This window comes from Lipophrys pholis (genome assembly GCF_963383615.2).
Source record: "Lipophrys pholis genome assembly, chromosome: 16".
NCBI classification, from domain to species: domain Eukaryota; kingdom Metazoa; phylum Chordata; class Actinopteri; order Blenniiformes; family Blenniidae; genus Lipophrys; species Lipophrys pholis.
The window spans coordinates 10,926,535-10,998,623 of NC_137634.1; the positions used below are offsets into that span (position 1 = coordinate 10,926,535).

The 72,089-nt window shown below is 40.7% G+C and overlaps 3 protein-coding genes across 3 annotated transcripts; 2 read left to right on the forward strand and 1 right to left on the reverse strand.

The window, feature by feature from the left end:
* The first annotated feature begins 1,202 nt into the window (after window positions 1–1,202).
* zbtb20 (zinc finger and BTB domain containing 20) lies at window positions 1,203–25,659 on the forward strand. The gene is made up of 4 exons (XM_080482573.1): window positions 1,203–1,431; window positions 17,718–17,865; window positions 19,086–20,609; window positions 22,878–25,659. The coding sequence occupies exons 3-4, from the start codon at window positions 19,106–19,108 to the stop codon at window positions 23,411–23,413; spliced, it is 2,040 nt and encodes a 679-aa protein (XP_080338699.1). The 5' UTR covers window positions 1,203–1,431; window positions 17,718–17,865; window positions 19,086–19,105; the 3' UTR covers window positions 23,414–25,659.
* A 10,782-nt stretch (window positions 25,660–36,441) lies between these two features.
* On the reverse strand, window positions 36,442–40,717 carry LOC308122094 (ADP/ATP translocase 2). Its single transcript, XM_080483729.1, has 4 exons — window positions 40,071–40,717; window positions 38,756–39,242; window positions 38,532–38,672; window positions 36,442–38,431 (listed from the first exon to the last, which is right to left on the reverse strand). The coding sequence occupies exons 1-4, from the start codon at window positions 40,179–40,181 to the stop codon at window positions 38,274–38,276; spliced, it is 897 nt and encodes a 298-aa protein (XP_080339855.1). The 5' UTR covers window positions 40,182–40,717; the 3' UTR covers window positions 36,442–38,273.
* Window positions 40,718–44,202: 3,485 nt separating this feature from the next.
* On the forward strand, window positions 44,203–68,509 carry LOC308121308 (GDNF family receptor alpha-4-like). The gene is made up of 8 exons (XM_080482486.1): window positions 44,203–44,647; window positions 55,307–55,573; window positions 55,658–55,750; window positions 55,853–56,222; window positions 60,374–60,483; window positions 60,928–61,062; window positions 62,908–63,044; window positions 65,871–68,509. Exons 1-8 carry the CDS (start codon window positions 44,593–44,595, stop codon window positions 66,069–66,071), a joined length of 1,368 nt encoding a protein of 455 aa, XP_080338612.1. The 5' UTR covers window positions 44,203–44,592; the 3' UTR covers window positions 66,072–68,509.
* Window positions 68,510–72,089: the final 3,580 nt, after the last annotated feature.

Here is a 72,089-nt window from a genome sequence, read left to right on the forward strand (position 1 = left end):
TAGTTGACCTCTTTGTCAGTAAAAAGCGCCCTTTTAAAGATGCAGAGCAGCTTACACTGAACGTCCTCTCCCCGAGTATACTACACACTGATCACACACATGAATATTTTATTGGGAGCATCTAGAAGATACTAAACTCAACGTGGTTCATTATTCTGATCTGAACTACAGACAACAGACAAGCGTGTGCGCACACACGCACACCTGTCACTGTCTAGACAGGGAGGGGGCATTAAGGCGGTGGGTGCGGGGGGGATCCCACATGACCCATTGCTGCCTTTTTTCTACGCCAGCCACAATATATCTCAAGGCATTGGATAATGACAAAAAAAAAAAAATCAACAACAACAAGAGGAAAAAAGCAATCGCTCTTCCAAATCTGATTGGCCGGCTGAACCGACACCATTTTTTCCCCTGCTCGCAAACTCGAGGTCAGCTCGGGACGTTAAAAAATAAATAAATGAGAAAATAGAAATGCGTAGAAAGTAGAAGACACGGCAGACAATCTAGCTTGTTGGTGCTGTAGATGATTGGCACCTCCGCCGTCCAATCAGAAGCCGCGGCGCAGCTGGCTTACTGTACTGGCAGAGGCGGCTTCCAATGCAAAGTTCAGACGCATGATGGACACATAACTGACAATTCCCGTCCTTTTGATCCGAACTGGGCATAGATTTCGGAGTTCATTCACATTTGTGGTGGTTGAGTAAGTGTGCGCTGTGCGCCGCACTCGGAAGGACATTGAGGAAATAAAACGAGAGTGGATTTATAGGAAAAAGGGAGATGCTTATTTCCTGGGGTATATCATGACTGGAAACCTGTTTCAACCGGCATCCTTATTCTGTTTCGTTTCATTTCGCACCACGTTTCCCACTCCTAGGAGGCAAAAACAAAAAAAAAAAAGAAGAAAGAAACTGCCTCGTTGCCTTTCAGGCAGGAGTAAACTTAAAGACATCATGTGGGATGAGCACTATTACTACAACTACTATTACTATAACTCCCACCACTTCCACGGAACCATAATGGAGCCGGTTCCACCGTCCCACTGTGCTTCCTGCGATTGGGGCATAATAATGTTGACGGGTTTCTGATCCAACCCAAGACAGTGCACTGTTCTTCCAATAGCCGCTTTAAGTGAAAAGGCGTGCCTGCCTGGCCGCCCCCCCCCCCTTCCCCACCCCCCCTCACCACCGCCACCCCTCAAAGTACTCGATGTATAGTTAAAAAATGGGAGGGCACACTTGAACCGAGCTGCTCTATGAAGGTAGGCTGCAGCGTGTGTTTATTGATGAGATGAAAAGAAGATGGAAGTGAGAAATGAAACAAAGTAAAGGAACATATTAAAAAAATAAAAAACTAAACGCGCTTCGTCGGGGGAAAACGGGGAGCCGTGGAAACGCTGTCGCCACTTTTTGAACGAGCTTCGAAGTGCAGGTAAGAAATTGAGAAAAAAGTAATGGGAAAGGGATGGGTCTTTACAACATCTCTCACGCTGATATTAAAGGAGAGAAATTGGAGCATTATTTTTTATTATTTTTCAAAATCAGAGGAGGAAACATGCTTGTTGACTTTCGGGTGAAATGCATGAAATGCCACTGACTTCCATGTAGTTGTGTCTGCCTTCTACCAGCCGAATATTAAGCTCTTCATTATCGGAAACTTCATTCTTTTGGAGACCACGGACATCCAATAAACGCGTGTGCGGTGCATAAAATGTCACCCCCCTCTATGTTTAGAGGCACTCAGTTTTTTTGGGGCTGGTTACGGGATTTTTTTTTTTTTTTTTAATATTCGAGTCGAAAAACGCGCTGCCCAGGGCATGACGCAAGTTTCCCCATCTGTCATTATTCTCACCATGCCCCTTTACCTTTAGCCCTTGACTTTTCTCGGGTGTACCCGGGAGCTTTTGCAGGGGACACTTGAGAGCAGTACTACTCCGGTCAAAGTGTCTCTCAATCAGCGAGAAGCCTCCGCGATGCTCGCGCACATTTTACACACTGAGCCCGGAACAACTGTGGCAGCCGACGTGCGCATTTTGGCTTTTAGGTCAGTTATTTGAGTCATAGGAAACGCGTTTCCTGGTTGTATTTTTGCGCCGTAACACACTCACAGTACAAATCTATTTCTCCAGTACATTTCAGTTTGTTGAACTTGCTGGGAAGGTGTCTTTCTTTCCCTGGAATAAATGATTAAAGAAGCAGCGGCTGCTCGCAGAGCGCTTCTGTACTCAGACAGATGTCTAGCCTACATTTTGTTTTTTTTTTGTTGTTGGGTTTTTTTTTGTGAATTAATATCAATACGCCGTGGCATTTATGAGATTGGGTTACATTAAGATATGCTCCGCAAGCGGTGGAAGGCTGGCTGATATTGTGTCTGAAGGTAAAACAATACGGCAGGTTCAGTTTCTGAGAGAAATAAGAACTAGACCCGGTGGGACTCTGGATCTGGATTTTGGTGCCATGTTTCTCCCCCCACCCCCCCAAAAAAAGAAGAAAAAAAAAGAATGATCACTTTAAGTGTCGCAATCCGCTTTTTATTCACAGCCTATACTGTAGGTTAAAAAAAAAAAAAAAGCTTTTCGATGTGAGGCAGTTTTGGCAAAGGGTGGCCTAGATATGGGGCCATGCTCCGTTGTAATTAAAGTTGCAAGAGGCGCTTTCTGTGCTCCGTTTGAGACATTTTGTTGCAAAAATAGAATAGAAATATATTCACGGGCAACTCGTGATTGCTTTGCTTCTGCTTAAAAGATGACCACAGCAGAGGTGCTTCACCTCTTGGGTAAAGTTAAATATGTGTTAACGCAATGAAAATTCAATCGAGCGACGCCTTTTCCAAAATCCAGGGAGAGGGCCATGGGGGAGTTTTATCCCGAGCAACATGTCAGTCCTGTTCTTTAAGGTCTCCGTGTACCAGTCCGCCACCGTGCGCGCGCGTCTGTGTGTGTGCGTGTGTGTAAGAGAGAGAGAGCGAGAGAGAGAAGCACGGGCTAAAGGGACGGAGAGCGCGTGCATGCATGCATGAGGCAAACAGATGTTGTCCCTAAGCTCTTTGGCTTTGTCAGATAAAGAGAGTAATACAACATGTTCATGTGTCTTTTATAAGCGACACTGATAGTTCCTCCAACGCGGCACGTTCTGTCTCTGATTAATGGCCACAGACTCGCCTCGTAGCGCCCGAGAAGTTGTGCGCAGGTATCAAAGCTTTGCGTCAACACATTAGTCATGTCAGAGGTTGGTCCTGCTGTGGTCAGTGAGCAGCTCTTCGGTCCCGGGTTTGACTGGAGGGAAGCAGCGAGCGTCCAGGCGCCGCGTTCGTCTCCCCTACGCGCAGACACGGTCTGTGGATGTGCACCTGTGTGTGTGTGTGTGTGTGTGTGTGTGTGTGTGTGTGTGTGTGTGTGTGTGTGTGTGTGTGTGTGTGTGTGTGTGTGTAGATGCTTCCCCTCTCTCTCTCTCTCTCTCTCTCTCTCTCTCTCTCCCCATGCGTAATTGTGCGTTCATCTCTTTTCACTTTTGTTGTGATCACTTCCTCTCTCCGCCTTCATTCACAATATTGCCTCCACAACGTAAATGTGTTGCAGTCCTATAGGCTCGGTTATGTAATTGGTGGCTGCACTGGATCGTTTGTTTTCTGAATGGACACGTTTGGAGAACACAGCTGAGCGTGCAGCACCACTGTGGAGCAGGAATGCTACATTTCACCTTGATGTGAGACTTCAGCCTGGCACAATTGTAAATCTCTCCTGTGAATTAGAGCATAGTGATGTGACAGGTTGCATGTGGGTGAGTGAGTAGTGGGAAAGTAAAAATTATAATGTCACAATGTGTATGCTGGATTGAATCCCTTTTGTTTGAGATGAAACTCCACGAAATTGGAAAAAAAAAAAAAAAAACTTAACACAAGCATTGTTGGACATTTTTATTGTTTGATGAATTGGAGAGCACTTGTCTTGTCTATAAGTGAGCTCTCGCCATGGCTTGGTGTCAAAACCTCTCAGCTTTCTTTTTTCTTTTTTTTCTTTCTTTTTTAATCAGCACAGAGGTGTACAGTAGCTGCTGAGGGGGGAGTCAGCCATTATGTGCCTTGGGTGTGTTTGTAGTCCGAGTATCAGGTGCCCACTTCTAAAGAGTATTTATATGTATATATTCCAAATGTATACATTAATATTCACAGTGTTGGAGCCATTGCCATTTGCCCGCTTTTTGTGTCACGGCTAAAACCCACCCATGACTAATGAATATTTAAGAGTACGTCTACAGATCAAGCAAAGTCGTTAGCAAATGAAGGAGACCCGGCTCAGATAAAATGTGGACCTACTCACAGGAAAAGGGGGGTTCAGTTAATCCACACCCTGCAATCAATCCCACCCCCCCCCCCCCCCTTTTTTCTTTTGGCGTCACCATCCTTCACTCGTCCTCTGTAGCTTGTCACCCTCTCCTCACATTCAGCCATTTATTATTGACCAACAAACTGGCATGGTGCGTCCACAGCATTCAGTTTTCAAGTGTTTTTTGACTGATTTAGTCACGCTTTCGCACATTTCTCCCACCTGATTATTTGGGTTTACTCAAGTGAAAATGTGTAAGGGGACCATGCTGCACTCATGTAACGAGTTGCTTCTTTGGAAGAGAGATGTAACAAACAAAAAAAAAAAAAAAAGAAAAGAAAAAAACCAAAAAAACAATCATCTTGTACTGTACATGCTCACAGATGGCAGGTCAGTATTCCAAAAAAAAATTTAAGTGCAGTAATGACACTGCCGCCCAAATAGATAAGATGGAGACATCTTTCTGAAACCTCCGCAATGCTACAGTTCTGGTTGCTGGTGTCCCTCCACCATGCAACCATCTTCACCAGGCTTTTACCAGGTAATCCTGGCAGCCAATGCCACATGTAATTCAATTTATAAATGCATCTCCATGTCATTTTATTGCAGCTCTGTTCAAGAGATTTTTAGGCTTTGCTACTTAATTACACTACACAGTGAAAAGGACGAGAGAAGTAGGAGAGAGCATGTAATATTGGTCATGAGTGAAATTCACCTCAGTCCTCTAATCCACACAGAGCTCTTCATTTTGTCATTTAAATTTCCTTTTTTTTTTTTTTTTTTGCAAAAGTGTAGTTAAAAATACATAAGATCCACAACAGTTTGGATAAATAGGCAGAACTGATACAATTGAGAAAGAAAAAAAATGAAATAGATGAATCAAATAAATATGAAGAATATTTTTCAAATCTATTCAAATGAAGTGAAATTAGTGTGATGGTTTAAAATTTTAACTCGGGTGTTAAATCATCGCATGACAAAAGACTTGCACTTGAGTCCATTCTGGCACTTTGTCTAGCCCAGTTGAACATATTTGGCAGCCATTTTGGGAATGCAGTAGAGATCCATCGATATAACAAGCCACTTTGTGGATAGCATCCAGAATGTCACAGCGCTTGTTAACTGCTTGGCCTTTTTGTCTCTGGCACAGTTTATCCTTTCCCAGCTTTTTTCATTCTTCTTCTCCTCTTTTTTTTCCCCTTTTTTTGTTTGTTCCTGTATAATGCTCATTAGAAGAATACCCCCCCCCATGGAGTAAAACTAATCTTTGATGAGCGATTGCCATCTGAGACTGTTTTCAGGTGCTCATCGTAAAGTTAATAAGTCCCATAATTATGGAGAGGAGCGGCTCAAAGGCGTTCGGAGAGTTGGTGCTTAAATACTCAGTTTAGTGGAAGAAGGGCACATATAGTTTCCTACCTGGTGTCTCTACAAACTCAGTTACAACGCTACATTTGAGTCCATGGTTGCCATGGCAACCCTTAAAAAACTCAGGTACCTCCAAAGCTTCAGAGGGAAAAAAGGCAATACACATGGCACAGTTATTCTTTTCTTTTATTTATATTTCTTACAGTATCAGTCACTGCTCGTCGGTTACACCCTTAAAAGCCTTAGATTTAAAAAAGAAAAAAAAAAAACATTTTGTAATGAACATGCCATTTAATTCTTCACATCTCTTGGTCTGAGTAAATTAGTGACGGCTGGCCACTTGTGCCTTGGTGGATTGTTAGTATACATTTTACAAAAGTACAAGTTACTGGCAGGCGAGCCACCTCCTGGCTCACTGGCTCGAATCCTTCAAGCCACAAATCACCTTTTTTCACACGTAGCATGCTTCTCATATTTCGTTTGAATTCTTGAAAATACTAATGACACGATAACAAAAAACTACTGACAGTCAGTATAGGCTGCCTTTGTAATTAAAGGGAGAATTTCCCCCTTTAGCTGCATTATGCAGCACAAAAAACACACAGCTCCACAGAGTAATGGTGATTTCCTTCCAGCTATGAGGCGAGGATAGAGCATTATATCCTTTGTTTAAGGGGGGAAATGTATCTTGTTTATTGATGAGGTTACTACGCCAGGATAAAAAGACATTTTGGCATGAAACTAAAGGTTATTATTGCGCAACCAATCAGGGAGTATTATCCACGTGCATTGCTTAAAGAAGACGTGTGTGACAGCTGTAGACTGCCTCTTTTCTTTCTCAATTCACGGGGAAGGATTAAGAAAAAAAAAAAAAAAAACTCACGCTTTTAACAAATTTGCAATGAGAATCCAAAAGCATGGTCATGACAATGACTTTTATAAAACTTTCACTTGAAACTCTGTGACTTTCAAATCATGCGGCGTGGAGGAAAATACTGCCGAGCACAAAACTTCATGGCATGCTTTTCAGATTTTTCAAAAGAGTTTTGTTTTGGAGTTGTCTTCCCTCCCTGAAAGTATCAGAGGAATGTGTAATGAAAGCACACATTGAGTCTGAATAAGTATTTTCCAATGTGCCAGGCAGTTGTCAGGAAGCTTTGTTCACGTATAAAACTTTATGGAGACTTATGAAACACAGTTACTATGTTTAGGTTGTACATTGCTTGATGGTGACTAAAGCACTGTTTTGGGGATTGATTATGGAAATTAAAAAAAAAAAAAAAATCCCCATTAAAATAAAATGAAGAGTCCAGAGGGAGCTCGTCATCATACACTCCATGTAATACTCACGCAATATTGTGATACTGTAGTAGACTCTGCTATGGCGCTGCTACTATAGGATCACAATTTTTTTTTATTATATTTCTCCACAAATATGATGTCATCCGAGGCAACATTTCCATCTGCAGTTATTTTTAAAAGACAAAGTGCATCCCTGTTGTTTGATAGCTATACAGTACACGTAGTACAAACACCATGTGACCATGTCTTTCCATTACCTTTCCTAAAATTACAGATTGTTGATTCACGCTTCTTTATATTTGTTATGCTGCTTTCAAAGCTTTTCATTAAAAGATATCTGTCTGTTCTGTAACACCCAAATGTCATGTAACAACTTGAGCCGAAGTTGTTTCACAACCAGCACAGAAGTTTTTTCCTCCCCTCTTTCTCTCTCTCTCTCTCTCTCGCTCTCTTTCTCTCTTAAAAAAGAAAAAAAAAAAAAAAACTTCCTGCAATAGTCCATCTTTGAGAGATAAACTCAATTTGCATGACGGAAACTAACGTTTAAACTCAATGGGTATTCTCCCTCTTTAAGCTCACGCACAGGCCAAAGTATTCAGCTGATGTGAAAAATGTATCCTGGATTCTAATAGCGAAGTTGTATGTTTGCCAAGGTGCATGTGTGTCCTCAGCTCACCCTGCTCCCCATATGGTTTTCTCCAAGCAGCGCTGCGATCGCTGCCTGGTTGAAGTACAAACTACCCGAAGAGGCTTTAAGGAAAGTAAAAGAGTACCAGAACACTTAGTAACTTTTTAAACTATTACACAAAGGATAAATGAATTCTCTGCTTCAATGTTGGCATGAGGAAGAGTTTTTAAGCCTCGTGCCAGTAAACTGCACTCGCGGCAGCCAAAATGTTAAGACTGTGCACAGTCTCACTCAAGGTACATCGGTATGCACTGTGCTTTGGGTAAACTTGAGGAATTATTGACACAATGGCATTTGTGTTGTTTTTCTCTTAAAAATTAAGATTGTGGGAGCTTTGAAGGATTTTCACAGAATCTAAAACAGTGTTTTTTTTTTTTTCTTCTTCTTCTTCTTCTTCTTATTCATTGAGTCAGATTCTTGGAAATGCAGCTGCAGGAAATCAGTGTCAGGCATTTTGCCTTCTGAAAGGAAATATTTAGCTGAGAATTTTCTTTTGAAATTTGCATCATGAAAACGGAGAGATTATCAGCTCTAACACCGTCTGTTTCTTTCTCGCCTTCAAATCTACTTTCTTATTGTCAGATTTTAAAATAAAAAATCTGGAGGCAACCATCAATTCAACCAACAGCTATCTGTTTCAGCGCCATCAAAAAGAATCATTATCATGACATCATGATAGGTTTCTTTTTTTATTGTTATTTTTATGGTTTGTTTTCGACAGTTGGTGTACTGGCGCCAAAGGAAATGCACGCCTAACCTGTTCGGCAGCAAACAAATGGCAAGGCAAATGTTCAGCTTTACCAAACTTGCCAGGCTCGTTATACCGTCGGTTTTAATTCATCAGTGATAAAGAAAACGAACCGGTGTGATCATTGTAGTGGCTTTCATAGCGTTTGCACTACATTTCACACGCAGATGTGGTCCATGTGTCCATGCGATGTTCAGGCGGTTAGAACGGCAGAGTAATAATTGTCAGTTGTGGCAGCGGTGCCACATTGTTTTTCACTTGTTTTGCAAACTTGGAAGAAAAAAAGAAAAGAAAAGAAGAAAAAAAAGACCTTGTAGAAGCTGCTATGTAAACTAACATTAAGCTGTTTTTTTTTTCTTTTGTAATTTCTATGAATAGGTTAGCTGACTTGAATGCGTTTCAAACAAAATGTCTTTTTTTCCCCCTTTGACTGTCTTGGGCTTTGCTGTTGGCTAGTGTCTCAACATTCATTCACTCGCGCGGCATTTTTTCATTCCTACTCCTGTTCAGGGTCAGTCCAGCGTATCCCAACATGCATTTAGAGGAAGGCGGGTCACTGGGCTAACGGTGAAAGACACCGACAGAGGTACGGGGAGCCAGCTATTAAAGATACACTCCATTCGTTGGAAAAGAAACTCTCCTGTTGCCGAAAACGAGGCAGCAAGCCCCGCTAAATCCCTCCATCTAAGCATGACGATACAAACGACTTGGAAGTAGCACGTTTGTGATGTGATCTGCTGAAAATACTCACAGCCGTGTGGCGTGACTTTTATAGTAATGTTACCAGAAACAGCTGATCGGCTTCGGTTACACCCGGGGGCTTATGAGCTATAGATCGTTACCATCAAAGATAAGTATTCCGCCACGTTCAACAGACCGCACTGACCAGCAATTCATGAGCATTAGCGAGGGCAAAAAGCCAGTCGATTATCATAAATGGAGCTGACAGGGGTTCATGTCATGTCACCGCTCCGCTGTGGTGACTCTGCAGTGACGCTGTGTTTTCTGTACATAGAGCGGATCAGGGAGGCCGGCGTAATCTCCACCAACGTGCGCCAGTCACAATGAGAAGTGTAGCGATGGTGAACAAATATCTTGTAGCCTTGGTAGTCACACTCTGCATAGCAACAAACGACGTTGGCCAAGTCAGGTAATGGAGGCGCATTACAAACCAACCAGGATTTGCTTTAATTACAAATTTGTACAGCTACGCTAGTTTTCCTCAGCGGAAGGAGTAAAAAAAGTAAAAGTGAAAGTACATAACAAAAGCTGCAGTAATTAGCTCACTGTCACATAAATGTCTTTTTTTAATTAAATGTATCTACTTCAAACATCATTATTGATCTTTCCGGAGCGATGCCATTGAGGCCTGGTTTTTTTTTGTTTGTTTTGTTTTGTTTTGTTTTTTTATTTTAAGTAGGGGAAGGGGGCACAGCGGACAACAACAAAGCAAACAGGTAATAATAAAAAGAGTGAAAATTAAGCCAAAATAAATAATACAGTCTGTGCTTTTAGGAGCCAACACCCCAGTAGGTAAAAACCCGGAAAGCAAAACAAGACACTCCTATCACACACACACACACACACAAAAAAAACCAACACAACCCATGAGAGAATGCATTAAAAAAACAAAACACCAAGGTTATTGTACCTGGTGAGAAATGATACTTAGTTTTGTTTACACAACTCGTAATATGCTATAGAACTAGTATAACCACACCGACTGGTGGATTCAACATAGTTTCGCCTGCAGCCATTTCCAAGCTTTGGTGGCTAATAAAAGCAAGTTGTGCCTATGAAATAAAAAAACGAAAGCTTTCTGCAGAACTAATTTACAACAGAATGCTACACAACAAAGCACAAACAGCACTCCTAAAGAAAAGAAAAAAAGAACCATAAAATATAATTTTGAGGACATTTTTCAACTCTTTGACAGACAGTTTTGCCGTTTCTATGATGGAAATCTCACACATGCACATAAGGAACACTCTGACTGCTCCGGTAATGACAAATGTGACTTATATGAAGCTCATAAACAGTCTTCTATCAAATGCTTGCATGTTTTTTGACTTTATCTGTGTCCTTCCCTTGTCATTAGTTATCTCCAAAGGTGCACATGCCGAGAAACAGTGCATCTCTTGGAGGATCCTGGGTACAGCCAGCAGATTTGCAAAATGACTCGACCCATTAAAAATGCCTATGACAACTGATACTCTCTTTACATGAATGACCTTATTGTGCTTTTTGAAGCCAAATTTTCATGGGACCGATGACTTATCTGCACATTCAGTGGACTGCACTGACATTTCACTCGGCTCAAATTTCTAAACAATATGTGGGCTTCTTTGAATTTGCGTTTTGAATAAAGAGATTTATTTGGTTTCTGAAAGGCTGGAAAATGTTTCTTGTGAAATTCTGTAGTCGGCTTGCTTCACAAATCTGCCTTGCGACACAGTATTGTATGGATAAAGTTGCCCAACATTGTTTGATTGCTCTCACTTGTTAGTTTAACTGAAATCTGCACCTTGGTGCCAACTTTAGTTCAAGTCTTTAGAGCTAACTCAGATTGCTCAGCCAGCCTGCAGACCACTTGACCAGCACTTGGTATTAGTGTGTATAGGCCACTCTTGTGGACGGCTGTGTTTCACTGCGTCAGCATTACACTTTTAGATGGGTCATATGTCAAATGAGCTGATGAGACATATATAATCTGTATTTACTACACAACAGCTTGCCTCTCTCTATAAATACACGAAACAGTGCTAACATCCATGAGGCTTAAAATAAGCACAGAATGTCTTCATTTAGTCTTCTGGTTTTAATATCATGTTGACATTCTGAGAAAAATCAGTATGTGGAATATATGTGTGATGAAGATATCATTATTTTACCTGCGTAACAACTCAGGTTTATCTCAGCCTGATGGCATTTGTATTGTTGCTACCGGAGCTACAGCCTGAAGAAATATATTGCATCATAAAATCTTTTTTTTTTTTTTTTTTTTTTTTGCCATGTCCATTTTCACTGTTTCCTCTGCTTTGTCTCTCGTCTTTTGCAACGTGCACGGTATTTGCTGCACGTCATTTTTGTTGCCGGGCGAATCCTCTTCCGAATTTCCAGTATCAAGCTTGCCAAATTCCGGGTGAGGAGGCTGTACTGCTGACCCCACAATCACACACCAGCTAGTACAACTGCAGGGCTGACCTGCTTTAAGCGCCCCTCGTGCATTTGTGAAAGTTCTGTGCTGGACCATCGCGGCACTGGCTTGTGCAGCTGCCGGTGAAACACATGGTGCTTATAGTTACATTCACACATGGTGGAATGGTGGAATAATCATGTAAATTCACCGTTGGTGGTTGAATTGTCATTCAGAGTCTAGGTTCGCATTACAAATGCGTGCACAAGGCATTTTTGTTTAATAATGTGTAATTGTTGCAAAATATTCCAGTGAAAGCTACACCACAAACGTATATAGAAAAGTCAAACAGTCAAGTCTAATTTGCATGCATACATACGTACATACATACATACATACATACATACATACATACATACATACATACATACATACATACATACATACATACATACATACATACATACATACATACATACATACATACATACATACATACATACATTTTTTTATTTTATTTTTCTCTCTGGTCTCTCTTGTGACCAACATTTAATGTAAACACATTCGGCGGCTGCACTGTTTTGTAAGGACTGCATGCTCATTAGCTCAGGTCTCACAATGTCTTGTCAAAATCCGGCACGCTGAGTCTTCCTTTTCTGCTTTGTCTCCCAAGGACACAAAGTCAGGAGATACTGTCTGGTCTTTTCAAGATATAAAGGCGCTACAGTTCTTCTAAACTACACCGTCCACTTGTTGAGGTCTCTTTGCCACTTTATATTCAGGCATACATAGAAACACACAAACAGCCACACACAAGTTGTATGTTAAATATTTCTGGCCAAGCTGAATTAATGCCCTCTTCATCATGATACCCTAGTAATAGACAGACAAGTCCTATATGAGCAGCTGTGTAGGTTCATGAGGATCTCCTAATGGCCTGCGAGGTCCTTTTTTGGAGAGGAGAAATGTCCTTGATGTGTGTAGTAGCTGTAGAGAGGCAGTTGCTGTGGACACTTGTGCCTAAATGATAACTCTTGAATTTAGCATTATCTGCTTCGGGGGTTAGAGGTGTTTTGGAGACTGTCATATGAGTAGTCAGATGGTTCTTTTTGGTCAAACGCTCATTAACAAAAGCGCAGCCATTTGCCAACTGAGATATTTTTTTAAAAGCGTCTGTTCCATCACCAAAGTGACGTACTTTCTTTAATTTTAATGGCCCGTAGCCGGCAGCGGCTATTTGTTTTTTTCTCCCCCGTGTGCTCTGATAGGAAACTTGATAATATACAGTAGGAAAAATTTACAAGTTTTACTAATTTGCGAGTGTGGACTTTGTCTGAAAACTGTATACTTGAAGTAGATTATCCTCCCATCTGTAAATACACAATGGATCTGCTATGGATAACGGGTGGCAGTGGGTGTGTTTTTGACAAAAAAATGACGAAGTTGAACAAGCTGTCCTGTCAAAAAATTTACTTTGACTGTCCCCTACTTGTGTAATGGCATGGCAGTGTTTATTGTTATTTGTTTGCTTGAGGAATTTATTTGAAATCCGCACATCCTGTCACACTGCGTGGCTTTCTGTTGGACTGCATATCTTAACACATTCATCTGCTGTGCTATTAGAGAGGTTTCAGTTACAGTGCAACTTCACCATGAACTGTCAGATTGAATATGGGGAAGTATAAAGAGTTAACCGGGGTTCTCGTTTGCGTACATCGTACAGAGATGCACCAACATAATACAGTTATTCAAGCATAGCCATAACATTACACTGGTGTAATTACTTCATGACGCTCTGACCAAGCAAGAGAGCATTCGCAAGAGAAAGAAAGTGTTGTTGTGAAATAATGAAATTCTGTTTAATAGTGTTTCCATATTTTTTAAAAGTGTCCCTGGTGGTGAGTTTAAAATCTAAACAGTAGTTGCTGAGAAAGTATCACTATCACTGAGTGTTTCGTGGATGGAGAGCCGGATTGTAATTGTTAGGATAACAATGCACAAATCAAATGTATGTGAAACATTTTTTAATTCCCCTGTATTTACATTTTAGACAAATTCCCAAAAAATATTTAATCAGCTATGTAATGTTGCGCCCTACAATTTCAGTCAAGGGAGAAGAAGAAGTGAAAAAATGTTGTGTGAAAATCTTGGCTCAACTTGTCAACAGCCTACGTGGGCTTGTTGATGATTTTCAGTGACTGCTATAAAGGCAAATCAATTAAATCTGGAGACTGTGATGTGTTTGCTGCAGTTTCTCCTGAAGTGTGTGTGAGTTAGGTGCATTACTTACCTGTTAAGTGCTTCACAGCATTATAGAGGAACACTCAAAAGGTAATAAGAGACATGGCGCTCTGAATTACTCGGATTTAATCAGCCGACACCACATTGTTGGCCGGAGATGAATCATTTTCGATCATTTTTAATTGTGCAGATCAAAGGGAGCTACAACACAATAGCATTAGCTGACATTTAATTTGAGTTGTTGACTGATAACAGCAAGTTGTGTCCGTATATCTATTATTGGGAACTACGAACTGTGCCTTTATCAAACACACTTTCAGATATCGCTCGCCAGATCCACACTTCATCACTTGATTGTTGCCCTAAAATCTTCCACTGTCCTCGCTCCATATTTACATTGTGAACTAAATTACATTAGATCTCATATCCAAACCATATCATTAAAGCAAGATTTCTGGTAGTTTATATGCTAATGCATCTGGACTGAATGGATGATTGAAATTAATAATTACTACGTTGGACAGTGGGTGTTAAGCAGTGGGGATTTCAAACAAAACTTACTGCTAATAAGGTGCAACACAAAACACTCCTCATAAGTGCGGCTCCGCATCAAATTCATCAAGATGCCGTATGCATAAGCATGGACATGAGCTTTTCATAATGCCCCGTGGCCCTTTTGTCTCCAGATTGAAATGTGCCAAGGGGCTTTGAATATATGCTTATAGTGTGTGTTGTAAGCAGTATTTGCATATTGAAGATGTACATTATTCACATGGCTGATACTGCTCTTTCATAAGCATGCCTCTTATGTCTGTTCTCCACCCCATCCCCCATCCTCGCCGTTTTAACCCCCACCCCACCACAACCCCCCTTGATTAACTAATGTCCAATTTGATGCAGCGTATTTCATGAGCTTGTCACCTAATACAGGCTTCTGATTAACCTGGAGTCTGGCTGGGGAAGTTGCATCTCTCGTATCTCCCGGTTTTAATTTCTTCTTCTTCTTCTTCTTCTTCTTTTTTTTTTTTTTTTTTTGGCTACCCCCTTTCCCTCATCCTCCCACCCCTCCTCAGTCTTTGTTGTGGCGGCAGCAGCAGAGCATGCATTGCACTGGCGGTCTGAAGCATTGTGTCTGATTTCCAGCAGACAAACTGACCTCTGGGGATTTATTGACAGCAAACTCCACAGAGGCAGACACAGAGCTGGGAGCATGGAGGCAGCCGGAGAGGGGCGGAGGGTGTTGGGGATGGTTTGAGAGGGAGGGAGAGGAAGAGGAGGGGGCACAGACGGGGAGATAGACGGATGGAAGGAAAGACACAGAGAGGGAGAGAGTTACAGCGTGGTGAAACAGGAAACAGGTAGAGGCGCACAGAGAAAGAAATCAATATTGGGGGGGTGGGGAACGCACACCGAATTTAGTTTGATTTAAAAATTTATTTATTTTTTTCTCCTCGCTGAGTATTAGCAAGTGAAAGAAAATGGCCGCCTCCTACAAGGATCTAATTAATTTTGAAGGATCATCAGCCCCTTTAGTCCAAGGCAGGGTACAGGAGGGAGGGAGGGAGGGAGACAGACCCCTGGGCTGATTAGAATTCACTGCAGGTAGGCGCTGGCTGCTGCTCACCCACTGTGTCACGGCTAAAATGGAATCACTGTTGTGAGTGGCAGTCTGGGCAACTGAAGCCTGCTTCCCTTGGCCTGCTCCTTTGTTGCCTGCATTCACCTCACTTTACCCCTTAGGCAGGTGTATTTACATGTCTCGATGGCAGCGGGAAAGCCAGAGATGGAACATACATGTTTGTATTATCCCGTAGTGGTCATTTAAAAGAAAGAAAGAAAGAAAGAAAGAAAGAAAGAAAGAAAGAAAGAAAGAAAGAAAGACTCGTGGGATACAGTTGCACCTAAAAACCAAACTAAGCAGGGAAAAGAACAAGTTGGAATATTTGCCAAATGGAAAAAGATCTAAGCATTTTGGCTTAAAAAAATGTTATTTTAAAATCAGTTTACAATTATTTAAGTGATTCGGTTGGTTTTGGGGGCCGGAAGGCCTGAACAGGTCATTTCCATGGATTAGTTGACTACCAGTATGAAGTTTATCGTGAAGAGACAAGCAGTTACCATTCGCCTTTGGATGTAAGGGTTACTAATTTCACTTCAAAATACTTTCATTTTTTTTTCTTCTTCTTCTTCCCTGAACCAAGTGAGAATCGGAAACAAAGTGTGATTTCGTTTGACTGAGCAAACAGAGCTAAACAAGCTATTACCTGTCTGTATAAAGTCGTCAGATTTATTGCTTGCCGATCATTTCAGGAGAGCACATGTCTCACCGCATGCAGTTTTCCTCAAAGTGGGGCCTGTGGACCCAGAAGCAGTCAGTGAGCGCAGCGTTTTCACATATTACACTTCAGCTGCGCTTCTCTCACAGATATTCTTGCCCGTCCATACTAAATTATGGATAAAAATCGTCATCTTGGAGACACGTTTACGACCTGTTACCTGGCCTTGGAAAAGCACGAGAGGTGCACGAGGCTCGCGGAGCCTCCGACCAGAGCATGTGGCGGAACAAGAGAGGTCACTGGCCAAAAAGGAAGAAAATAATTATTTGTTTCCCTCGTCGAATTTGTAGCTCAGATTCTTTAAAGTGTGGAGGTGCGTTCTTTCAAAGTACTCATGAGCTGTAAAAGAATATTTTGTATCAACATTAATGTGCAGGTCTGGTCAAATCCAACGCTGTTGTGTTCATTCAGCTGCACATTGTAGTCGCTGGCATTTCACAGAGAGCACTTGATGTTCGTGTTGTAGCAAGCGTGGCTGCTATGAAAGCGTCTTTTACTCCCTTCTACCTAAAAAAAAAAAAAAAAAAATTTAAGCGTCAAATCACTCTTGGAATTACGATTTGAGCCCAAATTAATGACAAATATTCCAGTCGGCTGTACGGTTTAATTCCAGGTACTTTTAAAGCTTTGTTGGTCGTACAGGACGGCATTTTGAACAATCCGGGACGAATAAGATAAAATTTGTTTAAAAAAAAAAAAAAAAAAGGATTGTGCATTGGCTCAGGGTATTTTCCTTCGGTTTGGTTGACCTTGAATGATACCGCGAGTGTGACTTTAATGTGGTTGGTTTGACATCATTTTGTTTCCAGTTTTTGAGGTCACACGTCTGCATACTAATGTGTTTGTACAGTATAAGAGCAATTGTGTCAAGCTTTCTTAGCGTCACCAAACTCGGCTCGTCACATGCTTGATGTTGTTGAATGCTTGTCTTGTGTTTTTCAATGGAAGCCTTGTGCGTTTAATATTAGACCCTTTTCTATTATTACGTCTAATGCTGCCGTACATCTGTATTAGACATTGTGTTGTTTTGTGTGTGGATTTGAAAAGGACAAAAAGCTCAGATGCGTCTTTGCACACTCACTCACTCACTCACTCACACACACACACACACACACACACACACACACACACACACACACACACACACACACACACACACACACACACACACACACACACACACACACACACCCTCACACGTACAGAAGTGTGACTGAAAGCTTTTCTAAAATATTGAAAAAAGGTCTCTGGTGTAAATTTATGAGGAATTTAGATCGTTTTTTTTCGGCTAGGGTGTGGTTTTGTTCTTCAGCAGCTTAGATAATTCTTGAGAAGAAACCTGTCTCCTGTGCCAATAATATATTCAACCTTGATTTGTAATTTGTGCTCATGCACAGAGGAGCGTCCATTCGTCTCGCTGTAAAAACTCTTCACACATCTGTTGCAGTACGCTGGTGGCAGATATTCGTGTTACTGAGGATCTGGGTTCATTAAGGGAGTGGCAATATCGACGAGGCAATATGTGGCATTAAGATTTGTCTTTGTCTTTTTCTCCCCCTCTCCAAACACTGTAGCAGAGCAACACATGATTTGGACAGAGAGGACTGACAGCCTTGCCTAGCACCAGGCCTCTGATCAGCCATCTCCACCAGCAAACTGAAGCTTGACCCGCTCTTCATCACCAGCCACACAAGCATCTTCGTAACAAAACGTCATCTAACTGTGAGTACTGGCTGCACTCTGGCAGTTTAATTTTTTTAATTTTAATTTTTTTAGCCTTCAATGTTGAAGTAACTAAGCTGGAGATAAGCATTAATACTTGTGTTAACACTTAAGTGCTGCTTCTTCTGCAATTTTTGCAGAATTCTACTTTACTGAATAAACAAATCTGTCACTGTCAAATATGGGTTTATTGTTGGTACCACTGTTACATTTATTTCCTATTCAGTGTATTATTCTTTTCCAAATTTGAATGTGATTCTTCAACTTTTCATAGATATTCTGTGTATCATGTTACTAGACTCTCTCTAACCAATGTATTTCCATAAATAAAATAGTGCTTTCTTGATAAATGAAGTTTTAATGAATTACCAAAAAAATAAGTAATAAGATTCATACACTTTCAACAAAATGATTGCAGTTTTTTGTGTTTCAAAGAAAGACCTAAAATGTAGTTCATTTAGGTTTTACTGCACTTTAAAAATACACAGTGCACATGTGCAAAAATCAATAGATCTTACAGATATCCCAAAAACACACAATTTGCCCACTTTACGCCTGCCTGAATTAGGTGTAGATTCCCTTTCCTCGTTCTTTCCTTACCAGCACAGAAAGCGTCTTGAATAATCTTCCAGGCTGATCTGCCGGGTCATGTGTGGTGTGTTCAGGATAGTTAGGAAGCGCCATCACAGTGAACACATGGCTAACAAAAGAGTCCTCAGTCCTCTGAGCTCAGTGCTCCACCTACTGGCGGTTAGAGGAACTTCACAGCCACACACTGAATGAAAAGAAACTTGGGAGTAATTAGATGGAAACCATCTTAATTGTCCTTCACTGCAGCGATGTCGAATTTTTAACCCTCTATTCAAATAATAGATTTAGCTGAGAAAATAATTTCCGAATATTATGGGGCTGGACCAAGGAAAATATTAGAATTCCCACATCTGTTTTATTGTTTTAGGCAGCCTGTTTGTAAAAGGCAGGAGCCGTGCTCATGGCATCTTTTGGAACGATTGTTTTGTAATTTTTTTCATGCATCTGCTAATTATGGTTGTATTTTGTTATAAATGCTCTAATCATCTGCTGTGACCCAAGAATGACATTTCAGTTCTGTTAAATAGAATGTATAAAAACATGCCACTGTGTTTTTGTCTGTAGTCCAGCTGGATAGTGCGGTGCTGTACGCCTGTTTTTCAGTCAGGTGTGTTGCTTCCTGCTTACAGGTGACATCAGTTGCAAGGGGATGACCGAGCGCATTCATAACATCAATCTCCACAACTTCAGCAATTCTGTACTTGAGACCCTCAATGAGCAGCGCAACCGTGGGCACTTCTGTGACGTGACTGTTCGGATCCATGGAAGTATGCTGCGAGCTCACCGGTGCGTGCTGGCCGCTGGAAGCCCCTTCTTTCAGGACAAGCTGCTGTTGGGCTACAGCGACATTGAGATCCCCTCGGTGGTCTCAGTGCAATCCATCCAAAAGCTGATTGACTTTATGTACAGTGGGATTTTGCGGGTATCTCAGTCAGAGGCCCTGCAGATCCTCACTGCCGCCAGCATCCTCCAGATCAAGACCGTCATCGATGAGTGCACCCGCATCGTGTCCCAGAATGTGGGCCTGGCTGGGCCAGGGGGATTCCCTGTCATACCAGGAGATTCTGGTCAGGAGACGCCCCGCGGCACACCAGAGTCTGGCACTTCTGGGCCCAGCAGCGACGCAGAGTCAGGTTATATGCAAGCAACATCACAGCAAAGCATAGATCGTACATACACATCACTCTATACCTACCCTGGTCTCTCTGTGCACAATGGCACCCGTGAGCGCCCCCTTTACATCAATCCTCTGTCATCGAATTACGACCCGACTCTCAGCACTCAGAAGGACCAGCAATCTCAAGATCCGCCTTGGATGAACCGCATCCAGGAACGATCCCAGCAGGTCGATCGTTTCATCACCACAGCAGAATCCACGCACTGCCGCAAGCAACCCCGACCGGTACGCATTCAGACAGGAGGGATGCAGATAAAGCAGGAGACCGAAGACGAGTACAACTGCTATGGCAATATGGGGGACTGCCAAGACGACACCGACAACAACGAGGGTGTAGAGAGTGAATCCAAGGTTGAAAGTTTTGACTCAGGGGTGAGCTCCTCCATCAGTACCGAGCCAGATACCATGGAGCAGCAGCCGTACCTGCAGGGCTTTAGCCGCGAGGGAAGCGGGGACGGGCAGCCTGGCGACGGGGTTCCAGTGCAGATAGAGGTCAATGACTCGTCCCCAGAGCAAGTGCACGAGATGGAGGACGGGGACACTTCCCACAGCACTAGTGACAGTAGCATGATGCAGCCCCTGTCAAACTCAGTCAAACTCAGTCCCATGTCCCAGTACATACGCCAGGCAGAATCACACACCAGCAACCTGAGGATGCCGCACACCGTGACCAGCAATTCCCAAGTGATGGGCACTGCTGGAAGCAACTTCCTGCCCACACTGTTTCCTACACAGCCGACTAGAGACCACAAGCCTTTCCCTTACCTTCCTGGCCAGCAGCAGCCCCAGTTTGTGGCCGTGCCACCCCCTGCAATGCCGTTTGCGAACACCATGTTGGTACAACAAGCGCCATCTCAGCAGCAACAGTCTGCAGGAGGAATCGGTCCCGGGGAAAAGAAGCCCTATGAATGCACTCTCTGCAGTAAAACCTTTACTGCAAAACAGAACTACGTCAAACACATGTTTGTCCACACTGGTGAGTCAAAATGTCTCATATGAGGAAGACACTTTTTTTTTTTTTTAAAGCTGAATTGCTGTTTGATTCCCGTTTAGTAATTCAATAATCAAATAGATATAAATCCTGAATTTTCTGATGTTCAGTTAGGAATATGACTGTATGGTGACATGAGGCCTTGGTCAGGGGTCACAGAGATGAATGACTGGGGTTGGGTTACAGTAAGAAAAAAGAAATTGACAGGGAAACAGAATAAATTGTAGTTTTATAAAGAAAAAAAAGCAGTTCCTGTCCCCCCCCATGTACTTCCAATAAAAACTTGTATGTTCTCTAATGACTAATTGTACAGCAAAATCATAACATTAGTATGCGGTATGGACTTTAGACATAAAGCAAAGCTGAAGCTCAGCATTTCATTACGTATCTGAGTAATTTAACTTAATTACAGACAGATAAAAACTGTATAAGAATGGCATTCATTTGGTCACAGTTGACTAGTATCTTTGTTATCATTTATATTGCTTTTTCAATGGCAGCCGACTGCTCATGCAGCACATCACTTCACTGCACACTGCTTTCTTTTAGCTCTGACAGCTTTATCAGTCACATACCGTGGAAGTCATCATCACAGAAAGAAAGAATTGAATATCATATAATTAGATGATCTCATAAGAATTGCCTACTCAAATGGCCATTATTATTCATTACAATTCACTGCCTGGCCAGAACTACTTGTTATATGAAGGCCATTTCAATCTAAATTCCCTGTTTTACTCACACGAATGTGCCCGGCAGAGTGGTGACATATTGAGAGCCAAAGTCCCTGATCGATCAGTTTTCAACCGAGCTGGACATCCCAGTGTGGCCAATTACTTTAATCAATCTTGTGAAGAAAAGTTTGAATTTTTGAAAGGATAATATAAGAATAAAAAACATCTCACAGAATCACACAACTCTTTTTTTTTTTTTTCCCCACCATAAGCATATTGAGCCATATTCAAGAAATCTGATATATTATGACACACCTTAATGCAACACACCTAAAATAGCTAAACTGCCCAGACAGAAATGATGCATAAGAACATATGCGGCGGAGCTCATGTGTCGTTTCCTGCTATCAAATGTGGATCAGAGGCAGGAAGGCAGCTTTTTTTAATGGCGTGAATCACCGCATCACAAACACACCGTCCTGAGCAAGACAGTAAACATGTTTATTCTATTGGTGCCAGCTCCATGTTGGTGATATGCAATTGACCCTAAAATGAGACCTTCAAGGGAATCAGATCAGGGGAAAAAAATTACAGCTTACCTGAAAAAAAAAAAAAAGGAAATTAAAATGATAAATTATTGGCTTCATTAAATCAAAGCAGGTCGCTGCACATTAATTCATTTGGTGCAGCAGAAAACAATAGATACTCAGCACTTAATTAACTTGCATAGTACAATTTGTCTGTTTGCAGTGTTATCAGTCTCCTCTTTTACCTGTTCGTTTTGCGTCATTTTGATATGTTAATATTTCACGGCTTATAATGTCAGCACATAAATTTTATCTGAAATGAGCCTAAACTGCGTCCGTGCCCGTCGTGGCTGCGTCAGAGCTGCTTCAACTGACTCCCTCTCCCATGGTGCTGTAGCATGCTGTGCTCATTGGAACCAACATCATGACAAACCTAATACAGGTTTAAATAATTCTAGCCCGAGGTGTGTTCCTGTACTGGGAAAGTAACACTGCTGGCTTCGGGCGTCTGATGTTGCTGCACAAGCTGAAGTCAGTTGATCCTGCCACATTGTCTGTGTCGCTCTAAGAGTTCGCTGGCTGCCTTTCAGGAGCATTTAGCATCAAAATTAGCCTTGATTCAATTCCCAGCTTCTAATTTGATCAAAATGTTGCCATTCATAAAACAGACTTGTGCCTTTAAATATAGCTGCTTTTCACACCGCTCCATGCACACCCCGAAATATCTCATTAAAAATGACCACACCACCCAGATTTTGACATTTCCACGAATGCCCTTACCAAGGTGGCTGTTTATATGATAAGTAGACAGAGCAGAGGGAGCTTCACCAAAAAATAAGAATTAGAGGGGGAAACTTTCAATTGATATAGTTTCCCAAAAAATGATGCAAATATAATAAATGTTTTTCCGAAACGGAGAAATTACTTAAGCATTATGGGACCGTGCGTCTTGAGTGCTTGTTGAGTTTATGTAAATGCACTTCCGCGTTTTATAATCTAATTCTGTCTCTTCTTTTTTCTCCATAATGCTTTTGTCTTGCATGTACATCCAGGTGAGAAGCCTCATCAGTGCAGCATCTGCTGGCGCTCGTTCTCCCTGAAGGATTACTTAATTAAACATATGGTGACACACACAGGGGTGCGGGCCTACCAGTGCAGCATCTGCAACAAGCGTTTCACCCAGAAGAGCTCTCTCAACGTCCACATGCGGCTGCACCGTGGTGAGAAGTCCTATGAGTGCTACATCTGCAAGAAGAAGTTCTCACACAAGACCCTGCTGGAGAGGCACATGGCCCTGCACAGCACAGCCAGCACCATCACAGGGCTGTCGGGGAGTGCGGGCGCCCCGGGCCCCGTCTCCATTCCCATGCCAATGGCGGTCCCCGAGCCCGGGGCTGGAGTGGTGGCCCTCGCCATGCCAGTGAGTGGAGGTGCTGGAGTAGGGGCTGGGGTTGGAACAGGAGTGGGTGTAGCTGCTGAAGCAAGCTGCCAAGAAGGGACCACCTACGTGTGCTCCGTCTGCCCTGCCAAGTTCGACCAAATGGAGCACTTCAATGACCACATGCGAATGCATGTCTCCGATGGATAAGTACAAATAGATAAACTTCTTTCAAAAAGAATGACAAATAAAATGGCACTAGATTTTCCTTTTCTTATTTTGAGGTATGAAGAGTTATGAGTATAGACACTGGCACATTAAGTTTCCCAAAAAAGAATTTTTTTTTTTCTTCTGTTATTCTAAAAGAAAAAAAGATGGTGGCCTTAAGGCTTAGTAGTTTGATATTGATCTACTGGATGGATCCTAACTACAGGCCTCTAAATGTATGCTTTCCTAAAATACTGATTTATGTGTTGAACACTACCGAAAGGCCTACGAAAGAAACACATACACACAAACACACCTTTAGTGTAGGTATGTCTGAATGAATATATACATGCATATATGTTTTAGCGTTTGTGTATTTGCATGGTTGTGTTTGTGTGTCCAAGTGTGTGTGTGTGTGTGTGTGTGTGTGTGTGTGTGTGTGTGTGTGTGTGTGTGTGTGTGTGTGTGTGTGTGTGTGTGTGTGTGTGTGTGTGTGTGTGTGTGTGTGTAACTTGCCATGAGATATGAATCATGGCTGTTGTGAACCCATACTGACCAGTTTGGAAACTATAGATGTCCAAGCTTACTGTGGTATAATTTAAAACAACAATAACAAAAAAAAAAAAAAAATCATCTGGGGTTGGGCTACGTATTCCCTCTAAAAAATACTGATGGTCACAAGATTGCCTTCTTATATAGAATTAAAAAAAAGGAGAGTAGTTAATTTGACACTGGGTTTTATTTATTCCCATGGTATTAAGGGATTATAATGCAGCTGTTGTCAAGGTACCAATTTAAATCATTTACTGAAATGTCACTTCCTGTCTGTGGTGATGGGGATGAATATTTCTCATGTTTTGTAATTCTTGTCCATGCATTTTGATGATTACAATTACGTTTTTCCAAATTATGGTGTGTTGATGCGACAGTATTTGAGCAAAGCTTTTGTTTCTTTTTTCTGAAGTTCGGAGTTTAACTCATTTTGCATACACTGCCACTAATATCTTAAAAGACTGTTAAGGCTTGTAGACCTCTTCCATTTCAATACATAAGGAAAAAAAAAAAAAAAGAAAGATTCTTTTGCTGATGATTTTTCTTTCTTTAGCCTTTTACATTCACAGTTATGGCAGGCTGGAATATGCGACTAAACTCTCTCCTTCATAAATGCTGCTCCTCAACTCGCACCTGACTGTTATGGGATATAAATTTAAAAAAAAAGAAAGAAAACAAACTTGTCAGTTCAACTATTATTGTTGAGTAGCCTCCGCGCTTTAATTGGATGACTGAATAGCAATGTTGGAGGGAGGTTGAGGCTGGATTGGAGCTGTGTTGATATAGAGGGGGTAAATTAATTTGAATCCAAATTCTAATTGAAATAAATGCCATCCTGATCCTAGAGCCTGGTAAACCTCCCTCTTTATTACCATTGCAAAGCTTTTCAGCAGGTGGAAGCTGAACGCATTGCTCCCATGTATTGGCTCTCCCTAAAGGCTTAAATAGCATGCAACGATTTGACAGGAAAAACAGTCCCATAGCAAATTAAGTAGCTCCATTGATTGATATCACACTGTTTCATGGCATACCACAAATCGCAGATGGACTTTGTTGACAATATAGCTTACATTCCTGATTTTCTAAAAAAAACAGAGACACAGCATGTACACAATAGATTTGGAAGCTCGTGTGCACAAGTTGTCATCCATGCATCACATCACTTAAGGCTAATTTCTGATATTTAGATGTATTTGTATTGTTTTCTATCCAGAATAGGACACACAGAGACACACACACACATACACACACATGCGTGCAACTGCCTGCAACTGCAATCTGAAGGATTTGCTCATGTTTTGTGAGCGAAGCACCTTTTTGTAGTTGTATTATTAAAAGAATAACAAACTGCATACAGAGGTCTTAAAAAGACCTGCTGTCAATTTTTAAGAAAAAAGTGCTACTTTGCACATTTTGTTTAAATGCCTGTGCTTAATATTTAATCATTTTCCTTAAATGAACTTCTATGATTTTCTTAAATTCAATTTGAAAAGAAAAAAACTTCTTCTTTTTTTTTCTTTCTTTTTTTTTTTTTGATAAGTGGACTGCATTATTTTCTTGCATATATGTTGCACTGCTTAAACCAATAAGTGCACTACTGTTAACAGAGATATTATAGTTTTAGAAAAGAAGATTTTTTTTAATCTAACATTTGGTTGTAGAGTTCACATGTAATAGAATAGCTTTGTTTCAATTTCTCCATGAAAAAAAAAAAAATCAGCAATCCTTGGCTTTTGTTAACGCTTGCACTTATCTATAGTATACACTTGTGCCGTGTTGATGCAAGCATTTATTCTTATTTAAACCTGTACCATCATGTGTGCTCATCTATGTTTGAACCTTTGAATTCACTCTTTTACAGAGTCGGTTCCCTATAACAGTTTATTCAAACGCATTTCTTCAGAATCAGAGCAAAGTTTTTCCTCTGAGAACATTCAAGCCAAACAACATTAACAGTGAAACAACAGTAATAATAAAACAAACTCCCGTCCAAGTCCGTTGGCGGAGGTAATAATAATAACAACAGTTATTATATTATTATTATTATTATTATTATTATTATTATTATTATTATTGTTATTAATGGTAATAATAGTAATACAAATAATAATACATTTATAATGTGTGTGTGTGTGTAACATAAGTGATAAGTGCGTCCTAGAACAACTTTTCTGTGGGTGTAACAGTGTGGGGAGGTGATGGAATGCAGCTTCTTTGATATCTGTCTGTCAGTTGTACACAGTTGTGTCCCTTCCTTAGTGTTTGTATGTCTGTGGGTGTCTGTGTGTGGTATATAGCCTAATCAAATAGTTGATAAGTGGAATATCTGAACTGTAGGGCTTCCTTTGCAATATGCAGCGCAGGTACTATATGAGAAGCAGCTCTCCAAACCCTTTTGGGCTAATAAGGCACCCGTAATATTTGAGATTAGACTAAAGCTGTCGGTGGAGTGCCGTTGACTTTGGTGTGCCAGCTTCAAGAACTTATGTCAAGCATTGTCGATGCTAAATTTCATATAATTGCTACTAGATTCCAGATCACTGCGGAGTCGGTTTCAGGTGGAGTCAAGTGATGGGCATGCGAGACCCGGAGAGAGTCAACGCTCTAGTTTCTCTCCAGCTGGATACAAGCGAAAAGAAACTATTGACCCTTCGCAGGAGAAATGTGCTGGAAAAAAAAAAAAAGCGGTCCTCAGTAAAAGTAGCACATTATTTAACATTTGATTGGGCCTGTCTCTTATGGTGTGCATATAAAGCCGAAAGTGTATGGTTCCTGTTTGTAGCTGTTGTTGCCAGGATGGCAATATTGCTGCATGCTAGTGCTATATTTGTCTCTACACAGCACGTGGAGGGTAATCTCATGCCTTAACAGACAATGCACTAAATAGAATATGTAAGCAACTGCCGAGATCTCTTTCCAACAGTATTGCCACATGTATGGCACACAGCTCATGATGTTGGTGTTCGTTGTCTGTTCAGTACCAAGTTGAAACACTGCCAAACTAACATCATCACTTCTTTAACAGCAAAAGGCAGAGACATTTAATTGAATTGTTTCCGTGTGATGTGTGTATTCAGTAATCTAGCATTCCTTCATGGCACCTAAATTTTACATACTTTGTGTGAACACATATATCAAATGCACTATTGACTGTAGCTAGATGAGTACAACCAGCTTTGTGGTATCATTGGTCTAAATAGTAGGTTAAGTAGCTCGGTGTTGGTTTTTTGATCTATTTGTTTTCGGAATTACACTATCAATTGTTTCTCTATCACTTTTTTTGGAATAACAAAAGTAGCCAATCTCAACGTTATCTGGATGAGGGCTAATAACTCGTCCCATCGTCGGTTAACTTCTTGTATCATAGGGTGTTTGATAGCAGACCGGGCCCGGAAGGGGAAGGAACCTTCTCTCCAGTGTGTCATAACATGCTATAGCATAACCCAGGCTTTTTCTCGCCTCTCCCTGTTGCATCAGCATCACATGCTCTTCACTGTCCATAGTTATATATTCCTTATACTGCTTCAACTACATGTGGTGGTGCTTAATTCTCTTTTCTCAGTGTTGCAGAGAGTCAGTTAAAAATTGTTGAAAAGTCTCAACATTACCCAGAAAATAAGTCCTTATCTCAATCGTGCTTCTTCTAGTTGTTAGTCTAGACTTTATGTTTGCAAAGTGTACGCATATTTTCCAGAACAAAACATATTGAAAAGTAGATAATAGCCTTGAGCCTGCAGCTGTTTGTATTGTGTTTCAAATATATTCCTGTTTATGTTTTGTTTATCTTAGTGTAGAGACACAGGGTCTACAGTACATTGTTGTCCTTCTTGCAGTAAGTTTGATTCATTGTTATACTTCTTGATTTCAGAATTCCTCCTGCTTTTTCCTGGTGGTCATAGTGGTGTTGTTTATACATACATACATACATACATAGCTTCACGCGGCTGGATAAAGGGTAGTCAGTTAATTTTCATAGTGTACTATATATGCATATATGCTTCTTCATTGAGATGAAAAAAAAAAAGGAAATGGATGATAGTAATGGTGAGGGTCATGTTGAGTAAGGAACAGGTTAATTTTCTCCTGATAAGCATGTGTCTGTCTTTCTGTTCATCTTTCAGTCTGTCTCTCCACACATTTTAGGTCAGAGGTTTTTCTTTCTTTTTTTTTCTTCTTTTTTTTTTTCTTTATTCAAGCATGAACAAAGTCACAAAGTAGATTACAGAAATCTCATGACACCGTTCACGTGATACTTAACTGCATTTCTGTCCTTCTACGGTACACATAAGAGTGAAATAGATAACTTCTTACAAATATGCTATATATATTTTAAATATCACCATCTCCACGCAGATAAAGAATACATTTTCAGATAGTTTGATAAAATCCTACTTGCAGCTAGAGTATACAATACCTTGTGGGATATAGGGAATATGCCTATCAAGTGCCTATCAGTACATACAGCAACTATACAGAATATTCATAGTTTTTCTCTCCTACATTGCACAAATACAGTATATACACAATGGACTATTACAAATATACTATTTATACTATTACTGCTAATACCCGGTGATTGTGAGTACATCATAAGAGAACCCTTTAAAATACCAGAAATGTTCTATTCATATACAGTTAAAGCTACATCTGCTAGTTTTATTTTTATCCTACATCTGTACGGTTTGGAGGATTCAAAGATATCGAATTCAATCACATTTTAGTGTCTGAATGAAGAGTACAAATGCATATAATAGGTGAAATTTAGCTATGAAATATTATTCCTTCACGTTGCTCTCCCTACCACTGATAACACTTTTTTTTTTTTTTTTTTTTTAAGGTTTCAGGTTGTTGTTTTTTCCCCCATTTACAAAAAAAGCCATATACTGTAAGGTACTGTACGTCATTGGGAGAAAGGGCAGTGGCATGTGGCTGACAGCAGGGGGAGCCACACAGCAGCTGCAAAAGGTGAAGTTTACGCACAACTGCCTGCCTGCCACCACGACTGAAAATCCAAGCGTATCCTTTGGATATCAGTGAGCCTCTCTGGTATTTTTCATATTATCTCAACATCTAAAGTGTGGCAGACTTTGCCTCCACCAACACTTTCTTCAAATGAGTGAAAGTTTTGCGGTGGTGTGGACGCAGGAGTTGATTTTAGTAGAGTTCAAAGTGCACTGTGTGCTTGTGCTTTTGACCTTGATGGCAGGCCAATGCCCAGTTTCCCTACAGCGGTCATTAAAGTTTTATCTTATCCGATAGCCTTGTTGTTTAAGTACAGCTTAGTATTGTAAAGGGCACGCAAAGAGCAACGTGAAGAAAACCAAAAAGAGGAAAAAAAGATTCTTAAACTGGCTGAATTGTATGACCACAACTTGGAAACGACAATGCAAATTGAAAGTTTTGGCTGTGGATGAACACTGCTCCCGTGCATGACGGTCGTTAACTGGCTGGATGAACAGCATGAAGACAAATCTGAAAGAAAATCTGGTGGAGTTAAAAAACCATAAATCAACTTTCAGGACTGAGTGGCTGCGAGATAAAAGGTTTTGGGATGGCTTATTATTTAGTCCCCTGTGGACTAATTACCACAGTTTTTTCTCTAACCTTCTCCAGCCTAGTTACTGTGCCAAATTTAAGAAGGGGGGGGGGGGGGGGGGGGGGGGGGTAGAAGGGGGGCGGCGTTCAAGTGACACCACTATTGTTTAATTAGAAGTGAGAACTAAGCAGGAAGAAAGAAAAAAAAAATGCTCTTTATATGAGAAACTACTTCAAATCTCACAACAGCACATGAATGCAAGTGATTGTTTGTATCTTTAAATCCTCCGTAATACATAGTTTTCAAGTAAATAGGAGAAAACAGCTATGATCAAACAAATACACACTTATTTACTTTCATAGACATTTATTGTTAAAGTGAAGCATGGAAAAATATAGGCAATATGATATCGCTAAGTCCCTGTCATCCAACCGTCGCACTACGACATACTGCCAAACAGCATCTGTTCAGACTTTACTGTCAAACATCAACATTGTGTTTTTGATTTTTTGGGGCTTTGCAGACATACAGTGAAGCAGCCGTTCAGAGTTTAAAGTGAGACACAGCTATACTAAGCTACTCGTCATCCACATTATGTTTACTATGACGCTTTCCTCCGAGCATGCAGTTATTACTCTACTCCTGATGGGAGTTTTAAGTCAAATAAAACGTCATCGTCAGGCTTCTCACTTCCATCAGTCCGAATGAAGCGTGCAGTCGGTCCCGTCTTCGCGGCCCCATCCTGCATGGGAGTACTTTGGTTTTTCACCGAGCACAAGCTATATTTTTGAACGTCCCTCGACAGCAGAACGTGTTTTTTTTTTTTTGTTTTTTTTCTTCCTTTATCTGGGCGCTGAGGGGACTCAGGCGTGCTGGAGCCTCTGGAGACTAAACAGCGAACCTCTTTGTGCTCTCGCTCACTCACTGTAGTCTTTTGGGCTTAGTTCAGCCTAATGAGACATTTGAAAGTGTGCAACAGCGCAACTAAAAACATGCATTCCTGTTATTAAGTCCAGCACATTCCAACTCCACGTCTGGCATTCATTTTCCACGCTTAACTAAACTAATATTAAGAACAATATCCAGTGCTTCATTGTTGCATATTTGATCATGGCTGAGCAAACACTGCAGATCAGGTTGAAGTAAAGCAAAATTTAAATTTCCTTCAGATAAATCCCTTCCTTTTTTTCTTTCTTTTTTTTTTTTGAAATTAAATAAATCTCATCTCGCTGTTTATTCGAATCATGCCATGAGATCACAAACCTCATAAGCTCTCAGCACAGCTTTTATGCTTGTGTGGACTGGTTTTATAGACAACATGCACTATGCTATCACTCTGACTCTCACTCGCCCGCTGTGTGTGTGTGTGTTTGTGTGTGTGTGCGTGTACGTGTATGTATGTGCGTGTGTGTGTGTGTGCATGTGTGTGTAGGTCACCCTTTTATAGTGCAGAGATGCAAATTTAAAAAGAAAACACACACACACACACACGCGCGCGCACACACACACACACACACACACAAAGCAGCAAAAAGAAAAGTGGAGGCTCTTTGTCGCCATGATGTCGGCCACAGTCTCAGCCAGCGTTGTCCTCTGCCGTCACTCTGCAGATTTTTAGCACTGTAACACAAAAACAGGCTGCTGGTGGTAACTTTTCAAACAGGGGCCATGTCAATCCTTAGAAGTTAAAAAAGAAAAAAAAAAAAAAAAAAAAGCTGTATTAGACAATGTTTGTTTTGACAAACCAAAGAAAGGTTGGGACAATTTAAGTTTTAAGGAGAAAGTCACGTTTTTTGGGTTTTTTTTGGTTGTTTGTTTAAAGTGTGATGAGCTCCTCCGGTGGGCTGGATCGCTACAGTTTTATTTTTATTTTTTTTTTGGGGGGGGGGGGGGGGGGGGGGGTTGGTTTCATGGCAGGGTGCTTGTGGAGATGTGTGGTCACTTGATCTGTTGTTTATAGTTTTGTGGTTGTGTTAATTTGCCTATTGTAGACCAAAATAGATTTTTTTTTTTTTATTTTTTTTTTTATATATCTATATATATATAAAGAAATGCAACAGAACATAAAAATGATCCTGACACAGTAGCTGTGATGTAAACTTTGGCATGTTTGAACATGTGTAAGATTGTAAATGTTGCATTGTTCCTCTGGCAAAACATCACACTCTGTAATCATTGGTTATGTCTTCTATACTCACGTTTTAGCAAATCAGTGTACACTTTTTAACCTTCACTTCAGATTATATGGAAACAGTTTGATCTTCTTTTTGTGTTACTGCCATTTCTTTCTTCACACACAAGGCACTGTCTGAGATTTGAAGACTGTCCCAAAAAAAAAAAAAAAAAAGAAAAAAAAAAAAATACTAATCAGACATTCAGCCATTCATACTTGAGATGGACCAAGATGTTAAGTTTGCACATATTTGTAAGTCGTTTATGAAACCAAAAAAGAAAAACGAAACGAAAAAATTGCCAGGAAACACTCACAGAAAAAAAAAGGAAATCACAACTTTCAGTCATGTTAAATCTGGGAAAAAGGTGCTGGTGGTCTGTGAACAAACATGAAACGATTAAACAAAGACAGCATCAGAGCCAGCCATCAGCACGCGGCAAAAGAAAAAAGAAAAAGTCGAACCAAACTCTTAAGATGGATGTAATGTGGTCCAAATATTTATCAAAGTCATTACAAGACAGTATATTTTTGTAATAACTAAACACCATTTGATCCAGCAGAACATTTTTTCCCCGACATTTGGCAAATATTTGATCGCTGTTAGGTTTAATTCCTGGTGAATCTGCTGTATATTTCTCATCCTGTGTATTCAAATAGGAAACTGAATTGATGTAATTCAGGCTGAAGACATTAAAATCTGAAATCACATGCTCCCTCATAAAAAATCAGCTTAGGTTGTTTTCTTTGATTTCCTCCTTCTTCTTCATCATCAGGCTTTTTGCTGCCATATCATGTATGTAGACGCTTTTGTAAACATGCACTTGAGTTGAACTATGAGATGTGCTTATATAAATATGTGTATATTTTGTTAGGCTTTTGGTTTCTCCTTTTTTTTTTTTTTTTGGGTGGGGGGGGGTGTTGGGTGGGGGGGGGGGGGGGGGGGGGGGGGGGGGGTTGTTGTTGCCTATGTTAGCTTGATATTTTATTATGTCCCTACAAAATACTTCTCTTATATAGTCCTGGCAGAAGTGGAGCTGTTGTAGTAAAGGTAGTTAACATCACAACTAAGCAAACCCTGAAATATATGCTGCAGTAAAGTGTTCTCAGTTTGTTTTTGATAATTTATGCTCCAAGTTGGTTTGTATTTTATTACGATTATTATTATAATTATTATTATTACTGCTATTATTATTATTATTATTATTATTATTATTAATGTTATGAAACAAGCTTGTTTGAAATGTATTGACTGCTGTTTTGAAATAGGGGATAAAAGATTTTTTTTTTTTTTTTTTTTTTTAATGTATGTGCAAGGACATTTTTATAATATGATTTGTCAAACACTGGACTGGAGTGAGTTTTCCAACATTTCCAAGTTGAGAGATATATTTGACAGACATAACCGCACAGACGACACCCGCTAGCACAGATGTGAGCTGACAGACGAAGCGCGTCCTCCCGGTGGGGTGGGGTAGGGAGGTGGGGGTGGGGTTGGTGGGGTGGGGGGGTTACGCAGACGTGGCCAAACAAGGGTCGTGAGAAGTTGGAGCAAGGCCTTCGTGCCGCCGATGGGTCATGTGCAGTAGGGAATATCGATTAGGGGCTTTCTTCCAAATTGTTGCCTGGCATTGCGTGGTGGTGGATTTTATTTTGGAAGGAGTGCTCTCGTCAACGCTCATTCGAATCATAAAGGGATACCACTTTTAAACCACAGCTATTCAAAAAAAAATAATAAAATCACCCGGTATGTTCTTTCTATGGCAGAGCTTAATATGACCGTTGTGTCTCATCACACCAAACTCCACTTCTCAAACCAGAAAAGAGATTTGCACTAGACTGATTTTGGTCTTCTTCTATCAAAAAGCAATATAAGTCACTCAACACATGTTTGAACTATAGTATCGGACGGTTGTCCCCCGTGGTGGAAAAATGCTTTTAATTTGTCTCCGAGGTACAGAATCAGTCGCCTTTTTTTAAAGATGCACATGACATCCACATATTGTTCTTTGTAGCAGGGTTGTCGTTTTGTTTTTTTGTAATTATTACTATTGAAACCCAGCACTGTCCCGAATATTAGTGTCCAGATTTGAGGGGCATTAAAACTGTTGTTTCCTCCTGTGATTGTTTTGGACAAATCAAGCAGCTCTTACAGATCTGAAGTGAGAGACGGGGATGTTATGAGGGAAAGGCTTCATTTACCACGAGTCGATGTCGGTCATCTTCATCACACAGCCCACACCAACAAAGATAAAAACACACTGATGCCAAAAAGAGAAACCCAGCTGTCCTCCACCGTGCACACATTTCCTTCGAAACATCAGATCTCTGCGAAAGCGCTCACTTTGGGTGCGTTTCTTTTCCCGGGATGTAACAAAGAAAAAAAAAAAAAAGAACCACCATGCTTTAAACTGAAATGAAAATCAAATACATCTTAGGGGGGGGGGGGGGGGAGTAAATATATTCCAAATGCACCTTTAGTCATACAAAAACGCCATTGGCTACTCGCGTAGGGAATCTGTGTCCACCAAAATGTACCATACTTCATCCTTTTTCCAATCATTCACGATGACGATCGACCTTTAATGTCATTATATTCTGTTTGATGGATACGTGTAAATTTTCCACAAAACAGACTTCACCATTTTATCTGGATGTAGTAGCTTTCCTGTTTTCACCGCTTTGTGGTGTTGTTGAAAGATGTTGCGGTTTGTCTAAATATGTTGCGTGTTAGAGGAAGCATAAGTATGTGCCTTCTTGTAATCTCCTTGGTGAGCTTGTTATTATTGAGAAGCTGAAGCCAGCCAATTGTGTTTGCACTAAAACCAAATTGCTTTCGTGATGTAGACTATTTAAGCAAGCTTGTTGCGTCACTTTAACCGTACAGTATGCATGAGGGTGAAATTGGTAAGTCTAGGGCTAGAGCTCTCATCTGTTGACCTGTAAACCAGTGCAGCTTAGAGGATCTTGTGAATATATCTTGGCTTAGTTTTTGCATTTAGTTTTCCAATTCCATCTCCTTACTCATCGACTTTTTCACAATTTCATCAGTAAAATAAAATAAAAACTACAAAAAAACAAAACAAACAAAAAAAAAAAAACCCCACAAACAAAATCAAATGACACATACCATGAATACAATACAGCTTTTACTTTCACATGCCACAGTTAGAGTCTCACAACTGCAGAAAAGAAAATCCTATTTTTTTTTTTTTTTTCTAAAACCATGGGAATGCATGAGTATACGAGGTCGCCTCAAGACTATTGGTCAAATTAATTTAGGTTGTTTTTGAAAACTTGTATTTATTGCATATTTTGTTGACATCTGAGAAAGAGGAAAAAAAGAAGCCTACATGCTTTGAGTCTTACAAATGCACCTTATTCATGTCAGTCCATGTGGGGATTTTAAAAAGAAAAAAGGAGAAAAAAAAAAAAAAAAAAGGCTGGCAATGTAATATCTCTGATTTAGCACCTTACTACACAGCATGTTTTCACTTTATGCCAGTTTAGCTATTCTTCCATATGTATGATTTCGACAAATAAATCTCATATTTTGTGAAATTGTTTCATGGGATGTGCCAAAGTTTGGAGGCGATCTCCCAAGTGTTTATGCTTATCATTTTCTTTTCCTCCTCCTTCAGTTATAGCAACGGTATGTCAAAACTTTCCGATACCAGTGTGTGGAATCAATTTATCTCAGCAAACAGTATCATTACTTGCCATTTTACAATAAGCCCTGTATTTCACATATATTTACCAGTGATGTGTATTTGTTATTATAAAGAAAATAGCCGTAAAAGCTTCATTATGTTACATAATATTGTGACTTTTTTCGAAAAACTGTGAAGACTTATCTTGCATATACTTTATACAGAAGTATTAAGCCTTAATACAAAAGACTAAAAAAAGTGTGGAAGAATAAACTGATTGTTGCTAAGTAAGGATGATTTTTGTAAATGTTACCAGCACTTTTTTTGTAATTTTCACTCTCTGAGGTATTGTACAAGTTCAAGCTGTTTGTGAAGTTTGATTATGAAGGAATAAAAACTAGTACTTTCCTGTACTTCACAGAAAGTCTTGCTGTTGATTTCTTTCGGCGCCCTTCCTCTCCGCACTTCCTTCACCTTTTTTGTTTTTCACATGACTAAAAGCAGCCTGTGGTGTGTGCGGGATTCGGCAAAAGGTTAAAGTTCACGTGGGGAAGGCTTCTGCACGTGATCCGTCTCCACTGTCTGTGCCAAACGCTGCAAAGCTGACATCCTGCCAATTCACCAAAACCTCACAGACGAATTCATGTTGGGCTCCTTGTGGCACCTATGTTCGAATAAAGCAACAGATGCGGGTTAAATTGAGCCTGTGGGTGTGTGTGTGCGTGCGTGTGGGTGTGTGTGTGTGGGTGTGTGTGTGTGCAGTTGCACATGAGCCCGTGAGGCAGGAAACACCCTGAACAATCTAACAATGATTAATAAACCGTCGAACTTCACTTCACGCCTCCATGCAGCTCCAGTGTGGAGTCCACTTGACTCATAAGAGTTGGAACTGTGGGAGGACACACACACACACACACACACACACACACACACACACACACACACACACACACACACACACACACACACACACACACACACACACACACACACACACACACACACACACGCAAAGGGTCTGTCCGGTGGCGAGGCGACACTTTCAGCTGTCACACTGTACAGCACAAACACAACACATCATTTTAACCTGACAACCTTGTTGATAAACCGTCAACAGGACAACATCAATATCATATTTTATTGATAAGCAGATTACGATTAGGACCTGCTGTAGTGCCGTTGGTTTTTGAATTGTTGATCCGCTCACGAAAAGAAATCATTAAAACTCCCGTCAATAGGGAGGAAAATAGAAAGGAGACACACTTTACTTTGATTAATATTTCCTCTGCCTGTGCAAATTTGATCACGCTCTTGCAAACCAGGACTCTGAATGACACCGATATTAAAGAAAATAAAAGAGATTTCAATCAATTCAAAACTAAATCAAATAGAAATGTGATTCAATATATTCGTCGTCGGAACTTTTTAGTCAAATTTATTTTCATCCACAGCCAATTTTAATGAAATTGTGAATTCAGAGTAAGAGGAGTTATATTACTTTGATTACCTTCATTTTTTTTCCAACTGCCAATAACATATTAAGGTTGAACCCACACTCGTCACACGAGTATATTACATTTTTTTATTACTTATTTTACTTTTAATACAAAAGCTAATGGTTCTGGAAGGCAGATCGTGAATCATGTATCATTCTCATGTGAAACACACGCACACACACACATCCATGTGTTTGAGGTAAATTTATGTAATACACAGATTACATAAACTCCACTTTATTAGCCGCTTCATGGACACAGTGGTTATTTTTACTACACAAGCACAGCTCCTATGTTTTGTCAATTTGTTGTGAAGCCTGGTGTTATTTCTGGATGAAAACACATCTACCGTGTGTGTAAAGTGCTTATGAAGGCTGTGTGTGTGTGTGTAGGGGGGGGGGGGGCTGATCTACACACTGCAGGTGTATGTGTGTGATGCAGTTTTCTCCTGAGACCTGCTGCCATTTCTTCTCCTGTCACAAGATGATAAATCATGTTCACTCACTGCGTGACTCTGGCGCCCCCTGTTGGTACTTTAACGTACAGCTGAGGAATCAAAACCAGCTGACTTCCACTTCCGTGTGGACGTCATCAGATTTCCTGGGAAACGACGTCACACATACCAAGTGTCTTTGACTTCTGAAATAACAGAAGTATTTCGAAATACTGTTTTTCAGTTCTGCTTAGACAAGTTTCCTCAACCCCGGATGTCTATTAATCAAGCAAGAATTCATTCGGACGAGTTACTGCTCACTAATACCCGTCACCTCACATTAGTCCAGAAGATTTCACAACCAATTACTATATGTGTGAACCATCTACACATGAAATATTAACCAACCTCTTCAGGATATTAAGATTTTAGAAAAGTTACGAGTTGAACTATAGTATAATTAACATCTATGACCTGTTGAAAGTATAATGAAAATTTCTGTTTAGAACCAGCAAACCGAAGATGTACAGCTTTTTTGAATGGCACATTTCCTCTTTAAAAAAAAGAAAAAGGAGCTAATGCTTGAGTACTCCAACACTACAATCCTCAAAGTGACCACGGTCAAACTTGGAAGGCTCAGGGAGAGATAAGCGCGAGTAAATATAGCAGTTGAGGTGTAATCCACTTCGTGCATTTCATTATCCAGTGGGCATTCGACTTGTGCTATGACAGTGGAGGAGACAGTTGACATCAAGTGTTTAAGTTTGTTCCCCAGAATAGATTTATTCAAGTTGGGACCATACAAACCTAGTGAATGACAGGAGGAGGTATCGGATTGCTTTACAGGAATGACATTGGTAAAGAGGGTGTGGAACGTTTAAAATCAAAGATGAACAACATACAGCCACCGCCCACAGCTATTGGTGAGACACTAGTTTGTTCCCATAAATAAGGCAGAATGCAGAGTCCATAGAAATGGAAAGTTATTACATTTAGCCAAATTGGACAGTGATGTGACAATATGAATTACATGACTTTTTTCAGCTCATCGTACAACACCAGCACGAAGGCGCCGCCCATGCCTCTGAGCACGTTGGACCAGGCTCCCTTGAAGAAAGCCTTGCCACCCTCATCACGTGAAATCTTGCGCCAGCAGTCAATGGTCCCGCTGTACATGATGTCAGCTGGAGATGACAGGAAAAAACAATCAAGTTAAATAAAATCGGATCTGTCAGAGGATTCTGCTGATTTACACAGACATGGAATATTGGAAACAGGACTGACCTCCTTTACGTCCAGACTGCATCATCATACGTCTACGGACAGTATCGAAGGGGTACGAGGTCAAACCAGCCACGGCGGTCACAGACTGCGCAATCATCCAGCTCACTAATATGTGGGTGTTCTTGGGGTCTGGAAGCATACCTGCAAACACAGAAGGTGAAAATGTTTAAGACCCAGAAGAGGTTGCCATGACTGAAATGTCAAGATCTGTAAATTCAACACACCTTTAGCTGTGTCATAGATGCCAAAGTATGCAGCCCTGTAGATGATGATGCCCTGCACAGACACATTGAAGCCCTGGTACAGGCCTTTCAGACCGTCGGACCTGAAGATCTTCACCAGGCAGTCACCCAGGCCGTTGAACTCTCTTCCGGCACCAGCCTTTCCCACATCAGCAGCCAGACGGGTACGGGCGAAGTCGAGGGGGTACACGAAACAGAGGGAGGTGGCTCCAGCGGCACCACCGGAGGCCAGGTTACCGGCGAAGTACCGCCAGAACTGGGTGCGCTTGTCGACGCCATCAAGGAAGACCTTCTTGTACTTGTCCTTGAAGGCGAAGTTGAGGGCCTGGGTTGGGAAGTATCTGATGACATTGGCAAGGTTACCTCTCCAGAAGGAAAGGAATCCCTGTTCCTTGGGGATACGGACGACGCAGTCCATGATACCTTTGTACTGCATATCGGCGGTGATCTGCTTACTGGCATGCTGGACCTGAAACAATGAAGAGGAGAGAGGACAGTTGTAATTAAGAAGCTAATGAAGTGGTGGTCACATGGTTCAATCACAAGGTCCCCTTGTTGTGACCTTGAGTGTTTAAGTTGTAAAAAAAAAAAAAACTAAAAATCACTGAAAAACCATCATTCTCAGAGGCGGTGACACTTATCAGTCATTAGCAGCAATCGACTGCAATGGCTTTGATTTAACCGGCGATGAATCTGCGATCGATTGGTCATAATAGGACGTGCAAAGTTAGAGTAAAGTGTGTAATAATCTGCTATCCAGACGCAGACAAAGTGGTTGTGCAGGGAAGAAGCGAAGAGGATGTAAAACTAGTCGACCCGGCTGTGGAGGACTGCCGCCGGGCCTCTGCTCAACCAGCCCGCATCACGTTAGTGCAGATCAGCTCCACGGGCCGCCTGCGTCACGAAATACCGCAAGACTATTAGGTGCAAACGGTCCTGCGTCGAGTGCTGGAGAAATATCCAAGCAGTCAGTGAAGTTAAGATGCTGGTGTGTGTTTGTACAAAGTGTACCAAAGGCACTTAGTAGCGTTTGTCCTTTGTTAGCCGGCCCGGCTAAGGTTACCGTGCGGAGCTAGCGCTAGCAGCCGGGCTCCTGTAGGTCATTCCCGTCGCACTCATGACCTCAGACCGCTGAACTCAATCCGCCACTAAATCTACCGCAGCCGCGTGTTCTATGGAGATGTGCGGCACTGCGGGCCCGTGGCTGTGTCACCGCAGCAGTAAATGCTGGCGTTCAATGGGAAGAAGACACCCAGCTAAGCCGGCTAACGCGCAGCGCCCACCGGAAGATTCTTACCTGAAGGAGAAGCTTCACTCTTTCAATTGGGGCGACGGCTGTTTTGGAGATGGCGGCGGAGATTCCGCCGGCCAAGAAGTCCTTAGCGAAAGAGACAGCTGTTTCATTCATGTTGCTTGGTGTTCTTGATGCCTTTCAGGTGACCAGTAGATACCCCCTCTGTCCTCTAAAGTTGACGGCCTGCACCGACGAAATGGACGACTGAGAAGCCGCGGCGGGGATTTATGTAACGGAGTACACCGCGAGACAGCGCGAGAACTGCGTGGTGGAGGCCCGACGTCACGCCGCTCTCCGCCAATCACACCCCGCGGGTTATGATGTCGTCACGGTGCGTAATTTTCGTTAATCCTGATATTAACATTAATAGATCTGAGTAGACTCGCTCACGATGAAATACTAGGTTGTTTTTCGTTATTTTCTGTACCTGCGTGGATTTTTTGAGAGCTTCTGTTGTGGTCAGTGTGGTAAGAAGACGCTTGGCAGCCATGCATTTGTCCCTGGACCACAGGGGGGAAAGTCATCAGGACATCCACAGCTCAGCCTGTCAAGGACTTGAAGAAAGCTTAATCTATGGGAATAATCAAGACCGCGACCTCCTGGGTTGAGACATACTCAGGAACACACGTCTTCATTAAAACACAAAAGGTGTCTGTTTGTCAACTTTGGAGTTGTTTTAAGTCGGCCAAAAGCCAATGAATTTTTTTTTTTTTATCACGTGTCTCTGTGGTTATTTAGTGCGTTTTGTTGATTAGATCATGTCACCAATACATTTAATGGGTTATGCCTATTTAATCTATGTTAATGCATTTTGACCCTCCTTGTGCTGTCTTCACTATGTTTATATAACTCTCTCTGTGTGCGTGTGCGTGTGCGTGTGCGTGTGCGTGTGTGTGTGTGTGTGTGTGTGTGTGAGTGTGTGTGTGTGTGAGTGTGTGTGTGTACGTGTGTGTGTGTGTGAGTGTGTGTGTGTACGTGTGTCTTTGTCTCTTTTGGCCTTGTGACCTTCGGCCCTCCAAGCCCTCATCCTATTATTATTATTGTAATGAGGCATTCGGGTTCCTTACTTAGCCTAGACTGACTCGTTCAGAGTTCCAGTATGTACGCAATCTACTGAAGATAAATTCAAATAATTTAAATAAAGATGCTGAAGTAAGAACCTGTGACAAGCCAGTGTTTGGTGGAGCTGTCAGAAGCTCATGGACAGTATAAATGACACCTCATCTGCTCACTACTTTTTACATGATCTCAGTTGCCAAAAGTTTGGAGGCTGCCTGTTTAAACTTTAACATTGCAATGGGTTGCAAACGTTTTAATTCCTTATGTAAAACTATGACTAAAAGAAAAAGAAAAACTAAATGTTTCAATAAATAAATGTTGCTTAGTTGAAAATGCAGTTTTTAACAATTACATTTTATAGTTAAAAACACTCATGAAAGCTTGGTCCTTCTTTTACAGAGGATATTTGTGGTTTCATACTGTGCTTTTTACAGCCCATAACCTATAAACTATTAACAGGTGGACCTGTGAACCCCCACTTCAAATATGGCGTCCATTTACCTGTTTTTTGTGTTTAACGTCTGCCTGCCACTGGACGTGAGATTTGTCCTTTTCTCATCACAGCACACCAGCGGGGTTGCTTGTGCACCTGCTCTGCTAGCGCCACAATTTACTAAGCACACTTTTACATTGAGCAACTTTCGATTTCAAGCAGCAGAGGCTTGATCACATATTTCCACCAGGGGGCAGCAAACTACTTTTTTTCTCACCAGCAAGCGCACGCAAACACAATCATAGAAAGTAGTTGTATGGATAGTAATCTATCCATATTGTATTATGCAATAATATATATCTATCTATCTATCTATCTATCTATCTATCTATCTATCTATCTATCTATCTATCTATCTATCTATCTATCTATCTATCTATCTATCCTTGCATGGCAGTCATCTCCAGTAGTGTGTGAATATGATTAACAGTGCAAAGAGCTTTGGCGGGGCTGCTGAAGAATTGGAAAAGCACTATATAAGTGAAATCCATTTACCATTACCACTTTGAGCCTGACATGCCCTCACCTGCATAATACACATTTCAAGTACAGCTCAGCAGGTACTTCTCATAAAACTGTCACTACATTTTAGTTTTACTCGCAGGATCCAAAAGGTTGATGAGGCTTGACAACCGCACTCAAAGTGTGGATGTTGTGATTGGTGTGCTCCTGCGATTCTATGAGTTTCAAACCTCATCAAATGGCAGTTTAGGAAGCAAGATGTTTTTCTTTTAGCAACAGATGACGCCAAGTGTTTAACATATATGTCTCCTGGGCCAGTGGACACTCGTTTGTCTTGACTCGGAAATCACATGAGAGTATATGCTGCTGAAAATGTTGACTGTAAAGTAAACATTTCTCATAGTGGAAATAAACCCAAGGCTGGTAATAGTTTGAGTTTTTACACCTGTAACCCATATCCGATGTGCAGTTCTGGCCACAGGGAGGAGCTGCTGTGATACCATTAGGTGAGTTTCTCAACTGCCCTCAGACACTGGAGTAGATAACAGTGGATTTATAATATGGCTTAATCAAGAGTACACTGGGAAATAAGTTGTGAGAAATTATTTACTTTCAACAACATTTATTTCTATGGTGAATGTTGGACGCAACTTAGTTTTGTTTTTTTAGTTTGAAAACACATCTGATGCTGCCATGGTTACGTTTATCAACCCTTATTAAACACCTTGCTTTGTTGTTTGTGTTTGGTTGGATGTGCATTTTAATGACAGCGTCCACTTGTCTTTCTTATTGCCACTTGAGTATCCAGCTAAACGGGATGTGTAAATTAATCCACTAATCCCTCTGCTGTCTTTTAATTAGAGTGAGGACAGCAGGTCAGTGGTGTGCACTTTGCAATTTTTAAATGCCTTTGTTCTCCTGTAGTGTGATGCAGCAGTGGGTTTGTTTGATGGGGTTTTTGAGAGGACAATTTTTTTTTTTTTTTAAATCCAGTTTTATTTAGTAGACTTCAGGAAACCATAAGGAAATATCGTAAAAAGAAATGTGCTGTATCGTCAGTTGACAAACATATACACACTAAAATAATCGTTCAGAGAGAGAAATCTAGTTAACAAGCTCACTGAGTGGTTGTATTACCATAAGAGGGTGAAGTGAGTCACTGAATATACTTTAAAAAACAGTTACCTAATTTTACATGCTGTAGCTACCTTTAAAGTAAGAAACACAGTGTTCAATAACCCAATAATATCAAGGAGAACAGGGTTGTTTTACCAAACAGATTCGAACAAAATGACCTTGAAAAGTGTGTTTGTGTAAAGTTGAACTGCTCCACTTGAAAAACTGCATTCTGATAAGATGGGCATGGGCACAATGGTAATAAAATGAATAAATAGATTTAAAAAAAAATGGAGGGGGCACCGCAGGGTCACAGGTAGTGCACATGACTATTCCTCACTCCCTTTGGACCAAATGTTTTCATCCACAGGTGCGACAGCACTGGAACAAGTAAAGATTTCACAGTCCCAGTTCTGCTGTGTGCTGATACGAATGGAAAAGACCAAGAGGCTGCAAGCTTGGTCTCAAGGCAGAGCAGGGGACCTATTTAATTCAACATTTAAGCTCACCTCAGCAGAAAGCACCTGTGGGGAAAAAGAGCCATGAAAATAGGGTTCAAATGGAAACAGAGGACAGTCTTGTTCTGCTTCAGTTCAAAAGTAAATTGTCACTGAATATAGTTTGATACAGTATAAATATCTGCAGAAAAGGCTCAGTCTCAAAGTCAAAGCCATTCTGTTCATTCAGAGGATATTTCTTTGAAGACAGGCAACTAACAAACCCATTAAAAACACTCCAAAATGGATTATCTAATTCAATGGATACTTAATGCAGTGATTATCTTGATAATTTGCCACAAATATGTGATTCCCTTGAACTAATGGACTTTCGCTGCAATGCACTGGCTGCACCTTGTGCTGTCCATCAAACTGATGCCTGAACTTGGCTGCCACGACCCAGCTGGTCTCCCAGAGGAAACATTTCAGCATCCCGGGGGCATATCCAGTCTTTGTCAGGGTCCAATCACAGTGTGGCTCTATAACACAGTTGCGCCATCCAGTCTCCACAGTCTGATCTCTCCACTCCGGCTGGACAACTGTGGAGCTGCGCACGCAAATGCGACACAACTGGCGCGCTCGGAGTCAGTCTGACTGATGGGAACGCGCAGAGGCGCCGCAACTTTCTGGATAAGAGTTTGTTCACAAATCTGCCCGATGCCTCCGCTCCAGATCGAGATCACCGAGACATGCATGGGACAACAAAAATCGCGAGAAGTTGAATCGCTCCGGTTGAGTTTTGGCCAACTTTGAGCGTGAGTGCGCCGGCTCGTGCCTCACTCCGTGCGGGCGCAGCAGCAGAGGAGGAGCAGTTGGAGCAGAGGAGGAGCACAGGGAGGCTGGATGTGGCAGGAGACGGGTCACTGAGCCGCAGCGTTTCTCAGTCCCCAACTCTCCAATGTCACCGGACAGGATGCTGATCATTGGACTCCTGCTCAATGTCTTCTCTCATGGTAAGGAACAGCCTCCTCAGTTGGGTTTTCTCTTTTGTTTCTTGTCCAACGTGCGTTTTTCTTTTGTTAGAGATACCTCCTTTTACAAAACGCACAACTTGGGAACTAACTGGTGCATTTAATCTCGGCTCCTCGTCCATATGTATGACATATATTGTTGTAGTGATTATAAAGCCCCCAAAAAGCAGATACACTGTATAATATCCTCATGTAATTTAAATCCTCCAAAAGTGGAACAAAGTCTTCTCTTTAACTCTGGTTAACTAAAATTAAAAGTGCCTTTAAAAGTATGAAACTTAGATTAAGATAAAAGTGTGAACAAATAATACTCATGTCCAGGTTTGTATTAAACCTGTGAGCCATAAAATATGTCCATGAAAGCAGTATGATATCCATTAGAGCAGCGGCAGTTTTATATTTTACATGTGGATGACATCATGGGTTCATGTCTGTTATTACTGCCTTGGACTCGTTCCAGAGAGAGCTGATCTGTTCTCCCAGGTATTGATCGTTGGTGTCCCAGATTATGGAAATATCTCACACTAGCTGTTAAACTGAAAGGCTCTCTGCTCTACAGCATACATGAAAGGCACATTAAGAGTTGATGAAGGTTGAATTGAAGAGGCGACACTGATAACTTCGTGACAGCAACATGAGGGAGCAGTTTCATGGTGTCAGTGTGTTATTAGTCTTTGCTGAACATTAAATGGGAAAAGACCCATTTGTGAGATGAGTCTGGAGTCGTCTCCCGCCATGAATGCACATATTAAGCTTCTGTCAAATGAATTCTGATGATTGAAGACCATTTTCTGGCTGCAAGTGGATAAGACGCCTCCCTGTGGGGCATAAAGCTTGCTGCTCTGTGATTATTGGTATTGAATTTTATCGGTCCTAATCATTTCTTATTTGAAGTGATCTTCAGCGTTGTGGTTGTTTACTGGTCATGCAACATGAGCTATTGTTTACACAGGACATATAAGATTGTCTTTACGCAGTAAACAACTCCTTTACCCAAGGGTGGAAATTACATGTCATAGATGGGGGTGCACAATAAACAGAAAAAATTACAACATTGTTATTTTTGAGGCTGCCAGAGACTTGATCCCTATACTTTTATAGCTTTATATGTCATCGAGTGTATATTATGAGTCCACATACTTTCAATTATTATTATTATTCAAATTGTAACATTACATACTCTCCTTGAAATATATGTTGATGGAACAATCATTTGTTTTTCTACGGATGAGGAAACCAACCAGACCCTTTCCCGCATGATATCTGGCTCCCACAACCCTCAACCCTCAACCTGATCATCACTGCAGAAATACATGCAAATACTGTAATTGTGATTGTGTCAGTAGTACAGAAGTCGTGGGCTCCTCCGCACCCAGGGGAATTCAGATGATAATGTCAGGTGAGGGCACCCATTAGAGATTAGTATCATGAAATGATTAACGCTTTCTTGTGAATGTCAAACCTTTCAAGCACTCAGTATATGATGGGGGGAGGGTGGGGGGGTGGGGGAATGGGGGGTGGCGGAGACCCACCTGCCAGGCACTTTGGTGGAATCACACCAGGAAAAGCAGTTATTTTCCGGTGCTAATTAATCGAGATCTGAATCATTACACATGCAAATGAGATAGTCTGTCATGTTGTTCAGCTCTGCCATTACACCTGATTGCCAGAGAAAATATTGGGTTTAAATTTTGGTAAAGTGCATCATTAAAAAAAAAAAGAAATCAGACCACAATCTGAATTTGCAGCATATTGTGGTTTGCACTCTTTTTGTTGTTTGTATAGTATTATTACCTGCCGAGGTGTATAGGTTCTGTATGACTATAGTCAACCTCGGAACAATATTCTACAATGTTATTCTTACTTTGTCATATTTCTGACCTTGTACATCTCTGTGACCTCCACAGTTGTGGCAGGATCAGTAGAAGTAAACAGCAGTCAGCCGAAGGTGTTTTTTATCGACGTATACAGATTACAGATGCGAACCAGTGTTTCACATCTGCTTCAGGACCTTCTATGTTTTATACAAACTATCACGTACTAGGTCCTTGATAACACATAACATTACTCAGCTGAGGAGCCACTTACCAAATCTAATATTTTGCAGGTTTTTATACATTTGTATGTTTCCAAACATAGAAAAATAATAATAAAAGAAATAAGACAATATATGGCTTCAACAGAGGAATGTCACAGTTTAACTCAGGAGATACATACATACATTTCAGGTTGGTCTCATGGGGCCAGAGCAGAAGAGTGTACGACATACTTAAGTAGCAGCGCGTGATAAAAACCTAAACCTATAGTATTGATGTTTTCACCTTTTCTCCATACTATGGATTTCATGTTAATTTAGATTTCCCGAGCAACAATTCAGTGATCTTGTACTGCTCCTTACTGAGGGTGTTGCTATGTGCTGATCAGTTTTAGATTTCTGAGTTTTGATATGTTACGATATCCAGTGGATTTCTTAAATTTTTTTTTCAACATTGCCCATTCTACCTTCTTTGTAATTAAAACCTACATCTAGTCAAGTTTGGCTCATACGACAACCCCATTGTTCATTATTCATTGCTTCAAAGTGTCACCCGGCCATAAAACAATCCCATTTCCACTTCATAAACAGTATTGGACACTACCATCGAACAAAAAAATGACAGCAATAAGAAAAAAACGCAAGTGTAGGCCACCTTTCAGTTTAAAGTGCCCCATTAAAAACACGAATACACATATTAAAATGCAAGGGAAAAAATCATTAATTAAGAGGTAGAAAAAAATTGAGAGACAATAAAATACTTAAACGAAAGAAAAAAAATAGCATTGATTACAAAAAAGGACCAAAAATAAAAGCTTTTTGTCACATTGGATGTACCTATGCTTGCTGTGCATGGTGCCTATGCTCAAAGATAATGTCACAGATCTTTCATATTTTTCCCATATTTCCAAGGTAAATGCATCTATTGAGGGCACTGAGTAGGAGGAAGACGATATTCATTGCCAAAGCAAATAGGAAAGAAAAACTGTTTAGGTTACCTTGATCTGTGTCAAGCAGAAGTGCCATGCACTATTTTCCCTAATTGTAGACGATCCTGCAAAAGCAGCACATATCTCAATATGTAACACCTTAATCATACAGCCTGTGAAACATGTGGTAGCCACATGTCTGTTGAAGGGATACTTTGAGCATTCGGTAGTTGCTGCCAGTTATACTGTATCTATAGTAAGCCAGCTATTGCCGAATGACATTTCACCTGACTTTGACCCTTCGCTGCCAGGCCCCTGCAGATTACTGCTGAAGTCCCAGTACAGACTGCAACCGCTGATTGAGTGCTGCTATTTCGGTACCTCATTTAGTGGATGTGATTGAGCCGTAAGACTGTTGTCATAAATTTATTAGAGCTCATTTTCAGGCTGTGGTGCGACATAGGGTCTTAGGAGGAGCAATATAGACATACTTGAGCAGTTTTTGTTTGACTCTTTGACCTCACCTGCATCAAACTCTTTCTCTCGCTCTCTCTCTCTCTCTCTCTCTCTCTCTCTCTCTCTCTCTCTCTCTCTCTCTCTCTCTCTCTCTCTCTCTCTCTCTCTCTCTCTCTCTGTAATTCAGTTTTGTTTAGGACAGTCGCACACAAAAATGAAATTGGCAGCATGCCCACTACAACACAAACACACTTTCTATGGAGTCATTTTATATCCAGAAAATCTTTTCATTAATGTGATAACATCAAGAGCACTGTGGGCCCGAATGACACTCGAGTGCTCAATGTCAAGCTGAAAGTATTTAAAAATGTTTCTTGAATATGAATTTGCATCACTTATGTGTCGATTCCTGTTATCCTCAATTTGTTTGTGTGTGCTCTGCATCTTGAGTGTCGCTTGCTCACCCTTGATGGCGCAAACAAAAACCCGAAGCCTGATGGAAACTGTCGAAACGCGTGTGCCGCTGTCTGGCCAAGAAATTATTTGGCACATTGAAATTTAGGGCTGCATCAGGCAGCAGAAGGCAGAGGACTGAAAAATTCACACGGCTGTAGACACACGGACTGGCTGATGCGGCACCTGATGCATTTTACCTGGAGTGCAGCGGAGGGAAGTTGCCTGCGTGATGTGGCTGCACAATCCACAGCCACAGCTCATTAAATAAAACATCATCCTCGTACCAGAGGCGCCAAGCAAACATCGAACCAAAACATGAAGCGATAATTCGTGTACACACGTGCTCTGCTGACCTCTGGATTCGTGAAGCTTCACCGCTTCCTTTTAAAACTTGTAGATTATATTCAACAATTACCTGACGCGAAGCTCTGATGATGAGAACAGTTATCACCTCGGCTATTCCCGACCGTATCTCATTGGAGGCTGCCGAGCACCTGCACATCACCCGAGGCCCGACGCCGTCTCTAAGGGGTCTGCTCATAAAAGCTGTTGAAAGCAAGCGCTGCCGTGCTGGGCTTTCCAAACAACACACTCACACAGAGATCCAATCTTGTTAGTGTGCACAACCTGCGGCTTAATCAAAGATGTGGCCTGCCTTTGCATGCCTGCCATTTTCGGTCAATTCTGTGAAAAGGTGCTCGAAAGTTTGATCCACAATCAAATTTGCAGAAAGAAGTTTGCGGAGGAGCAGATTTTTTTTGAGATTGTGCAGTATGTGTTTTCCACACAGATGCTGCTGATGGTGTTATTGCTGCCATCTGTGTGAAAAGAATGAGACTCTCCAAAAAGATGTGTGGCGTACAGAGTGGAGAGTTTTGGTAAATATCGAAGGCAGAGGTTGAATTAAAAAAAAAAATCCAGCAAGTGCAGCAACAAGGTAGGACTGAAGAAGACGAAGTGACAATAGTGGGAGCAGAACTGCATGAGGTTGTATAAACATGTGTAGACGAGTGACAAATTCAAGGAAAACCTGAATACATGAGTGGGAGTGTATTGAATACAGATGCTTAAGCGCACATGCCCCGCTCGATACCATCCAATCATACTCTGTGGCTCGTATAAAAATGTTGTTGAAGCCCAGATGAGTTTTGGATCAAGTTTGCATGGGGAAAAGAAAAACATGGTTCATTATTAGGAAATAGATGTACGGCGCTTCAGTCATCAAAACATAAATGTCATCTGGCTCTTGTATCAATATTAACATAGACCAAAGTGAATCATTTGAGACTGACGTCAATAGCTAGGGTCCGATATTGTGATTGCCTGCACGCATGTTGTGTCACATGTTGTGTCTTATATTCAATGCCACACATCAAGGAACCCGCTATTGTTCGTTAAGGAGTCTGTTTGCAGCATGCAGAAAAGACTTGCGCTGTGGTGGGGCTCAGTCTGTTCCCCGAATGCCTCCAGGTGGTGCATTGAGTGAAAATTGTTGCCCAGGATTGAGTTCAGTTTCCTGAGCATCCCCCATGTGCAAATTACACACACCTGAAAAATCTGTCCCTTATAAAATCCACGATAATCAAAGTACTGCTTCAACCAGAGTAACCTGGCTCGGTATTCTATTATAAATTGTTTTTCTTTCTTGCTTGACTCAGATTGCAAAGACCTGTGCCAACAATAAAGAGAATATGAACAAACTGTGAGGCATATTTCTAATCTCAATAGAAAGTTCACAGTTAAAAGAAAATGCGCTGAGTGTTGAAACTGACAAAAATTAGAGCTCAGCAGAAATGACTGTGTCTACAAGCGGCCTTGTACACCTTATCTCTGTCCTTCCTATGGAAACACCTCCGTCCATTTTTACAGGACGAGTGCTCATATCACAGTGCGGTTGGCCAAATTCAGGTGTACTCAGCAATAAGCCAGATAGAAAAATGACTTATTTGTTTTAAATGATTAAGTGCAAATTCAATAGTGCAAAATGGTGCAGCTGTTGAATTGTTTTGTTTCTGTGTTTTCAGTTGCTCATTTTTGCTGGGTTATTGTTATTGTTATTGTTTATTACGACTTAGAACAAGTTCTGTATTGTTCCCCACTTTCTCCCATTCAGTAGTCCCACATTTTTTTCTGGGTGGTCTCCTGAGGTTAATTAGCGTGTTAATCTTCATACTGACTCACTCTCTCTGGCTGGTTTTTGTGAAAATACAGACAAACTATGTTCCCATGTCATTGCACTGTGGGAGAAAACACACAGGGAGAGGTTGCACACTTCACTCCATACAGGAAAGTTCAGAATCAAAGCCGAGACAACCGCCACACCAATATGCAAACATTCATGTAGGTCTGATGTGATATTAAAGCTAAATATAAGATTACATAAATAAAACAAATTCCTCAAAGTTTTGATGTTCTAAATTAAATTTAAGAAACTTGCTAAGGTTCTTTGACATTTAAGGATCGCTTGTATCTTATTAAAAACTGATCATTGGATTTTTTTTTTCTTTTTTGGAAGCTGAAGAAAGCAGAACTTTTCCACTTGGAGTTGTTGGAAAAAGTCCATTTGAACTTCACTTTATTCCATCAATTGTTTCTACCTATTTCCTCCAAACCTCAATAGTGTGGCGGCTGGAGAGAGAAACACAAACGATGCAAGCAGGCATACAGGGAGTTCAGAGTCACAAATTAATAACCATCCCTTCTGATTGTAGAAAGAAGAGAGAGACTTGAAAGAAAATCCACAGGTAGAACTTGAAAACTCAACACAGAACGACAACCTGTGGTTGGAACCAGGAACATTTATGCTGTGAAGTGAGGGCGCTAACCACTGCTCCACTGTGCACTCCAGATGACACAAAACTTAGTTTAATCACTAGTGTCATCATTTCTCTTAATACACGTTTGCCCATTATTGGTGAGCGAGCATGCGCACGCACGCACGCACGCACGCACGCACGCACGCACGCACGCACGCACGCAAGCACGCACGCCATATTTAAGAGGGATTCACCAAACCAGTATGTTCCCCCTGAAAGTCACACATGGCGTGTGTGGTTTCATGTTCTTGGAGTTAACCTTCATCAGTTTTGCCTCACGAATTCTATTAATCATCCCAGTGAGAAATCAATAGAGTGCATTATGCCTCACATATCACACTAATTCATCTCAAATTCACTTTCCTTCCCTTTTTTTTCTTTCTTTAAAAACATATTCCCCATGCTCAGACCAACAACTCTCCTCACCGGGCTTTACTCCAGTAATTTGTTGCATAGCAAACTGCATAATGTGGGCCCAAAGCTTCTTTATCATCATGACATTAAATAATGCTCGAGTTATTTAAATATTTCTGAGCTGTCTGCTGGACAAGATTTAACAGAGCTGCTCTGTCCTGCATATAGGTTTTTTGTTATCAGTGCAGGCGTAGACGCGTGTGTGGCTGTGTTTGTGTGTGTGTGTGTGTGTGTGTGTGTGTGTGTGTGTGTGTGTGTGTGTGTGTGTGTGTGTGTGTGTGTGTGTGTGTGTGTGTGTGTGAGTTAGCATCGCAAAAGACTCTCGGAAACTAAAACTGCTGATAGGCTCTCTTTATCAATGGTAGGCCTAAGGGAGCAAACACTGGGAAGAAATAATGAACAAACCGTTTGCTGCCCAAACAGGAGATTACATGAAGCCTGTTTAAATTGCAGAAAAACACTGTGGGATTTAATACTTTGGTGTAATTATCAGGGTATCATGATGCACAGATAGGCAGACAGACAGGTAATCATCACCTTCACGTAGCTTGGGCGAGCTTCCACTGTGAATATGACTCATTGCCCTGTGTGTTACCATTTTTCCCAACGCTCCCCCCTGCAGAGTCCCTGCAGTGGCTTTGGAAGTTTTCCTGCAGCAGCGATGAAGCGTAGCTTCTGTTTATGATATGTCTCATCCCAAAGTGAGACGCGGACCTCATGTGGCGCCCGAGATTGCAGAACATGCAGCAGCAGAATTGGATTGCAGCCGCACTTTGTGCCGCCAGTCAGCAGGGGCTTAATCGAAGTGCGAGACCATTCTAACACAATGCTGCACGTATTTGTATACGAGCGTGTGTGATGAATAATGTACTGAAGCGTAAGTGCACGTGAGAATACAATAGGTGCAGCTATTTGTTAACAGGCGGGCATTAAGGTTGAACATGAAATTCTGCTCAATTTATTCTCACTACTACAACACATTTTCTTTGCCTGCCAGCCTGCCCTGTTTTTAAAGGTATAAAGTGACAGGATATCAAAATTTAACTAGATGAAATGGGGAAAAGTGTTTATATATTGCCTACCCAAGCTATTTTCTGCATTTCTGTGGATAAAGTATAATTTGTGGGAACAATTATGAGGCACATTTGAGAAAATTAATTTTGTGAAATGCTCCGGGGCTTTCAGTTTTCTTCTCCTCTCCCTCAGGCTGCCCCTGGCCTTCCTACATTATGTTTTTCACGGGACAGCAATCAGCAATATGAAATGATTTGTAGTTTCCCACATCCAGTTATTCTGGACCCCACACTGACAATCAAATTTGCCTAAAAGCCTAATTATCACGGACCAACATGGTTGTTTTCTTGCTGTAATGTAATGTTCGGTGATTGGCGGCACATTTGGAAAGATATAATTTTATTGGATTAATGTCTGTAGGCTGACAGCCGATGTAAATCTTCAGCATCCTTCAGTATCCAGCAGGATGTTTTGTAGGTGTACCATCTGCCGAAGCTTTTGACAGATAAAAGCTATTTTCCTTCAGACTGTATATAGAAGAGGGAAAACATCCTCACGGTGGACATTGGAGGTGACTCACTGTCTGAATTTGGTATCCAGGTTGAGTCTTTGTGTGAAAGAAATATTGGGAGCAGAAATATTGGTTGCTTCGCCGGGATGTGCCGAGTAGTGCTGAATAAATTGGTTTTGTTTCTGGCATCACATGTGGAGACAGACCCTGACGCTGGTGAAAAGCTTTTTCCTAATGGAGGAGACTCTGCTGCAAAAGGTTTCGCCCCTAGCTGTTGATGTGTCTTACAATAAAAACAACAGTGCTTTTGTACAGGGCCTCCGTGAGCATATATACATGCAGATGCCGAGTATATTCCATGTATACTCAGCATCTGCATGTATATATGATTTTTGCTCACATTTTTTTGTCATTCTTTTGAGTAACGACTGCATGTTTGCTTGTTTTTGTTGGCGCTTTTTAGCATTTTGTGAAACAGCAATAGTCATGTAATGTCATGCAGGTTTTCATTTTGGAAGATTTCTCTTGCTTTCAGTTCATACACTTGTATAATCTTTTGATGCATGAAATGTTAAAAAAAAAAAAAAAAAAAGAAAAAAAAAAAGACTGCTTGACTTTTTCTCGTCTCTTCGGCAAAATGTCTTTCTCTGTTTTGTTTAGCAGCTTCTATTGAGCTACCTCCATATTTGGTGAAGCCTTTGTTCCTGCCTGGGCTCTTTGCTTTTGTAAAACATCTCTTCCTCTCATTCAGATGAAAGCTTTCAGCTAATAATCTGTGAAATGGTGACCTCTTTATTTGATCATATGTTCACATACTGACAGTGTGTCCTTTTCCAAACAGACTTTCAACCAGGATGTCAGATTTAGCATAGCCTTCCATTCTCTTTGTTCTATTCAGGGAATTTTTGACTGATCAGAATGAATATGTGGGATTTTTTTCAGTTTCACAACAGGTTTCATTACACGTAACTGTCTCTATTGGTGTTTAGTTGTTTGAAAAACAACTTCTGAGCTTTCCAGTGAGGCGCTGTGAAAGCAATTTTGAGGTGGGACATTTCGTATGCGACAATATAAAAAAGGTTTAATGTGTTCACTGTGATATTGTTGGAAGAATCAGACATTAATGAAGAGACAGAAGAATCCGTCTCGAAATTACACATTGGAACTATGTCAGCAGTAACGTTGCCCTTAATTGGATGAATCTTGGTGTGTAGAAAGTTAATTAACGGGACGAACCATGAAAAAAACAGTCTGGTCTTTCAAGTGGAAGTCCTACAGTGTAATCTTACAACATATATTAAAATATATGTTAAAATGGAAAAAAAAAAAACTTTTTGTTGTAATATACTTTTACTTATGTGCTTCAGTGAAATCAACAATTAAACAGAGTGATTAACAATAATAGCTGATTTGCAGCCTAATCATGTTTGAAACGTAACAATTGTGCAACATAAAATAATAAAATATCTCTAAAATTGTAGAAAAGCATGTGCGGAGCCATGAGGCCGATGGTTGGATCTGGCTCTCATTGTACCACATTGTGAGGTGACACAGCTGGAGCATTTGTAGGCGCTGCGATGGTCACGTACTGTAGCTGTCAGTGTCAGTAAATACGTAGAGGCTGTGAAAAAAGAAAGTACAGTGCTCTGATAAAAAATACACACTGTCAGAGTGTGCATGAAAACATTAAGAAAAAGGTTAACTAGGGCTCCCAAGGAGAAGATGAAGAAATAATTATGGAATAATCAGGACCACAGCATAACCCTGTGGTGTTGTTTAATTATTCTCAGGACTCATTTCTTTCTTGTAGGAGCACTGGGGTTTTGCCCACGCTGCCACTCTATTACACTCATGTGTTTTCAATTTAATCTTCCTGGTTGGGTGTGAAAGTAACCTGCACTCCAGCAGAGAGTCACTTTGCTCTGTTGGTTTAGTCAAAGCTCATTTATTTAGCCTGCTTAGTTGGTTGGGATCATAAACGATTTACTATCCATTTGCCATTGCCTCCAGGTAGCATGCCAGCATCAGCATCCTTAGACTGCCTGGTGGCGGAGCAGGGCTGCATTCAGGAGCAGTCCTGCATGGTCATCTACCGTCTTCTGGAGTACTGCGCGGCCGAGGAGGCCGTGTCTCCGCTCGGCTCTGACGCCCGTATGGAGTGCCTGGAGGCCCAGCACTCCTTGCAGAATTATCGCCCACTTCAAGTTTGCAAATGTCAACGTGGCTCTCGCAGGGAGGAACACTGCCTCAGGGTCTACTGGACTGTAAGGTTTGCAGGTAGGTTAGAGCAGAAGGACCTGTGTGTGCGGAGACTCTCCGACTTCCCAGCTTCCCAATGCATTATCGTGCTTGTTGTTTCAGCCTATGACGAATATGACGTTTCACCGTATGAAGAACTGAAGCTCAATCTGGTCAGGAACTTAGAAATGTCACATATGGCCTCCATCATGGCAGGTAAGCTTTAATGTCATTAAGTTCAGCATCTAAATGAAGGAAAGACCATATTTTGTGTGTTGTGGTAGGCAGAACTGTTTTCATACCGAACTCTTCCCCCAGCTTCCTCGCTCTCCGTGGATGGCCAAAACCAGTGTCTGAAGGCTGCACAGGACTGTGGCCTGTATGAGAAATGTGGCTCCCTGCGGTCAGAGTATGTTGTGGCCTGCACTAAGCGAGCGACAGTCTCTGACAACAGCTGTAACCGCCAGAAATGCCACAAGGCCCTGCGGCGCTTCCTGGAGCGCGTGCCAGAGGAGTACAGCTTCGCTCTGCTCTTCTGTCCTTGCTCTGACACTCTGTGTGGGGAGCGCAGGAGGAAGACCATCGTCCCATCGTGCTCCTACGAAGAAAATGTGCGAGGAGAGGAAAAAGTGGGCAAGCCCAACTGCCTGAGCCTGCAGAACTACTGCTCCAGAGACGAGCTGTGTAGGTAAGGTGGCTGTTGGAGTGTATTAATGACAATTTGTGACATATTTGACAGTTTGTTGCTTAAATTTTAATTTACCTGCAACAGAGTGAAAGGTTCCAAGCCCACCCATCAGTACCATTTTAAATAGACAGTCGCACACATTTACAAGCAATTCAGAGGCACAAATGAACATTAAATGGGTGTTTGAGGGCTTTGTGCCTGGAGAAGTCCCATGTACAAGGAGATCCTGCAACATGTCTCTTTGTAGCATACATTTACACTTTCATACTTTTTTTTTCTAAACAACAACGACAAACAAATGTACTAGGTATAAAACAGGAATGTTTACGTTTAACTCTGTATATGGCACTGGGAAATGGAGAAGTTCAACGCTGTTCAGTGTTTTTACTTTTTAGAGACAGACTTTAAAACTTAATTAACGTTACTTAAAAAAAGTAGGTGAGCAAAATCCCAAAACTTGAATACAAATCAAAAAAGCACAAAGTCAAAATTCAACTCCCTAAAAAAATAATAATTCCACCGTCAGTGTTTGCAATGTGTAAATTTCACCTCTGGTTAATAATGACTTATTTCAAATAAAAGGCAACCAGTTCCTTGGGACAATAACTTGCATTAGTTTTAGTGGGCTATATTTGCAAAGCCTGTCATGTATTTGAAAATATGCACACTACTATATAATACACTACTTACTATTTGAATGTAAGCACTAACATGCATACAGGAGCAAACAGCTCTCGTCAAGTTAATCTGATGTTTATTTAGGGCTGGGAATGCATCGCAGACCCTTTGGATAATTGTAACGTGACAGGCAGTTGATTCAGTATTAATGAAGAGTTTCTCCTCCACGAAACAGGATCTTTAGATGATATTAATGCTAAATATTCACTATGCGAATGCGGTCATCTTTGTGAGCAGGAGAGAGGGGGAGACAGCAGCTCTGCTGCCAACATGACGTTGAAGATGTTTTGTGACGCATGTTTCTTGCAGTGCTGGAGTTCAGATGCTCATGAAGCAGGTCATGTCAACATGGCTTCCCCAACATTATCTATGAGTCCGGTATATTCTAATGATTATAATCTGAGTATATGATTGGAAATATTCATACTTACACATTTTAAAAGCTTCAGATGTATCATACTGTACTTTGCCATAAAATCACCTTTACTTTCATTGCTGGATCAAGTAATTCTAATCCTTTTCCAGTCGTACAAAAAACAAAGACGTGCTGGGGCAGTACTAATGAAATACATATTCTAGTTGATTAGAGAACATTGGAAATGAGCACTGATGTTAAGGTTGTTGGGGTATCGTGCTGTTCAACTGATGGTGGTGGCGTGCCTCCTCACACTCATTGATAATGCAGCACGGCACCAGAAAAACAGTGAGGGGGACCACTCACTGATGTAAACAATTCAGATGTCAAATTATTCAAAAATGATCGTTGTAAATGAGTCATGAGCAAGGACATGCGCTTTTTGCCTCTGTTAGGTTTTCCAGTTTCTTTCTGCCTTATAGTCATATGTCTAAGCTCAATGATCCAATCTCAGTGGAGGACATACAGTGAAATATAACCTTCAACTTACTTGCAAAAATGATGGCTTTCACTCTTTTTGTTAGCTGAAAGGTCAAGTCTGGTTATATCAAGTCGGGTTATATATATAGTGTTCTTTCTTCATCAAGGGTTTGGGGATTATCTTTCAATACTTGGTATCAGTGAAATCCTCACATGGTTAATGGATTTATGCCTGGAGTAGTTTTCTGTTATTGGTTAAGAATTCATAGCTGCAGCACATCCTTATAATCGTAGCAGCTTTTCTTTTGTTTGCTTTTTTAACTGTGAAGTCTTTTGTTTGTTCTCCGCTTATTGTTCAAAAATGTTCAAAACTTGCATGCAGTTCATCTGTAATGAAAATATTATCATCAATAATCAAATCAAAAACACTTAAAAGAATTATTTGAAACTGACAGTAATGCAATACAAACCATGACGACTGCATTATTAGTTACAGGTTTAAAGCAACACCAGACAAGTGTTTCTATTTTTCTGCAATTTTTTTTTTTAACAGAGAGGCACATGTTTAATAGATAAACACCTGAAGCTCCGGGCAATTTTTTTCCAATATAGACATGAAAAAGCAAACAGAAAAGTAGCCGGTTACAGCCCGATAGTAGAGAGAACAAATAAAACAACTCGAGGCTTTGTGGATGAGAAACACTTGAGAAAACGTTAACAAACAGCAGGTGTCTCTGCCCATGTCCGCAGGTTGGAGTGTACTCTGAAAAACTATTTCAGATCGAAAATCAGCTTTAACATGCGACAGCTAAGAGTGAATGTAGTCTAGAAACTGTCAACTACATCAAATTAAGCATTGTGTTCGTACTTTTCAGCCAAACTAGTCAAAGTATGAAACCTGTCCAGTTTCGATTCATCAGAGACTCCGGGGTGTTTCAGAAATCAGCTGAACAGCTCAGTTTCTCGGTGGAAATGGCATAAATTGCAGGTTTTGTTCTGATGACTCAGTTGTGAAGTCAAAAGCAGTTTGAAACTTTTGTGAGTTGGAATTTTTCACATATTATCACCAAAGCAACTCGAGCTTCACGTCCTCCAAAGCAACGACAGTTAACAGACCGAGGCAGACCACTATTTGTACGTTGTACAGCACATTTCTTCTCAGATGAAGTTGATTAAATGTTGTTGAGCTCCGAGTTCAAGAGGTAAACATCTTTGGATTACTTTACTAAAACAACTACTTTACATTTGATTTTCTTTGGAGTTGGCAATACATTTGAATTGATTAACTGACCTAGTTATTCGTAAAGATGTTAACTTTTTATAAACTTCATGGATTTAGATTTTTTTTTTATGATTCAAATGGAAACAATTCAAAGTGCAAAATAAAATTACATGTTTAGTGGAATTTTGCATTGCTTTAAATCTAATAAGTAATATATAATTAGACATGTTCAGCACTGCAGATCAAATTCCCCACTCAGAGCCTTTCGTATGTACCACCCTGACAACCAGGGCTATTTTTATAGATTAAACAAAATAACCCCTGAACTACATTTAGACCCTGGGTCCAGCGGTCAAAACAACCAAAGCTCCTGTAATGGTTCTGTAATAAAAATCCTATAGTCAAAATGCAGGTTAAGTAGGACTAAGCAGATGAAATTATCTCACAAGAAAAGCCCATTTTGAGCAATGAACAATGAGTCAACTTCTCTTCAGTCATATCACGGGAACCACGGCAGCTTCGCTGAACAAACACTGATATTTGAGGAGGCAAAAGTGCTAAATCACCGCCAGAAGTTGAGGTGGCAGAGGGGACAGTTCTGTGGGTCACCCCGAGTCAGAAAAAAAGAACGAAGGACCCAGACAACCATTAAAAAGAAAGCAAAAGAACTGAGAGGAAAAACTCCAGACACTTGATCTGTGTGATTCTTTAAAATTTCATACCTCTATGATGTTTTGTGTTGGAGGTTAGAGTTCCACAATGAATGGGGGGGGGTCTGGGGGTTTAGGTGCCAAATACAACTGTGCATCTTAAATGTTCTGGATTATGCTGGAGAGGAAAAAGTTAGAGTGGCACAATCCCTGCATACAAACCCAATATGAACTCCTTAAAATGTACATTTTTACAGCTTTGGTAAATCTGTGAGAGAAATCGAAGCTCTGATCAAATCAAGTGAAGCAGTAAGTTTGAATGCTGAATGAAATTTCAGATTCAATGCGTTGCTGTCGATTTCTAACTGGAAACAGACCTTAGTCATTCTTAGAGATGGTTTATTATTGTTTTTTCAATGGGAATTCTTTTTGTAGTGTTTTAATAGAACTTGGAGAAAACCATTTGACGATTCACCCGAGTCATTGGTGTCAAAACTTCACCGTATTGGCACAGTAATTATTGTTGATTAACAATTGTCATTGCTGAAACTGAATGGGCTGAAGTTCTGTCATAATACTTCTCACTTCCTTTTCCCTCCTTAGTGTTTTGTGCTCTTCCTACCTTGTTGTTGTTGTTGCCTTTGTTGTCTTGATTGAGTGCAACCTAAAATACTGCCTTGAACTCGTCAGAAAAATGTATTTTCTCTTTGCTGACATGGTTTTCTCTCCTGTGCTCCCACCATGTATGTGCATGTGTGTGCTTCAGATCCCGGTTTGCTGATTTTCAACACAACTGCCAGCCCTCCCCTCTGTCTGCCTCTGGCTGTATGCGAGAGAGCAGAGCCATGTGCCTGAAGGCCTACGCCGGACTCATAGGTGAGATGGAGGAAAACAAATTAAAGAGCTAAAAAAGGCTGAGGGCCACTCACTGGACCTGCTATCAGCAGGTGTCAAACAGCGAGATTCCGCCTATACCAGGTCCATTTGGTGGTACAAAATACCTCTGCGGGGGTTCACAAATGGTCCACTGACAAAGTTGCTGCTCTGGGAACGTGCACAGGTACATATGACTCCAAGCCATGTTTGCAGTCGCTCCACAAAAGAAAAAGAAAAATAACATTGGCATATCATTTAATATGATTTTCTTCAATTCCTCACACTGAAAAAGTAATTTTCCTCACCTATAAACTGGTGATGGTGGATCCACAGGGCATCTGACATTGTTGGTAGGAGGACACTTTCTTTCCGTCGATTTGTCTGATGAAAATAAAAATGTCCTGACTTTAATGGAAGTTTTTCTTTGTTTCTCGGTGTATCCAGGGACTATCATGACTCCCAACTATGTGAGCAACAGCAGTACAGAGGTGTCCCAGTGGTGCACGTGTGAGGGCAGCGGGAATGAGCTGCAGGGCTGTCAGCGCATCCTGCACATGTTTAGCACCAACACATGTCTGCGTGAGTACACTGGCGTCTAACTTCAGACCTACTGGTCCAGAGCAGAGAAAAAGAATACGACCATCAGCTCACAAATGCTTTGAAATTAAGTTTTTTTTTTCTTTTTTGCACCATACAATCCACATTGCTGCTTTAAGTCACTACTTGAACAATTTCAAGTACAAAACCCTTTCATCTACATTTTTGTTCCCAATGAATTTCCTCATTTAACACACATGTTAAATATCTATATATATCATATCTACATTTGTTCATAGGATTTTCTGTGTGATTTTTATAGTATTTCTTGTCTCTGCATCCAGTGTAATTATTTGTTTCTGAAGTAAATCTTTTTGCAGTGAAGGGAAAGTTGAAACTAACTAATGTTTTGAGTACAGTACTTTTACTTCTAATCAAGTGCAATTCTAGGACTATTTCTATAATTTGTCTTTGCTTTAAAATGAAATCCGGAACTTTAAGAAAGTTAAACATCAGTAAATAGGAAGTTACTCTTATCTCCTGTGTAATCAGTGCCTGTATTGCAGGGTAATTTACAATGTGTTCACCGGTGTTTAAACATGTTGTTTAACATTTAAATTGCAAAAAAAAAAAAAAAACAATATACAAATTTGTCCAAACGTTCTACTAAACTCCTCAAATTCCCAGTAATTAACTTGTACGCGAAAAATCTGCCTGTCAAAAAATGACAAAAACAAACATTACCTTTCGGCTGACAAATACTTGTATCAGCCGAAGTCATGACGAGATGTTGATCAAAGTGAGCATTTTATAATGTGCATTAATGCAGCATTCAAATGAGGAAAGTTGTCATGCATGATGGAGAGGGTGAAGCGTTGAACCGTAATGTTTTCTTTTAAATAAATGAACGCAGGAGACATTGTCCCAGGTGTGCGGCTGGCTGCCAAATGTGAAGAGGATTTTCTAAGCTCTGCAGAGTCAATGAAATCAAATCGGATTGAAACGAAATTAATCTTGTCTTGTTAAATAAACAAGAAGTCATGAAGGAGCCTCAGAAGCTCAATTGCTTCAATATAAAGGGCTCAGTTGCTACAAAGTGTTTTCGCAAACCAATTCTTGTGTCAGAATGTTACTGTTATTTGTCCTGATGGTTCAAGGATAATGATAAAGAGAAATTAACAAAGATCACCTAAATAAGACACACATTTCAAAAGTAGTAATGAATATTTGTACTTTGACTTCACTGAAAAATCATTGGCACAGTTTTAATTCTTTTTTCTTTTATATATATATAATTACCCCTCCTTAAATCTGAAAAATAACTTCACAACATCTGGACAGGCAATCAGCCAGTTCCTGCAGCAGCTGTGGTAAAAGTTTCCTCCATGTCTCAGGTGACATCCACAGCAGACTATTAACAAGCTGGATTTAACATGGATTTTTACCCTTATCGACCTGTAGTTCAGCAATATTTATTAAGTCTAAAAGACATCAGTACATCCATCCTCTGTAGCCACTAAACCTGAGTTAGGGTTGTAAATGAAAACCCCCAGTTTGATTCTAGGAATGGCTGTGGGTCCGCTCTCCTAAGTCAGAAGATTTCAGGGGTTAATTACATTCCATCCTGTGGGAGTTATCAAAGTTTTGTTCAAATTCCATGTTCATCCATCCAAAGTCAACCAAAGTCTGGATCAAAGTTGAGGATGTGACCTAAATACAACTAGTTTTTTTACCAACATACTAAGATTTTCACATTTTGTCGATTCCTGCTCAGTCTCTGCAGAGTTGGTGGCTCTCGAAAGTCACAGGATATATTTTTGGTGAAGCTTCAAAAAGGAATAATGATGTGAACCTAATGAACATGGCTCCCTGCTGATTGTGTTTCAGGCAATGCCATCAGCTCCATGGGAGTCTCCGCACCTCCTCCGGTGGAAAACACTCCGGTGCCAGCTTCTCAGCCCTCCCCGCGCGTCTTCCAGGAGAGGGTCCATGTCGGCGTTAACACGCTCCCCGAATTCAACAGTGTGAGTGTATTTGCCACTTCCACATGGTCTTACCATATGTTACATGCTTGGTACAGGTTCAGCTGAAGAAGTGCTGGACTGTGTATCAGGTTGTAACACCTACGTTTCACCCGGGATAGCAGCGACGAGCTGTGCCCAGGAGCTCCCTGTATAACCTCAGAATATTGCCCCCCCCCCCCCCTGCTCCCACCACTACTTTCTCATTGTGGCTGAGGATTAGCCGTAGGTGTTTGCAACATTAAACTCAACCCTTACTGTTAATATTCATGTATGCACACCCATCTGCTCCATATTCCCCATTCTCTCACTTTAATCCCCCCTCATTTCACATTTCCTTCTTCATCCTACAGCAAAGAAGTCCTCCCAGGACATCCTCATACACAGTTAATTCAAGCAGATGGATCCTGTTTGTTACATCAGTGAAATAGGCTTTCACGAGTAATTAACTGAACATGTAAAACAAAAACACCTATAGCTTTGCTCTGTTTGATTTTAGCTTGAAAACTAACCCAATGTGCCAAGAAATACTCAAATGTATTAAAATGAAAACTGACGTAACAGGAGAAACAGGTTCTCTCTTAGTTTGCGAGTGACAAGTCAAGGCCGCTTTGAATGGAGTGCAGACAGATCTCAAATAAAGGCTGTGTTTTCTTGGGGTGTTTTTTTCTTGTCAGTCTGCCCTCACTGCCATCGATGAATCATCACGAAATATGTCACATTTTAAACTATTGGACAATACTGACAAGAAAATGTGTTGGGAAAGAGATTGCAAAAATGTTTAAAATGCAATTTCTATTATTACACACACACACACACACACACACACACACACACACACACACACACACACACACACACACACACACACACACACACACACACACACACACACACACACACACACACACACACACACACACACACACACACACACACACATATAGATAGACAATATTAAAACTGATAGAAAAACACTGGTGGATTCAAAGAAGGGACGTTAGGTGTTTCTTCCATGTTTCTTCTATGGTTCTAAAATGATATATAATGAGTTGTCTGATATGTCCCAAATTCACCTTCCTTCATGACTAAGTGACCTCAAACATACAGCCACAGTTTCAAACAACGACCCTCGGTGACAAAAGGAAGTAGGAGATCAGTGAGAGTTGGTTTGGCATCCAAGAGCCTTGATCTTAACTCCAGTCAGTGTGGGATCGCAGGAAGACACAGATGTCACTGAGGAAAAACTAAACAAACACAAAATATGGGTCTATAAGTTGATATGAACGACATGCCTGCCAAGTCCTATGAAAACCGGAGTGAAAGTTTACCTCGGAGGACTGCTGCTGTTTGACTCTTTGTGGGTGTGTGAGTGTTTACTGCACTTTACCACAACTTTCAAAGTCTGAGAGCGTCCCTCCTTCGTAAAACTTCTGCACATTTTCCAGACGCTGGTTCACCAGTTGGGTCAAAAACAGGGTATGATTTTATTTTTTTACAACCATATATAGAAAGTTGTAGATTATTAAAGGCACCCTTCAACGTTGTTTTTAAAATGTCATGTTTATCCGTAATAAAGAAGCTGCTGTATTTTGGATCCGTCACAGAGCAAGTCTGCTATTCTTCTGGGAACTTTCACACAATGTGTAATTAATGTTTCAAAGAAAGGTTGTGTTATTGGCTTTTCATTATTTAACCGCTTGTAAAGTACTTGCTGAGCTTTGAGATCTCTCAATATTTCCATATATACAACAAAATGTGGCGACGGGTTGTTGTTTCTTTAATGCATTGATTTGGTTGTAGATAAACTAATGCAACACATCATCTGAAGAGTTACTGAAGCTTAGTATCTGATTAGAGTTACTAGTTGCTTAAAAAAGCAGACCAGTTGTTTCACTAGTCACTGAAAATAAAAGTAAATCTTTACTTTCACAACCCTGAGTTTGGCCTGTCTTAATAAAGTTCACATTGCTGTATTATGGCACTACTGCTGTGATGCATTAGCTGAGCTGTGGGTCGGACTAATGACCGATTCAGCTGAAGTTACATCAGTTAATGTTGTAGATGCTCTTTCATCTGTATTTTACTTAGAATTTCTTTTTAGGAATTAATAGGAGTGAGAGAAAACAGTAACAAAACAGCTGAGATAAACTATCATGCAGACAGCTCTATTGAATGTGAGTTAATGTTTCATATCGCTGCTATTATATCACAGCGCCGTGGGTAGAGACTAATATTAGAGGGTTTTTTCCACAGAGAGAGGTCAAACATGTTGGTGCCGGGTGGGCTGAGGTGTTAGTTTAATATAAATAAATGAGATTTTCCTCCTCCAGTGTCAGTGTCAGGTATACATAGCCTTTACACTGGATGTTTCAGCAGCATATATCTATTATTTCAGTGAAACACATTTGTTTCGGGCCAAGCAACTATCAGATGGATGTTGGTACCGATTTGGACTTTGGCCCATAGATATTGTTCTCACAGTTACAGTTACTATAAATCCTAGTCAGTCATCACCTTCCTGTTTGGTGCTGCCATTTCCAAAGAGTTTTCCATTCATCAGCAATATTAAAGCCTTAATTCTATGTCATATAACTCATTAAAAAGCTTCACCTCTAAAAACCTTTTGTCACAGATATAATCTGTGCTTTTCTTTCTGATATGAGCTTCCTGCTTGTTTTGGCTGTTGCTTCAGGATATTTTCATATGTACTTTAGAATTCTGTAGTAATGTGCACTTTCTCCCCTCTCCCTCCCGCGGATCACTCCTCCACGCTTCACCACTCCCGTTAATTGAAAGAATCCCTCTTTTTTTTTTTTTTTTTTACAGATGGAGGACAGTGAGGAAGAGGAACCGGAGGAGGAAGCGAGCGACGAGTTTAACGTCATCCCTCCGTATTCAGAGAAGGACTCTAGCATTGAATCCGTCGCTCGAGGGAGCCAGCGGGGAGCAGCAGGCCGAGCGCTACCTGTGTTGCCATTACTGCTGCTGCCTGCATTCATTCTGGACTGGGCGTGTTGGAGTTACTGAAGCCTTCATCTCATTCTCCACATACATTTTACACTCACCAGCGCTGTCAAATCCATCTCACTGCTCCGAATGCAACACAGAGGACAGCTGTAAAAAAGAAATGTAAATGCCCTTATTTTAAATGCTTTCATTTTTTTTTTTCCTTTTATATCCCGACTTTATTTTACCATTCTGTCTGTGCTCTCGAGCTTCAGCGCGTCAGTATCCTGCAGTATCGACTGTGTCTTTTGCTTGAGTCGTCTCTTATGAAAGGAGGCGAACAACGTGAGCAGATACACGAGTGCACGGGTGAATTGAGAAGTGCTGTCTGGGCAAATACTCTATCTGGAGCCCGCTTCACGCTCAAAGTACATGCTCCCCTTTTAACAAGAAGCACATCGCCCAAGGCCACATACAGTATACGTGCTCCCAAAAACCATAACCAGCCCACTCCACTGCAACCAGGCATGAGCACGGCTTTTGATTTCTATTTCATGACTCATGTCACATCCGTTTCTCTGCTGCCCCTTCGGCTCTTCCTCTCCTGCCTTCATGCTGTGGTCGAGTAAGATAATCCACTTTGCAACAAGCTAATAAGAAACCGCACCGCACGTAAGCTGCTTTGTACCATTAACAAAAAAAAAAGGAAACGCACTCTTGGACGCTTTTTTGTTTAAGAAGCAATAAGATGCAAAGCTTTGTGTTGTCACATCGTGTGTGGCTTGTTTTCTCACTTTTTCAGCCCTCCCTTCAGAAAACAAGACCGCAAAAGTCATTCTGCTTATGTTAACATGGCACTTTGCATCATCCCGACCACCAGCAGCAGAAGCAGCGGAGAATTCAACCACGGGCAAAAGTAATAAGATAAAGTTTTACAGTACAAATGACGAGGAGAGAAAAGCAACATAAGCAATTACAGCACAATTCAAATTGCCCAGCACGCAGGGAAAGTCTCGAGTAAGGCTCAGGGGAGGAAAAAGCCAATTTACTGCTGTCATACCCTCTCACTTTTTCCATCCTTAGGAGATGTGTTTTTAGTTCTCCTTCCCCATCATGTACTTTAGATGTTGTGAGAGCGAGATGCAGCGATAGGGACGAACACAGGAGGCTGTAAAGCCTGCTGGCTGCTCTGATCATTGAGCAACACATTGAGCCATTCTCTCTGCCTGAAATATCTTTTGCTGATGTTAATGATTTTTCCCCTCTTATGGCTCATTTTGCTGTGAAATTATGCCGCTGCAGGGATGTAGGTAAAGAGAAGTATAGTCAAGTTTTTGTAAGAGGGATTAACTCATATAATACAGTAAGATCTTGAGATATCCACAGAAAGTTTAATACTGTTATTAAAGACTAAAAAATAAAATTAAAACTCTATGGTGAAAGTCATTGTAAATACAATGATTGGTGATGCCAAATTTCAATGTAACCTGGTGATGTTGTATGATCCCACAGTTTATTTCCTTTGCCTCTTTTCTGGACTTGTTTACACACTGGTTTATATGACATGAAGGCTGAACTTTGGCTTTGGATTGACACCACACAGGCAGAAATGTACTTGAAGCTCTTTTCCCCTGAGCGCAGGCCCATCCTCACTTCAAAGTTTAAAGAAGTCAAACTTGGACTTTTTGACTGGATGTTGTAAGTCAACCTACAGTGACTGTTACCCACTTCAGGGCAAAATGACATCATGCAGAGGTTTTTTTTCTTCCTCTTTTTAAAATATTTTTTTTATAACTGCATTCTTGTTGAGAGAAGCCCAAGAAGTGGATGAGGAAAAGGTCAGTTAGCGAAGCTGTGAAGTGTGACGACGAGCGCAGTCGGTGCAAAGAAAACATTCGGCCGGAATAAGCGAAGTGAAAAGTCTGAGTGGAGGACCATGTGGCATTCAGATTTATAAACCTAACCATGAAGGAGAAATGCCGGTGAATAAACACGCTAAAGAAACATGACCCATCATGGTGTGGGTGCAGTAATGGTGGTGCTGCTATTTCAAACGTCTCAGCTGCTGTGAGGCATAAAGCATCAAATGCAGCGTGGCCGTGTGTCCAAGTGTCAGCAACTGCATCCAGTGCACTCTGGCCTTAACGACGCCATGTGTGTTTACATGTGTTTTCACATTATAGTACCTTTGTTTATATTTGTAAACTATGTAAAGAACATTTACATCAAACATGGCTTGTATTGAGGTGAAAAGTAAAAAAAAAAAAAAAAACGACTGTTCTTTCATGGATGAAATATAACAGTATATGTGAATATTTCCCAGATTAGACAGTTCGTAGGTTGACCCAAGAAGGACTGAAGACACTATGTACAGTACTGTTTCACATGCTGACGTTCTTGTAAAAACACATCAAACGTGTCAATTTATTCTGACAACAATGTGTAATAACTGTGTAATTTTGTGACATAGCAGAGTGTGCCATTTTGGTAGAGGAATAAAAGTTACATGGGAAAAAGTCAAATAGCAAAAATCTGTTTTTCAATGACCGGGAATTAACTGTTTAGTGTGAATATATTAACATTTTCTTCTTCTTTATGCTTCTCCTTGCACACAAGCGGAGCAGGAAAAGATCCTGATGGGACTGGGAGAGTTGCTGGCAATTTTAATGATAATTTCAGTGCAAATTGGTTAGTTAATTTGTCAAAATGTTAAAAACATGCTAAAATATACAGTTCTGTTTGGACCTTGATTTGGCTTTAATTAAAACTGAATAGCTTACAGACTATTAAGTGCCCCGGCTCATATATCAACTTTGGATTTACCGAGTTGGGACTCTTGTATTTATATATCACTTCTGAGCGACAGAGGTTATTACAGGGTCTTCGGGCTTTACATTCGAAATGACACCGTGGTGGCATGAACAAGCAACAGTGGAGTGATTTTGAGAGGAGAAAGATTGCAACACAACCGAGCATCAGCCTGCAAGTTAATTATAAGAGTACTGGCTGAGGGTCTGTTTTTATGCCCACACTCAACCAACTGTCTAAAAAGTTATGTTACAATTTAATAATTAAGAAAAGCTCATCAACATTTAGACAAACTAATTATGAGGACTGGGTGGCCACTAAATGCTCAGATTCTGAATGATATTGCAAATAGAATAAAGCGTTATAACACAAAGTAATATAACGTGGCCATTATTTTTCTCTGTAACATGAAAGGAAGTTATTACTACTATAAAATTGGCAAAGCAGTTACAACTCATGAAGTTTTAGCTTTAACTAGATAAGTTTCGTTAATGCTTGTCATCATTCTCAAAAGTTCATAGATCAACATTTTTTTTTTTAAGAACAGCTCTTAAAAGTTCAATATTTTACTCAAAGTTGTACTCCTATTCTGGGAGTATCTGCAGTTTAAAATGCCAGACTTTGGTCATGTCTGATTAACATGAACAGACCAGAATAACGGATACGCACCATTGTTTGACCTCCAATTACCAATGAGACACCAGCTGACTTTGTATGTCACGGCAATACAACCAGTACGCACACTGTTCAACCACCCTACTGAAGAGAAACGATTACAGCCACTTGTGGGTAACTTCAGATGCTTTTCTTTGCTTTAGTAACCAGTAAAGTAACTGTACTACTTTAGAAAAAATAAATAAAAAAATGAGCTTGTAACTGTAATCAAGTATACATTTTCCAATTTCTTGCACAATTGCAATTATTGTTTTTAATCAAACCACTACAAATCAGTTCCGCTATAAATCACATTATGGAAACCATCAGGTTAACCTTTTTAAGATCCTCATCTGAAAGGACCACATAGGATTTATGATTGTCTACAGTCACAGAAATTTAACATAAGGATAATCAAGCTACATCTTATATAATGTGATAATTATAGCCTGGGAACACAGTTGAATTGAGGTAATTTCCCAACAGAGTTGAAGTAAAAACATGACTTAACTTCATTAAAACGAGACTTCTTAAGTGGCAGAGATAAAGCCACAGATTTCTCCACAGTTTATTTAATGTAGTTTAGAAATGTGGATCTACCATCTGACAGGGCGTACTGCAGCTTCTTCAGCAAACTCACTTCCCACAGCGCCGGTGATAATCCCACTATCACACTTTGGTAAACTTGACTACATTAAGGTTTAATCACCTTTTACCCTCAAGGTTAAAACAATAATGTGCCACTTACAATTATGAGGCGTCAACAGGACATTTGGCTGATCTATTCATGAACCTCAACAACCTCCACACAGATCCTTTGGCTCCTTTACTGTTTAGCCTCATTTCTCCATTAATGATGATTAAAACCAAAATGCAGAAATGATCCATGCTGTCATTATTTTATTTATTTTCCTTATTCAATGTTTAAATCTTGCAGCTCAATTTAATTCAGCCAATCATGGTTTATTAACCACAATACCTTTTTTTAATATATATATCAAACATTTGACACAAACTGGGAAATTACACCAACTCAAAGTAGATCGAAGTAATGAATTAGAAATACTGTATTCACATTGCAATGATGTAGTATTTTGTTGTTTTTTTGACTTCATGTGTAAATTTTCAAGTAGCTAATTGCTCAAATAAGTCATCGATACCACAACTATTAAAACCTTAAGTGACGATGATTTCTGCTTTATATCTGCCTTTATTTACACTAGTGAGATTATTATAGACTTTATTGTTTGAGGAATGTGCTAAAAACTATCGATAGAGAAATTAAATGTGGTCAAAGAGTAACTAAAAGGCCACTTGAGTACTTTTTCAGTAGCCTTATTATTACATCAAACAACAAGAATTTTATACAATTAAAGAAAACAGTATTTGTGTTTAAGTATAACGTTTTTAGTGCTCTTCTCACCTCTGTTCATATGTAGCAATGCTGTATTGTTATTTTAATTTGGCACACTTCTGGTCAACATAAAAAGCTAAAAATAACTGGTAAAGGGAGATAATTATTGCGTGACCTTATCACATTTGAACTTCTGACTCTTTCTGAATTCTTGCCTGGAGGAAAAAGCAGAAGTGGACGTCATACAGTTTGAAATTGTCAGCAAAAATGTAAAGTACAAGGGCTTTGTGGCTACATTTACAAACAGGGGTGGTCATTTAGTAGGAACAGGAGCTCCACTTACATTGTTTTTCCACAGCTGAGCCACTGTACTGTCCCACTTAAACTGCCTCATGTCCCAGGACTATGCTCTGGGTGTATACTGGCGATAAGCACTTATGGTAATGTGGGTATTAATTAGATAAATCAGTGCATTCATTTGCAGCTAATCCTATGTCAACATACAGTACTTCTCTTCATATATTATATAAAAATGTATTAATACGAAGTCAGCCGTGAACTCTGAGTCCTAAACCACCGAGGAAAAATGAGGTTTCATTATTAATATGATAATTTGTGCAGCAAGAACCTCCACAGTCTAATCAGATCACCCACTCAGTTTCTCTTTGGTTTTAAAGATCGCCTGTTCTTATTGTGTTGGTGTTTAGTCGATTGCTTCCTCAGATTCCACTGTGTGGTGCAAATTATTTCAAAATTAAAGTTGACAAAAGCACAACTTCTTGTGAAGCTGGGTTTACTCATTGAAATCCATAAAGTACACTCGGGCCTCCTGTTAAGGCCAAAATAGTGGACGGGTGTGAGGGGATCTGCTGCTCCGAAGGCTCCGACTGCTTCTTCATGAAAAGTTCAATTACCGGCTGAACTGCGATGGAGGAACAGAGGTGCTCAGATCAAATCTCACGAATGTGCTTTGATCAGCGTGACGTCTCCTGAAGTTTTAGCTTCACTCTACAAAATCGTTCTCGAACTAAGTTTGACACTGGAGGTCTGTTTTCAAACGGGTGTCACTGAACTCGACTTAAAGTCTCAACTTGAAGTGAATGACGAGCAGCAGGAAAGTCTATCCCAGTCAACCTACTCACGTGTCGCGTGCAAATTTTGAAGCTTGCATCACTTTGAGAAAGGTCCTTTTATGGAGACAAGCTTTCAATCGAGAAGTTTGAAAAGTAAAACATTGATGTGTTATAGATGCTGGGTTATTTAACGAAAGGAGAAAGAGCTGA

Excerpts from the sequence above, each read along its gene's own strand:
- zbtb20 (XM_080482573.1), top strand. The coding sequence starts at position 19,106 with ATGACCGAGCGCATTCATAACATCAATCTCCACAACTTCAGCAATTCT. Across the intron at positions 20,610-22,877 it reads ACACATGTTTGTCCACACTG|GTGAGAAGCCTCATCAGTGC; the intron begins GTGAGTCAAAAT and ends ATGTACATCCAG.
- LOC308122094 (XM_080483729.1), bottom strand. The coding sequence starts at position 40,181 with ATGAATGAAACAGCTGTCTCTTTCGCTAAGGACTTCTTGGCCGGCGGA. Across the intron at positions 38,673-38,755 it reads CATCTATGACACAGCTAAAG|GTATGCTTCCAGACCCCAAG; the intron begins GTGTGTTGAATT and ends CTGTGTTTGCAG. Across the intron at positions 38,432-38,531 it reads GCAGTCTGGACGTAAAGGAG|CTGACATCATGTACAGCGGG; the intron begins GTCAGTCCTGTT and ends TGTCATCTCCAG.
- LOC308121308 (XM_080482486.1), top strand. The coding sequence starts at position 44,593 with ATGTCACCGGACAGGATGCTGATCATTGGACTCCTGCTCAATGTCTTC. Across the intron at positions 60,484-60,927 it reads GGCCTACGCCGGACTCATAG|GGACTATCATGACTCCCAAC; the intron begins GTGAGATGGAGG and ends CGGTGTATCCAG. Across the intron at positions 61,063-62,907 it reads TAGCACCAACACATGTCTGC|GCAATGCCATCAGCTCCATG; the intron begins GTGAGTACACTG and ends ATTGTGTTTCAG.